We start from the raw sequence: 72,089 nt of genomic DNA on the forward strand, positions 1-72,089 counted from the left end.
TCCTTGTTGCCCTCTCTCCATGGTTGCCCACCTTCATGCACCCTCTCTTCCCAAGTGTTAACCATCTCTGACCTTGTTGTCCCTGTCTCCATGGTTGCCGACATTCATGCACCCTCTCCTCCCATGTGTTGCCCACCCTCTGTTGCCTTGTGTTACCCATCACTGTTCTCCCACCCTTCACCCTCTCCTCCCATGTGTTACCCATCTCTGTCCTTGCTGCCCCTGTCTCCATGGTTGCCCACCTTCATACACCCTCCCCTCCCATGTGTTACTCATCTCTGTCCTTGTTGCCCTCTCTCCATGGTTGCCCACCTTCATGCACCCTCTCTTCCCATGTGGTAACCATCTCTGTCCTTGTTGTCCCTGTCTCCATGGTTGCCCACCTTCATGCACCCTCTCCCCCCATGTGTTACCCAACCTCTGTTGCCTTGTGTTACCCATCACTGTACTCCCACCCTACACCCTCTCCTCCCATGTGTTACCCATCTCTGTCCTTGTTGCCCCTGTCTCCATGGTTGCCCACCTTCATACACCCTCTCCTACCATGTGTTACTCATCTCTGTCCTTGTTGCCCTCTCTCCATGGTTGCCCACCTTCATGCACCCTCTCTTCCCATGTGTTAACCATCTCTGACCTTGTCCCTGTCTCCATGGTTGCCCACCTTCATGCACCCTCTCCCCCCATGCGTTACCCAACCTCTGTTGCCTTGTTTTACCCATCACTGTTCTCCCACCCTGCACCCTCTCCTCCCATGTGTTACCAACCTCTGTCCTTGTTGCCCCTGTCTCCATGGTTGCCCACCTTCATACACCCTCTCCTCCCATGTGTTACTCATCTCTGTCCTTGTTGCCCTCTCTCGATAGTTGCCCACCTTCATGCACCCTCTCTTCCCATGTGTTAACCATCTCTGACCTTGTCCCTGTCTCCATGGTTGCCCACCTTCATGCACCCTCTCCCCCCATGTGTTACCCTACCTCTGTTGCCTTGTGTTACCCATCACTGTTCTCCCACCCTGCACCCTCTCCTCCCATGTGTTACCCACCTCTGTCCTTGTTGCCCCTGTCTCCATGGTTGCCCACCTTCATACACCCTCTCCTCCCATGTGTTACTCATCTCTGTCCTTGTTGCCCTCTCTCGATCGTTGCCCACCTTCATGCACCCTCTCTTCCCATGTGCTAACCATCTCTGACCTTGTTGTCCCTGTCTCCATGGTTGCCCACCTTCATGCACCCTCTCCTCCCATATGTTACCACCATCTGTTGCCTTGTGTTACCCATCACTGTTCTCCCACCCTGCACCCTCTCCTCCCATGTGTTACCCATCTCTGTCCTTGTTACCCCTGTCTCCATGGTTGCCCACCTTCATACACCCTCTCCTCCCATGTGGTACCCATCTCTGTCCTTGTTGCCCTCTCTCCATGGTTGCCCACCTTCATGCACCCTCTCTTCCCATGTGTTAACCATCTCTGACCTTGTTGTCCCTGTCTCCATGGTTACCCACCTTCATGCACCCTGTCCTCCCATGTGTTACCCATCTCTGTCCTTGTTGCCCCTGTTTCCATGGTTGCCCACCTTCATGCACCCTCTCTTCCCATGTGTTAACCATCTCTGACCTTGTTGTCCCTGTCTCCATGGTTGCCCACCTTCATGCACTCTCTCCTCCCATATGTTAGCACCCTCTGTTGCCTTGTGTTACCCATCACTGTTCTCCCACCCTGCACCCTCTCCTCCCATGTGTTACCCATATCTGTCCTTGTTGTCCCTGTCTCCATGGTTGCCCACCTTCATACACCCTCTCCTCCCATGTGTTACCCATCTCTGTCCTTGTTGCCCTCTCTCCATGGTTGCCCACCTTCATGCACCCTCTCTTCCCATGTGTTAACCATCTCTGGCCTTGTTGTCCCTGTCTCCATGGTTGCCCACCTTCATGCACCCTCTCCCCCCATGTGTTACCCAACCTCTGTTGCCTTGTGTTACCCATCACTGTTCTCTCACCCTGCACCCTCTCCTCCCATGTGTTACCCATCTCTGTCCTTGTTGCCCTTGTCTCCATGGTTGCCCACCTTCATACACCCTCTCCTCCCAAGTGTTACCCATCTCTGTCCTTGTTGCCCTCTCTCCATGGTTGCCCACCTTCATGCACCCTCTCTTCCCATGTGTTACCCATCTCTGTCCTTGTTGTCCCTGTCTCCATGGGTGCCTACCTTCATGCACCCTCTCCCCCCATGTGTTACACAACCTCTGTTGCCTTGTGTTACCCATCACTGTTCTCCCACCCTGCACCCTCTCCTCCCATGTGTTACCCATCTCTGTCCTTGTTGCCCCTGTCTCCATGGTTGCCCACCTTCATACACCCTCTCCTCCCATGTGTTACTCATCTCTGTCCTTGTTGCCCTCTCTCCATGGTTGCCCACCTTCATGCACCCTCTCTTCCCATGTGTTAACCATCTCTGACCTTGTCCTTGTCTCCATGGTTGCCCACCTTCATGCACCCTCTCTCCCATGTGTTACCCAACCTCTGTTGCCTTGTGTTACCCATCACTGTTCTCCCACCCTGCACCCTCTCCTCCCATGTGTTACCCACCCCTGTCCTTGTGCCCCTGTCTCCATGGTTGCCCACCTTCATACACCCTCTGCTCCCATGTGTTACTCATCTCTGTCCTTGTTGCCCTCTCTCGATGGTTGCCCACCTTCATGCACCCTCTCTTCCCATGTGTTAACCATCTCTGACCTTGTTGTCCCTGTCTCCATGGTTGCCCACCTTCATGCACCCTCTCCTCCCATATGTTACCACCCTCTGTTGCCTTGTGTTACCCATCACTGTTCTCCCACGCTGCACCCTCTCCTCCCATGTGTTACCCATCTCTGTCCTTGTTGCCCCTGTCTCCATGATTGCCCACCTTCATACACCCTCTCCTCCCATGTGTTACCCATCTCTGTCCTTGTTGCCCTCTCTCGATGGTTGCCCACCTTCATGCACCCTCTCTTCCATTGTGTTAACCATCTCTGACCTTTTCCCTGTCTCCATGGTTGCCCACCTTCATGCAACCTCTCCCCCCATGTGTTACCCAACCTCTGTTGCCTTGTGTTACCCATCACTGTTCTCCCATCCTGCACCCTCTCCTCCCATGTGTTACCCACCTCTGTCCTTGTTGCCCCTGTCTCCATGGTTGCTCACCTTCATACACCCTCTCCTCCCATGTGTTACTCATCTCTGTCGTTGTTGCCCTCTCTACATGGTTGCCCACCTTCATGCACCCTCTCTTCCCATGTGTTAACCATCTCTTACCTTGTCCCTGTCTCCATGGTTGCCCACCTTCATGCACCCTCTCCCCCATGCGTTACCCAACCTCTGTTGCCTTGTTTTACCCATCACTGTTCTCCCACCCTGCACCCTCTCCTCCCATGTGTTACCCACCTCTGTCCTTGTTGCCCCTGTCTCCATGGTTGCCCACCTTCATACACCCTCTCCTCCCATGTGTTACTCATCTCTGTCCTTGTTGCCCTCTCTCGATAGTTGCCCACCTTCATGCACCCTCTCTTCCCATGTGTTAACCATCTCTGACCTTGTCCCTGTCTCCATGGTTGCTCACCTTCATGCACCCTCTCCCCCATGTGTTACCCAACCTCTGTTGCCTTGTGTTACCCATCACTGTTCTCCCACCCTGCACCCTCTCCTCCCATGTGTTACCCATCTCTGTCCTTGTTGCCCCTGTCTCCATGGTTGCCCACCTTCATACACCCTCTCCTCCCATGTGTTACTCATCTCTGTCCTTGTTGCCCTCTCTCGATGGTTGCCCACCTTCATGCACCCTCTCTTCCCATGTGTTAACCATCTCTGACCTTTTCCCTGTCTCCATGGTTGCCCACCTTCATGCACCCTCTCCCCCCATGTGTTACCCAACCTCTGTTGCCTTGTGTTACCCATCACTGTTCTCCCATCCTGCACCCTCTCCTCCCATGTGTTACCCACCTCTGTCCTTGTTGCCCCTGTCTCCATGGTTGCTCACCTTCATACACCCTCTCCTCCCATGTGTTACTCATCTCTGTCGTTGTTGCCCTCTCTACATGGTTGCCCACCTTCATGCACCCTCTCTTCCCATGTGTTAACCATCTCTGACCTTGTCCCTGTCTCCATGGTTGCCCACCTTCATGCACCCTCTCCCCCCATGCGTTACCCAACCTCTGTTGCCTTGTTTTACCCATCACTGTTCTCCCACCCTGCACCCTCTCCTCCCATGTGTTACCCACCTCTGTCCTTGTTGCCCCTGTCTCCATGGTTGCCCACCTTCATACACCCACTCCTCCCATGTGTTACTCATCTCTGTCCTTGTTGCCCTCTCTCGATAGTTGCCCACCTTCATGCACCCTCTCTTCCCATGTGTTAACCATCTCTGACCTTGTCCCTGTCTCCATGGTTGCCCACCTTCATGCACCCTCTCCCCCATGTGTTACCCAACCTCTGTTGCCTTGTGTTACCCATCACTGTTCTCCCACCCTGCACCCTCTCCTCCCATGTGTTACCCACCTCTGTCCTTGTTGCCCCTGTCTACATGGTTGCCCACCTTCATACACCCTCTCCTCCCATGTGTTACTCATCTCTGTCCTTGTTGCCCTCTCTCGATCGTTGCCCACCTTCATGCACCCTCTCTTCCCATGTGTTAACCATCTCTGACCTTGTTGTCCCTGTCTCCATGGTTGCCCACCTTCATGCACCCTCTCCTCCCATATGTTACCACCCTCTGTTGCCTTGTGTTACCCATCACTGTTCTCCCACGCTGCACCCTCTCCTCCCATGTGTTACCCATCTCTGTCCTTGTTACCCCTGTCTCCATCGTTGCCCACCTTCATACACCCTCTCCTCCCATGTGGTACCCATCTCTGTCCTTGTTGCCCTCTCTCCATGGTTGCCCACCTTCATGCACCCTCTCTTCCCATGTGTTAACCATCTCTGACCTTGTTGTCCCTGTCTCCATGGTTGCCCACCTTCATGCACCCTGTCCTCCCATGTGTTACCCATCTCTGTCCTTGTTGCCCCTGTTTCCATGGTTGCCCACCTTCATGCACCCTCTCTTCCCATGTGTTAATCATCTCTGACCTTGTTGTCCCTGTCTCCATGGTTGCCCACCTTCATGCACCCTCTCTTCCCATGTGTTAATCATCTCTGACCTTGTTGTCCCTGTCTCCATGGTTGCCCACCTTCATGCACCCTCTCCCCCCATGTGTTACCCAACCTCTGTTGCCTTGTGTTACCCATCACTGTTCTCTCACCCTGCACCCTCTCCTCCCATGTGTTACCCATCTCTGTCCTTGTTGCCCTTGTCTCCATGGTTGCCCACCTTCATACACCCTCTCCTCCCATGTGTTACCCATCTCTGTCCTTGTTGCCCTCTCTCCATGGTTGCCCACCTTCATGCACCCTCTCTTCCCATGTGTTACCCATCTCTGTCCTTGTTGTCCCTGTCTCCATGGTTGCCCACCTTCATGCACCCTCTCCCCCCATGTGTTACACAACCTCTGTTGCCTTGTGTTACCCATCACTGTTCTCCCACCCTGCACCCTCTCCTCCCATGTGTTACCCATCTCTGTCCTTGTTGCCCCTGTCTCCATGGTTGCCCACCTTCATACACCCTCTCCTCCCATGTGTTACTCATCTCTGTCCTTGTTGCCCTCTCTCCATGGTTGCCCACCTTCATGCACCCTCTCTTCCCATGTGTTAACCATCTCTGACCTTGTCCTTGTCTCCATGGTTGCCCACCTTCATGCACCCTCTCCCCCATGTGTTACCCAACCTCTGTTGCCTTGTGTTACCCATCACTGTTCTCCCACCCTGCACCCTCTCCTCCCATGTGTTACCCACCCCTGTCCTTGTGCCCCTGTCTCCATGGTTGCCGACCTTCATACACCCTCTGCTCCCATGTGTTACTCATCTCTGTCCTTGTTGCCCTCTCTCGATGGTTGCCCACCTTCATGCACCCTCTCTTCCCATGTGTTAACCATCTCTGACCTTGTTGTCCCTGTCTCCATGGTTGCCCACCTTCATGCACCCTCTCCTCCCATATGTTACCACCCTCTGTTGCCTTGTGTTACCCATCACTGTTCTCCCACGCTGCACCCTCTCCTCCCATGTGTTACCCATCTCTCTCCTTGTTGCCCCTGTCTCCATGGTTGCCCACGTTCATACACCATCTCCTCCCATGTGTTACCCATCTCTGTCCTTGTTGCCCTCTCTCCATGGTTGCCCACCTTCATGCACCCTCTCTTCCCATGTGTTAACCATCTCTGACCTTGTTGTCCCTGTCTCAATGGTTGCCCACCTTCATGCACCCTGTCCTCCCTTGTGTTACCCATCTCTGTCCTTGTTGCCCCTGTCTCCATGGTTGCCCACCTTCATGCACCCTCTCTTTCCATGTTACCCATCTCTGAACTTGTTGCCCCTGTCTCCATGGTTGCCCACCTTCATGCACCCTCTTCTCCCATGTGTTACCCACCCTCTGTTGCCTTGTGTTACCCATCACTGTTCTCCCACCCTGCACCCTCTCCTCCCATGTGTTACCCATCTCTGTCCTTGTTGCCCCTGTCTCCATGGTTGCCCACCTTCATACACCCTCTCCTCCCATGTGTTACTCATCTCTGTCCTTGTTGCCCTCTCTCCATGGTTGCCCACCTTCATGCACCCTCTCTTCCCAAGTGTTAACCATCTCTGACCTTGTTGTCCCTGTCTCCATGGTTGCCCACATTCATGCACCCTCTCCTCCCATGTGTTGCCCACCCTCTGTTGCCTTGTGTTACCCATCACTGTTCTCCCACCCTTCACCCTCTCCTCCCATGTGTTACCCATCTCTGTCCTTGCTGCCCCTGTCTCCATGGTTGCCCACCTTCATACACCCTCCCCTCCCATGTGTTACTCATCTCTGTCCTTGTTGCCCTCTCTCCATGGTTGCCCACCTTCATGCACCCTCTCTTCCCATGTGGTAACCATCTCTGTCCTTGTTGTCCCTGTCTCCATGGTTGCCCACCTTCATGCACCCTCTCCCCCCATGTGTTACCCAACCTCTGTTGCCTTGTGTTACCCATCACTGTACTCCCACCCTACACCCTCTCCTCCCATGTGTTACCCATCTCTGTCCTTGTTGCCCCTGTCTCCATGGTTGCCCACCTTCATACACCCTCTCCTCCCATGTGTTACTCATCTCTGTCCTTGTTGCCCTCTCTCCATGGTTGCCCACCTTCATGCACCCTCTCTTCCCATGTGTTAACCATCTCTGACCTTGTCCCTGTCTCCATGGTTGCCCACCTTCATGCACCCTCTCCCCCCATGTGTTACCCAACCTCTGTTGCCTTGTGTTACCCATCACTGTTCTCCCACCCTGCACCCTCTCCTCCCATGTGTTACCCACCTCTGTCCTTGTTGCCCCTGTCTCCATGGTTGCTCACCTTCATACACCCTCTCCTCCCATGTGTTACTCATCTCTGTCGTTGTTGCCCTCTCTACATGGTTGCCCACCTTCATGCACCCTCTCTTCCCATGTGTTAACCATCTCTGACCTTGTCCCTGTCTCCATGGTTGCCCACCTTCATGCACCCTCTCCCCCCATGCGTTACCCAACCTCTGTTGCCTTGTTTTACCCATCACTGTTCTCCCACCCTGCACCCTCTCCTCCCATGTGTTACCCACCTCTGTCCTTGTTGCCCCTGTCTCCATGGTTGCCCACCTTCATACACCCTCTCCTCCCATGTGTTACTCATCTCTGTCCTTGTTGCCCTCTCTCGATAGTTGCCCACCTTCATGCACCCTCTCTTCCCATGTGTTAACCATCTCTGACCTTGTCCCTGTCTCCATGGTTGCCCACCTTCATGCACCCTCTCCCCCCATGTGTTACCCTACCTCTGTTGCCTTGTGTTACCCATCACTGTTCTCCCACCCTGCACCCTCTCCTCCCATGTGTTACCCACCTCTGTCCTTGTTGCCCCTGTCTCCATGGTTGCCCACCTTCATACACCCTCTCCTCCCATGTGTTACTCATCTCTGTCCTTGTTGCCCTCTCTCGATCGTTGCCCACCTTCATGCACCCTCTCTTCCCATGTGCTAACCATCTCTGACGTTGTTGTCCCTGTCTCCATGGTTGCCCACCTTCATGCACCCTCTCCTCCCATATGTTACCACCCTCTGTTGCCTTGTGTTACCCATCACTGTTCTCCCACCCTGCACCCTCTCCTCCCATGTGTTACCCATCTCTGTCCTTGTTACCCCTGTCTCCATGGTTGCCCACCTTCATACACCCTCTCCTCCCATGTGGTACCCATCTCTGTCCTTGTTGCCCTCTCTCCATGGTTGCCCACCTTCATGCACCCTCTCTTCCCATGTGTTAACCATCTCTGACCTTGTCCCTGTCTCCATGGTTGCCCACCTTCATGCACCCTCTCCCCCCATGTGTTACCCTACCTCTGTTGCCTTGTGTTACCCATCACTGTTCTCCCACCCTGCACCCTCTCCTCCCATGTGTTACCCACCTCTGTCCTTGTTGCCCCTGTCTCCATGGTTGCCCACCTTCATACACCCTCTCCTCCCATGTGTTACTCATCTCTGTCCTTGTTGCCCTCTCTCGATCGTTGCCCACCTTCATGCACCCTCTCTTCCCATGTGCTAACCATCTCTGACGTTGTTGTCCCTGTCTCCATGGTTGCCCACCTTCATGCACCCTCTCCTCCCATATGTTACCACCCTCTGTTGCCTTGTGTTACCCATCACTGTTCTCCCACCCTGCACCCTCTCCTCCCATGTGTTACCCATCTCTGTCCTTGTTACCCCTGTCTCCATGGTTGCCCACCTTCATACACCCTCTCCTCCCATGTGGTACCCATCTCTGTCCTTGTTGCCCTCTCTCCATGGTTGCCCACCTTCATGCACCCTCTCTTCCCATGTGTTAACCATCTCTGACCTTGTTGTCCCTGTCTCCATGGTTACCCACCTTCATGCACCCTGTCCTCCCATGTGTTACCCATCTCTGTCCTTGTTGCCCCTGTTTCCATGGTTGCCCACCTTCATGCACCCTCTCTTCCCATGTGTTAACCATCTCTGACCTTGTTGTCCCTGTCTCCATGGTTGCCCACCTTCATGCACTCTCTCCTCCCATATGTTAGCACCCTCTGTTGCCTTGTGTTACCCACCACTGTTCTCCCACCCTGCACCCTCTCCTCCCATGTGTTACCCATATCTGTCCTTGTTCCTGTCTCCATGGTTGCCCACCTTCATACACCCTCTCCTCCCATGTGTTACCCATCTCTGTCCTTGTTGCCCTCTCTCCATGGTTGCCCACCTTCATGCACCCTCTCTTCCCATGTGTTAACCATCTCTGGCCTTGTTGTCCCTGTCTCCATGGTTGCCCACCTTCATGCACCCTCTCCCCCCATGTGTTACCCAACCTCTGTTGCCTTGTGTTACCCATCACTGTTCTCTCACCCTGCACCCTCTCCTCCCATGTGTTACCCATCTCTGTCCTTGTTGCCCTTGTCTCCATGGTTGCCCACCTTCATACACCCTCTCCTCCCATGTGTTACCCATCTCTGTCCTTGTTGCCCTCTCTCCATGGTTGCCCACCTTCATGCACCCTCTCTTCCCATGTGTTACCCATCTCTGTCCTTGTTGTCCCTGTCTCCATGGGTGCCTACCTTCATGCACCCTCTCCCCCCATGTGTTACACAACCTCTGTTGCCTTGTGTTACCCATCACTGTTCTCCCACCCTGCACCCTCTCCTCCCATGTGTTACCCATCTCTGTCCTTGTTGCCCCTGTCTCCATGGTTGCCCACCTTCATACACCCTCTCCTCCCATGTGTTACTCATCTCTGTCCTTGTTGCCCTCTCTCCATGGTTGCCCACCTTCATGCACCCTCTCTTCCCATGTGTTAACCATCTCTGACCTTGTCCTTGTCTCCATGGTTGCCCACCTTCATGCACCCTCTCTCCCATGTGTTACCCAACCTCTGTTGCCTTGTGTTACCCATCACTGTTCTCCCACCCTGCACCCTCTCCTCCCATGTGTTACCCACCCCTGTCCTTGTGCCCCTGTCTCCATGGTTGCCCACCTTCATACACCCTCTGCTCCCATGTGTTACTCATCTCTGTCCTTGTTGCCCTCTCTCGATGGTTGCCCACCTTCATGCACCCTCTCTTCCCATGTGTTAACCATCTCTGACCTTGTTGTCCCTGTCTCCATGGTTGCCCACCTTCATGCACCCTCTCCTCCCATATGTTACCACCCTCTGTTGCCTTGTGTTACCCATCACTGTTCTCCCACGCTGCACCCTCTCCTCCCATGTGTTACCCATCTCTGTCCTTGTTGCCCCTGTCTCCATGATTGCCCACCTTCATACACCCTCTCCTCCCATGTGTTACCCATCTCTGTCCTTGTTGCCCTCTCTCCATGGTTGCCCACCTTCATGCACCCTCTCTTCCCATGTGTTAACCATCTCTGACCTTGTTGTCCCTGTCTCAATGGTTGCCCACCTTCATGCACCCTGACCTCCCTTGTGTTACCCATCTCTGTCCTTGTTGCCCCTGTCTCCATGGTTGCCCACCTTCATGCAGCCTCTCTTTCCATGTTACCCATCTCTGAACTTGTTGCCCCTGTCTCCATGGTTGCCCACCTTCATGCACCCTCTTCTCCCATGTGTTACCCACCCTCTGTTGCCTTGTGTTACCCATCACTGTTCTCCCACCCTGCACCCTCTCCTCCCATGTGTTACCCATCTCTGTCCTTGTTGCCCCTGTCTCCATGGTTGCCCACCTTCATACACCCTCTCCTCCCATGTGTTACTCATCTCTGTCCTTGTTGCCCTCTCTCCATGGTTGCCCACCTTCATGCACCCTCTCTTCCCAAGTGTTAACCATCTCTGACCTTGTTGTCCCTGTCTCCATGGTTGCCCACCTTCATGCACCCTCTCCTCCCATGTGTTACCCAACCTCTGTTGCCTTGTGTTACCCATCACTGTTCTCTCACCCTGCACCCTCTCCTCCCATGTGTTACCCATCTCTGTCCTTGTTGCCCTTGTCTCCATGGTTGCCCACCTTCATACACCCTCTCCTCCCATGTGTTACCCATCTCTGTCCTTGTTGCCCTCTCTCCATGGTTGCCCACCTTCATGCACCCTCTCTTCCCATGTGTTACCCATCTCTGTCCTTGTTGTCCCTGTCTCCATGGTTGCCCACCTTCATGCACCTTCTCCCCCCATGTGTTACACAACCTCTGTTGCCTTGTGTTACCCATCACTGTTCTCCCACCCTGCACCCTCTCCTCCCATGTGTTACCCATCTCTGTCCTTGTTGCCCCTGTCTCCATGGTTGCCCACCTTCATACACCCTCTCCTCCCATGTGTTACTCATCTCTGTCCTTGTTGCCCTCTCTCCATGGTTGCCCACCTTCATGCACCCTCTCTTCCCATGTGTTAACCATCTCTGACCTTGTCCTTGTCTCCATGGTTGCCCACCTTCATGCACCCTCTCCCCCATGTGTTACCCAACCTCTGTTGCCTTGTGTTACCCATCACTGTTCCCCCACCCTGCACCCTCTCCTCCCATGTGTTACCCACCCCTGTCCTTGTGCCCATGTCTCCATGGTTGCCCACCTTCATACACCCTCTGCTCCCATGTGTTACTCATCTCTGTCCTTGTTGCCCTCTCTCGATGGTTGCCCACCTTCATGCACCCTCTCTTCCCATGTGTTAACCATCTCTGACCTTGTTGTCCCTGTCTCCATGGTTGCCCACCTTCATGCACCCTCTCCTCCCATATGTTACCACCCTCTGTTGCCTTGTGTTACCCATCACTGTTCTCCCACGCTGCACCCTCTCCTCCCATGTGTTACCCATCTCTGTCCTTGTTGCCCCAGTCTCCATGGTTGCCCACCTTCATACACCCTCTCCTCCCATGTGTTACCCATCTCTGACCTTGTTGTCCCTGTCTCAATGGTTGCCCACCTTCATGCACCCTGTCCTCCCTTGTGTTACCCATCTCTGTCCTTGTTGCCCCTGTCTCCATGGTTGCCCACCTTCATGCAGCCTCTCTTTCCATGTTACCCATCTCTGAACTTGTTGCCTCTGTCTCCATGGTTGCCCACCTTCATGCACCCTCTTCTCCCATGTGTTACCCACCCTCTGTTGCCTTGTGTTACCCATCACTGTTCTCCCACCCTGCACCCTCTCCTCCCATGTGTTACCCATCTCTGTCCTTGTTGCCCCTGTCTCCATGGTTGCCCACCTTCATACACCCTCTCCTCCCATGTGTTACTCATCTCTGTCCTTGTTGCCCTCTCTCCATGGTTGCCCACCTTCATGCACCCTCTCTTCCCAAGTGATAACCATCTCTGACCTTGTTGTCCCTGTCTCCATGGTTGCCCACCTTCATGCACCCTCTCCTCCCATGTGTTGCCCACCCTCTGTTGCCTTGTGTTACCCATCACTGTTCTCCCACCCTGCACCCTCTCCTCCCATGTGTTACCCATCTCTGTCCTTGCTGCCCCTGTCTCCATGGTTGCCCACCTTCATACACCCTCCCCTCCCATGTGTTACTCATCTCTGTCCTTGTTGCCCTCTCTCCATGGTTGTCCACCTTCATGCACCCTCTCTTCCCATGTGTTAACCATCTCTGTCCTTGTTGTCCCTGTCTCCATGGTTGCCCACCTTCATGCACCCTCTCCCCCCATGTGTTACCCAACCTCTGTTGCCTTGTGTTACCCATCACTGTTCTCCCACCCTGCACCCTCTCCTCCCATGTGTTACCCATCTCTGTCCTTGTTGCCCCTGTCTCCATGGTTGCCCACCTTCATACACCCTCTCCTCCCATGTGTTACTCATCTCTGTCCTTGTTGCCCTCTCTCCATGGTTGCCCACCTTCATGTACCCTCTCTTCCCATGTGTTAACCATCTCTGACCTTGTCCCTGTCTCCATGGTTGTCCACCTTCATGCACCCTCTCCCCCATGTGTTACCCAACCTCTGTTGCCTTGTGTTACCCATCACTGTTCTCCCACCCTGCACCCTCTCCTCCCATGTGTTACCCACCCCTGTCCTTGTGCCCCTGTCTACATGGTTGCCCACCTTCATACACCCTCTCCTCCCATGTGTTACTCATCTCTGTCCTTGTTGCCCTCTCTCGATGGTTGCCCACCTTCATGCACCCTCTCTTCCCATGTGTTAACCATCTCTGACCTTGTTGTCCCTGTCTCCATGGTTGCCCACCTTCATGCACCCTCTCCTCCCATATGTTACCACCCTCTGTTGCCTTGTGTTACCCATCACTGTTCTCCCACCCTGCACCCTCTCCCCCATGTGTTACCCAACCTCTGTTGCCTTGTGTTACCCATCACTGTTCTCCCACCCTGCACCCTCTCCTCCCATGTGTTACCCACCCCTGTCCTTGTGCCCCTGTCTCCATGGTTGCCCACCTTCATACACCCTCTCCTCCCATGTGTTACTCATCTCTGTCCTTGTTGCCCTCTCTCGATGGTTGCCCACCTTCATGCACCCTCTCTTCCCATGTGTTAACCATCTCTGACCTTGTTGCCCCTGTCTCCATGGTTGCCCACCTTCATACACCCTCTCCTCCCATGTGTTACCCATCTCTGTCCTTGTTGCCCTCTCTCCATGGTTGCCCACCTTCATGCACCCTCTCTTCCCATGTGTTAACCATCTCTGACCTTGTTGTCCCTGTCTCAATGGTTGCCCACCTTCATGCACCCTGTCCTCCCATGTGTTACCCATCTCTGTCCTTGTTGCCCCTGTCTCCATGGTTGTCCACCTTCATGCACCCTCTCTTCCCATGTTACCCATCTCTGAACTTGTTGCCCCTGTCTCCATGGTTGCCCACCTTCATGCACCCTCTTCTCCCATGTGTTACCCACCCTCTGTTGCCTTGTGTTACCCATCACTGTTCTCCCACCCTGCACCCTCTCCTCCCATGTGTTACCCATCTCTGTCCTTGTTGCCCCTGTCTCCATGGTTGCCCACCTTCATACACCCTCTCCTCCCATGTGTTACTCATCTCTGTCCTTGTTGCCCTCTCTCCATGGTTGCCCAACTTCATGCACCCTCTCTTCCCATGTCTTAACCATCTCTGACCTTGTTGTCCCTGTCTCCATGGTTGCCCACCTTCATGCACCCTCGCCTCCCATGTGTTACTCATTTCTGTCCTTGTTGCCCTCTCTCCGTGGTTGCCCACCTTCATGCACTCTCTCTTCCCATGTGTTAACCATCTCTGACCTTGTCCCTGTCTCCATGGTTGTCCACCTTCATGCACCCTCTCCCCCATGTGTTACCCAACCTCTGTTGCCTTGTGTTACCCATCACTGTTCTCCCACCCTGCACCCTCTCCTCCCATGTGTTACCCACCCCTGTCCTTGTGCCCCTGTCTCCATGGTTGCCCACCTTCATACACCCTCTCCTCCCATGTGTTACTCATCTCTGTCCTTGTTGCCCTCTCTCGATGGTTGCCCACCTTCATGCACCCTCTCTTCCCATGTGTTAACCATCTCTGACCTTGTTGTCCCTGTCTCCATGGTTGCCCACCTTCATGCACCCTCTCCTCCCATATGTTACCACCCTCTGTTGCCTTGTGTTACCCATCACTGTTCTCCCACCCTGCACCCTCTCCTCCCATGTGTTACCCATCTCTGTCCTTGTTGCCCCTGTCTCCATGGTTGCCCACCTTCATACACCCTCTCCTCCCATGTGTTACCCATCTCTGTCCTTGTTGCCCTCTCTCCATGGTTGCCCACCTTCATGCACCCTCTCTTCCCATGTGTTAACCATCTCTGGCCTTGTTGTCCCTGTCTCAATGGTTGCCCACCTTCATGCACCCTGTCCTCCCATGTGTTACCCATCTCTGTCCTTGTTGCCCCTGTCTTCATGGTTGCCCACCTTCATGCACCCTCTCTTCCCATGTTACCCATCTCTGAACTTGTTGCCCCTGTCTCCATGGTTGCCCACCTTCATGCACCCTCTTCTCCCATGTGTTACCCACCCTCTGTTGCCTTGTGTTACCCATCACTGTTCTCCCACCCTGCACCCTCTCCTCCCATGTGTTACCCATCTCTGTCCTTGTTGCCTCTGTCTCCATGGTTGCCCACCTTCATACACCCTCTCCTCCCATGTGTTACTTATCTCTGTCCTTGATGCCCTCTCTCCATGATTGCCCACATTCATGCACCCTCTCTTCCCATGTCTTAACCATCTCTGACCTTGTTGTCCCTGTCTCCATGGTTGCCCACCTTCATGCACCCTCTCCTCCCATGTGTTACTTATCTCTGTCCTTGTTGCCCTCTCTCCGTGGTTGCCCACCTTCATGCACCCTCTCTTCCCATGTGTTAACCATCTCTGACCTTGTTGTCCCTGTCTCCATGGTTGCCCACCTTCATGCACCCTCTCCCCCCATGTGTTACCCACCCTCTGTTGCCTTGTGTTACCCATCACTGTTCTCCCACCCTGCACCCTCTCCTCCCATGTGTTACCCATCTCTGTCCTTGTTGCCCCTGTCTCCATCGTTGCTCACCTTCATACACCCTCTCCTCCCATGTGTTACTCATCTCTGTCCTTGTTGCCCTCTCTCCATGGTTGCCCACCTTCATGCACCCTCTCGTCCCATGTGTTAACCATATCTGTCCTTGGTGCCCCTGTCTCCATGGTTGCCCACCTTCATGCACCCTCTCTTCCCATGTTACCCATCTCTGAACTTGTTGCCCCTGTCTCCATGGTTTCCCACCTTCATGCACCCTCTTCTCCCATGTGTTACCCACACTCTGTTGCCTTGTGTTACCCATCACTGTTCTCCCACCCTGCACCCTCTCCTCCCATGTGTTACCCACATCTGTCCTTGTTGCCCCTGTCTCCATGGTTGCCCACCTTCATACACCCTCTCCTCCCATGTGTTACTCATCTCTGTCCTTGATGCCCTCTCTCCATGATTGCCCACATTCATGCACCCTCTCTTCCCATGTCTTAACCATCTCTGACCTTGTTGTCCCTGTCTCCATGGTTGCCCACCTTCATGCACCCTCTCCTCCCATGTGTTACTTATCTCTGTCCTTGTTGCCCTCTCTCCGTGGTTGCCCACCTTCATGCACCCTCTCTTCCCATGTGTTAACGATCTCTGACCTTGTTGTCCCTGTCTCCATGGTTGCCATCCTTCATGCACCCTCTCCCCCCATGTGTTACCCACCCTCTGTTGCCTTGTGTTACCCATCACTGTTCTCCCACCCTGCACCCTCTCCTCCCATGTGTTACCCATCTCTGTCCTTGTTGCCCCTGTCTCCATCGTTGCTCACCTTCATACACCCTCTCCTCCCATGTGTTACTCATCTCTGTCCTTGTTGCCCTCTCTCCATGGTTGCCCACCTTCATGCACCCTCTCGTCCCATGTGTTAACCATATCTGACCTTGTCCCTGTCTCCATGGTTGCCCACCTTCATGCACCCTCTCCCCCCATGTGTTACCCAACCTCTGTTGCCTTGTGTTACCCATCACTGTTCTCCCACCCTGCACCCTCTCCTCCCATGTGTTACCCACCTCTGACCTTGTTGCCCCTGTCTCCATGGTTGCCCACCTTCATACACCCTCTCCTCCCATGTGTTACTCATCTCTGTCCTTGTTGCCCTCTCTCGATGGTTGCCCACCTTCATGCACCCTCTCTTCCCATGTGTTAACCATCTCTGACCTTGTTGTCCCTGTCTCCATGGTTGCCCACCTTCATGCACCCTCTCCCCCCATGTGTTACCCACCCTCTTTTGCCTTGTGTTACCCATCACTATTCTCCCACCCTGCACCCTCTCCTCCCATGTGTTACCCATCTCTGTCCTTGTTGCCCCTGTCTCCATCGTTGCTCACCTTCATACACCCTCTCCTCCCATGTGTTACTCATCGCTGTCCTTGTTGCCCTCTCTCCATGGTTGCCCACCTTCATGCACCCTCTCGTCCCATGTGTTAACCATATCTGACCTTGTCCCTGTCTCCATGGTTGCTCACCTTCATGCACCCTCTCCCCCATGTGTTACCCAACCTCTGTTGCCTTGTGTTACCCATCACTGTTCTCCCACCCTGCACCCTCTCCTCCCATGTGTTACCCATCTCTGTCCTTGTTGCCCCTGTCTCCATGGTTGCCCACCTTCATACACCCTCTCCTCCCATGTGTTACTCATCTCTGTCCTTGTTGCCCTCTCTCGATGGTTGCCCACCTTCATGCACCCTCTCTTCCCATGTGTTAACCATCTCTGACCTTTTCCCTGTCTCCATGGTTGCCCACCTTCATGCACCCTCTCCCCCCATGTGTTACCCAACCTCTGTTGCCTTGTGTTACCCATCACTGTTCTCCCATCCTGCACCCTCTCCTCCCATGTGTTACCCACCTCTGTCCTTGTTGCCCCTGTCTCCATGGTTGCTCACCTTCATACACCCTCTCCTCCCATGTGTTACTCATCTCTGTCGTTGTTGCCCTCTCTACATGGTTGCCCACCTTCATGCACCCTCTCTTCCCATGTGTTAACCATCTCTGACCTTGTCCCTGTCTCCATGGTTGCCCACCTTCATGCACCCTCTCCCCCCATGCGTTACCCAACCTCTGTTGCCTTGTTTTACCCATCACTGTTCTCCCACCCTGCACCCTCTCCTCCCATGTGTTACCCACCTCTGTCCTTGTTGCCCCTGTCTCCATGGTTGCCCACCTTCATACACCCTCTCCTCCCATGTGTTACTCATCTCTGTCCTTGTTGCCCTCTCTCGATAGTTGCCCACCTTCATGCACCCTCTCTTCCCATGTGTTAACCATCTCTGACCTTGTCCCTGTCTCCATGGTTGCCCACCTTCATGCACCCTCTCCCCCATGTGTTACCCAACCTCTGTTGCCTTGTGTTACCCATCACTGTTCTCCCACCCTGCACCCTCTCCTCCCATGTGTTACCCACCTCTGTCCTTGTTGCCCCTGTCTACATGGTTGCCCACCTTCATACACCCTCTCCTCCCATGTGTTACTCATCTCTGTCCTTGTTGCCCTCTCTCGATCGTTGCCCACCTTCATGCACCCTCTCTTCCCATGTGTTAACCATCTCTGACCTTGTTGTCCCTGTCTCCATGGTTGCCCACCTTCATGCACCCTCTCCTCCCATATGTTACCACCCTCTGTTGCCTTGTGTTACCCATCACTGTTCTCCCACGCTGCACCCTCTCCTCCCATGTGTTACCCATCTCTGTCCTTGTTACCCCTGTCTCCATCGTTGCCCACCTTCATACACCCTCTCCTCCCATGTGGTACCCATCTCTGTCCTTGTTGCCCTCTCTCCATGGTTGCCCACCTTCATGCACCCTCTCTTCCCATGTGTTAACCATCTCTGACCTTGTTGTCCCTGTCTCCATGGTTGCCCACCTTCATGCACCCTGTCCTCCCATGTGTTACCCATCTCTGTCCTTGTTGCCCCTGTTTCCATGGTTGCCCACCTTCATGCACCCTCTCTTCCCATGTGTTAATCATCTCTGACCTTGTTGTCCCTGTCTCCATGGTTGCCCACCTTCATGCACTCTCTCCTCCCATATGTTAGCACCCTCTGTTGCCTTGTGTTACCCATCACTGTTCTCCCACCCTGCACCCTCTCCTCCCATGTGTTACCCATATCTGTCCTTGTTGTCCCTGTCTCCATGGTTGCCCACCTTCATACACCCTCTCCTCCCATGTGTTACCCATCTCTGTCCTTGTTGCCCTCTCTCCATGGTTGCCCACCTTCATGCACCCTCTCTTCCCATGTGTTAACCATCTCTGACCTTGTTGTCCCTGTCTCCATGGTTGCCCACCTTCATGCACCCTCTCCCCCCATGTGTTACCCAACCTCTGTTGCCTTGTGTTACCCATCACTGTTCTCTCACCCTGCACCCTCTCCTCCCATGTGTTACCCATCTCTGTCCTTGTTGCCCTTGTCTCCATGGTTGCCCACCTTCATACACCCTCTCCTCCCATGTGTTACCCATCTCTGTCCTTGTTGCCCTCTCTCCATGGTTGCCCACCTTCATGCACCCTCTCTTCCCATGTGTTACCCATCTCTGTCCTTGTTGTCCCTGTCTCCATGGTTGCCCACCTTCATGCACCCTCTCCCCCCATGTGTTACACAACCTCTGTTGCCTTGTGTTACCCATCACTGTTCTCCCACCCTGCACCCTCTCCTCCCATGTGTTACCCATCTCTGTCCTTGTTGCCCCTGTCTCCATGGTTGCCCACCTTCATACACCCTCTCCTCCCATGTGTTACTCATCTCTGTCCTTGTTGCCCTCTCTCCATGGTTGCCCACCTTCATGCACCCTCTCTTCCCATGTGTTAACCATCTCTGACCTTGTCCTTGTCTCCATGGTTGCCCACCTTCATGCACCCTCTCCCCCATGTGTTACCCAACCTCTGTTGCCTTGTGTTACCCATCACTGTTCTCCCACCCTGCACCCGCTCCTCCCATGTGTTACCCACCCCTGTCCTTGTGCCCCTGTCTCCATGGTTGCCGACCTTCATACACCCTCTGCTCCCATGTGTTACTCATCTCTGTCCTTGTTGCCCTCTCTCGATGGTTGCCCACCTTCATGCACCCTCTCTTCCCATGTGTTAACCATCTCTGACCTTGTTGTCCCTGTCTCCATGGTTGCCCACCTTCATGCACCCTCTCCTCCCATATGTTACCACCCTCTGTTGCCTTGTGTTACCCATCACTGTTCTCCCACGCTGCACCCTCTCCTCCCATGTGTTACCCATCTCTCTCCTTGTTGCCCCTGTCTCCATGGTTGCCCACGTTCATACACCATCTCCTCCCATGTGTTACCCATCTCTGTCCTTGTTGCCCTCTCTCCATGGTTGCCCACCTTCATGCACCCTCTCTTCCCATGTGTTAACCATCTCTGACCTTGTTGTCCCTGTCTCAATGGTTGCCCACCTTCATGCACCCTGTCCTCCCTTGTGTTACCCATCTCTGTCCTTGTTGCCCCTGTCTCCATGGTTGCCCACCTTCATGCACCCTCTCTTTCCATGTTACCCATCTCTGAACTTGTTGCCCCTGTCTCCATGGTTGCCCACCTTCATGCACCCTCTTCTCCCATATGTTACCCACCCTCTGTTGCCTTGTGTTACCCATCACTGTTCTCCCACCCTGCACCCTCTCCTCCCATGTGTTACCCATCTCTGTCCTTGTTGCCCCTGTCTCCATGGTTGCCCACCTTCATACACCCTCTCCTCCCATGTGTTACTCATCTCTGTCCTTGTTGCCCTCTCTCCATGGTTGCCCACCTTCATGCACCCTCTCTTCCCAAGTGTTAACCATCTCTGACCTTGTTGTCCCTGTCTCCATGGTTGCCCACATTCATGCACCCTCTCCTCCCATGTGTTGCCCACCCTCTGTTGCCTTGTGTTACCCATCACTGTTCTCCCACCCTTCACCCTCTCCTCCCATGTGTTACCCATCTCTGTCCTTGCTGCCCCTGTCTCCATGGTTGCCCACCTTCATACACCCTCCCCTCCCATGTGTTACTCATCTCTGTCCTTGTTGCCCTCTCTCCATGGTTGCCCACCTTCATGCACCCTCTCTTCCCATGTGGTAACCATCTCTGTCCTTGTTGTCCCTGTCTCCATGGTTGCCCATCTTCATGCACCCTCTCCCCCCATGTGTTACCCAACCTCTGTTGCCTTGTGTTACCCATCACTGTACTCCCACCCTACACCCTCTCCTCCCATGTGTTACCCATCTCTGTCCTTGTTGCCCCTGTCTCCATGGTTGCCCACCTTCATACACCCTCTCCTCCCATGTGTTACTCATCTCTGTCCTTGTTGCCCTCTCTCCATGGTTGCCCACCTTCATGCACCCTCTCTTCCCATGTGTTAACCATCTCTGACCTTGTCCCTGTCTCCATGGTTGCCCACCTTCATGCACCCTCTCCCCCCATGTGTTACCCAACCTCTGTTGCCTTGTGTTACCCATCACTGTTCTCCCACCCTGCACCCTCTCCTCCCATGTGTTACCCACCTCTGTCCTTGTTGCCCCTGTCTCCATGGTTGCTCACCTTCATACACCCTCTCCTCCCATGTGTTACTCATCTCTGTCGTTGTTGCCCTCTCTACATGGTTGCCCACCTTCATGCACCCTCTCTTCCCATGTGTTAACCATCTCTGACCTTGTCCCTGTCTCCATGGTTGCCCACCTTCATGCACCCTCTCCCCCCATGCGTTACCCAACCTCTGTTGCCTTGTTTTACCCATCACTGTTCTCCCACCCTGCACCCTCTCCTCCCATGTGTTACCCACCTCTGTCCTTGTTGCCCCTGTCTCCATGGTTGCCCACCTTCATACACCCTCTCCTCCCATGTGTTACTCATCTCTGTCCTTGTTGCCCTCTCTCGATAGTTGCCCACCTTCATGCACCCTCTTTTCCCATGTGTTAACCATCTCTGACCTTGTCCCTGTCTCCATGGTTGCCCACCTTCATGCACCCTCTCCCCCCATGTGTTACCCTACCTCTGTTGCCTTGTGTTACCCATCACTGTTCTCCCACCCTGCACCCTCTCCTCCCATGTGTTACCCACCTCTATCCTTGTTGCCCCTGTCTCCATGGTTGCCCACCTTCATACACCCTCTCCTCCCATGTGTTACTCATCTCTGTCCTTGTTGCCCTCTCTCGATCGTTGCCCACCTTCATGCACCCTCTCTTCCCATGTGCTAACCATCTCTGACGTTGTTGTCCCTGTCTCCATGGTTGCCCACCTTCATGCACCCTCTCCTCCCATATGTTACCACCCTCTGTTGCCTTGTGTTACCCATCACTGTTCTCCCACCCTGCACCCTCTCCTCCCATGTGTTACCCATCTCTGTCCTTGTTACCCCTGTCTCCATGGTTGCCCACCTTCATACACCCTCTCCTCCCATGTGGTACCCATCTCTGTCCTTGTTGCCCTCTCTCCATGGTTGCCCACCTTCATGCACCCTCTCTTCCCATGTGTTAACCATCTCTGACCTTGTTGTCCCTGTCTCCATGGTTACCCACCTTCATGCACCCTGTCCTCCCATGTGTTACCCATCTCTGTCCTTGTTGCCCCTGTTTCCATGGTTGCCCACCTTCATGCACCCTCTCTTCCCATGTGTTAACCATCTCTGACCTTGTTGTCCCTGTCTCCATGGTTGCCCACCTTCATGCACTCTCTCCTCCCATATGTTAGCACCCTCTGTTGCCTTGTGTTACCCATCACTGTTCTCCCACCCTGCACCCTCTCCTCCCATGTGTTACCCATCTCTGTCCTTGTTGCCCTTGTCTCCATGGTTGCCCACCTTCATACACCCTCTCCTCCCATGTGTTACCCATCTCTGTCCTTGTTGCCCTCTCTCCATGGTTGCCCACCTTCATGCACCCTCTCTTCCCATGTGTTAACCATCTCTGGCCTTGTTGTCCCTGTCTCCATGGTTGCCCACCTTCATGCACCCTCTCCCCCCATGTGTTACCCAACCTCTGTTGCCTTGTGTTACCCATCACTGTTCTCTCACCCTGCACCCTCTCCTCCCATGTGTTACCCATCTCTGTCCTTGTTGCCCTTGTCTCCATGGTTGCCCACCTTCATACACCCTCTCCTCCCATGTGTTACCCATCTCTGTCCTTGTTGCCCTCTCTCCATGGTTGCCCACCTTCATGCACCCTCTCTTCCCATGTGTTACCCATCTCTGTCCTTGTTGTCCCTGTCTCCATGGGTGCCCACCTTCATGCACCCTCTCCCCCCATGTGTTACACAACCTCTGTTGCCTTGTGTTACCCATCACTGTTCTCCCACCCTGCACCCTCTCCTCCCATGTGTTACCCATCTCTGTCCTTGTTGCCCCTGTCTCCATGGTTGCCCACCTTCATACACCCTCTCCTCCCATGTGTTACTCATCTCTGTCCTTGTTGCCCTCTCTCCATGGTTGCCCACCTTCATGCACCCTCTCTTCCCATGTGTTAACCATCTCTGACCTTGTCCTTGTCTCCATGGTTGCCCACCTTCATGCACCCTCTCTCCCATGTGTTACCCAACCTCTGTTGCCTTGTGTTACCCATCACTGTTCTCCCACCCTGCACCCTCTCCTCCCATGTGTTACCCACCCCTGTCCTTGTGCCCCTGTCTCCATGGTTGCCCACCTTCATACACCCTCTGCTCCCATGTGTTACTCATCTCTGTCCTTGTTGCCCTCTCTCGATGGTTGCCCACCTTCATGCACCCTCTCTTCCCATGTGTTAACCATCTCTGACCTTGTTGTCCCTGTCTCCATGGTTGCCCACCTTCATGCACCCTCTCCTCCCATATGTTACCACCCTCTGTTGCCTTGTGTTACCCATCACTGTTCTCCCACGCTGCACCCTCTCCTCCCATGTGTTACCCATCTCTGTCCTTGTTGCCCCTGTCTCCATGATTGCCCACCTTCATACACCCTCTCCTCCCATGTGTTACCCATCTCTGTCCTTGTTGCCCTCTCTCCATGGTTGCCCACCTTCATGCACCCTCTCTTCCCATGTGTTAACCATCTCTGACCTTGTTGTCCCTGTCTCAATGGTTGCCCACCTTCATGCACCCTGACCTCCCTTGTGTTACCCATCTCTGTCCTTGTTGCCCCTGTCTCCATGGTTGCCCACCTTCATGCAGCCTCTCTTTCCATGTTACCCATCTCTGAACTTGTTGCCCCTGTCTCCATGGTTGCCCACCTTCATGCACCCTCTTCTCCCATGTGTTACCCACCCTCTGTTGCCTTGTGTTACCCATCACTGTTCTCCCACCCTGCACCCTCTCCTCCAATGTGTTACCCATCTCTGTCCTTGTTGCCCCTGTCTCCATGGTTGCCCACCTTCATACACCCTCTCCTCCCATGTGTTACTCATCTCTGTCCTTGTTGCCCTCTCTCCATGGTTGCCCACCTTCATGCACCCTCTCTTCCCAAGTGTTAACCATCTCTGACCTTGTTGTCCCTGTCTCCATGGTTGCCCACCTTCATGCACCCTCTCCTCCCATGTGTTACCCAACCTCTGTTGCCTTGTGTTACCCATCACTGTTCTCTCACCCTGCACCCTCTCCTCCCATGTGTTACCCATCTCTGTCCTTGTTGCCCTTGTCTCCATGGTTGCCCACCTTCATACACCCTCTCCTCCCATGTGTTACCCATCTCTGTCCTTGTTGCCCTCTCTCCATGGTTGCCCACCTTCATGCACCCTCTCTTCCCATGTGTTACCCATCTCTGTCCTTGTTGTCCCTGTCTCCATGGTTGCCCACCTTCATGCACCCTCTCCCCCCATGTGTTACACAACCTCTGTTGCCTTGTGTTACCCATCACTGTTCTCCCACCCTGCACCCTCTCCTCCCATGTGTTACCCATCTCTGTCCTTGTTGCCCCTGTCTCCATGGTTGCCCACCTTCATACACCCTCTCCTCCCATGTGTTACTCATCTCTGTCCTTGTTGCCCTCTCTCCATGGTTGCCCACCTTCATGCACCCTCTCTTCCCATGTGTTAACCATCTCTGACCTTGTCCTTGTCTCCATGGTTGCCCACCTTCATGCACCCTCTCCCCCATGTGTTACCCAACCTCTGTTGCCTTGTGTTACCCATCACTGTTCCCCCACCCTGCACCCTCTCCTCCCATGTGTTACCCACCCCTGTCCTTGTGCCCTTGTCTCCATGGTTGCCCACGTTCATACACCCTCTGCTCCCATGTGTTACTCATCTCTGTCCTTGTTGCCCTCTCTCGATGGTTGCCCACCTTCATGCACCCTCTCTTCCCATGTGTTAACCATCTCTGACCTTGTTGTCCCTGTCTCCATGGTTGCCCACCTTCATGCACCCTCTCCTCCCATATGTTACCACCCTCTGTTGCCTTGTGTTACCCATCACTGTTCTCCCACGCTGCACCCTCTCCTCCCATGTGTTACCCATCTCTGTCCTTGTTGCCCCAGTCTCCATGGTTGCCCACCTTCATACACCCTCTCCTCCCATGTGTTACCCATCTCTGACCTTGTTGTCCCTGTCTCAATGGTTGCCCACCTTCATGCACCCTGTCCTCCCTTGTGTTACCCATCTCTGTCCTTGTTGCCCCTGTCTCCATGGTTGCCCACCTTCATGCAGCCTCTCTTTCCATGTTACCCATCTCTGAACTTGTTGCCCCTGTCTCCATGGTTGCCCACCTTCATGCACCCTCTTCTCCCATGTGTTACCCACCCTCTGTTGCCTTGTGTTACCCATCACTGTTCTCCCACCCTGCACCCTCTCCTCCCATGTGTTACCCATCTCTGTCCTTGTTGCCCCTGTCTCCATGGTTGCCCACCTTCATACACCCTCTCCTCCCATGTGTTACTCATCTCTGTCCTTGTTGCCCTCTCTCCATGGTTGCCCACCTTCATGCACCCTCTCTTCCCAAGTGATAACCATCTCTGACCTTGTTGTCCCTGTCTCCATGGTTGCCCACCTTCATGCACCCTCTCCTCCCATGTGTTGCCCACCCTCTGTTGCCTTGTGTTACCCATCACTGTTCTCCCACCCTGCACCCTCTCCTCCCATGTGTTACCCATCTCTGTCCTTGCTGCCCCTGTCTCCATGGTTGCCCACCTTCATATACCCTCCCCTCCCATGTGTTACTCATCTCTGTCCTTGTTGCCCTCTCTCCATGGTTGTCCACCTTCATGCACCCTCTCTTCCCATGTGTTAACCATCTCTGTCCTTGTTGTCCCTGTCTCCATGGTTGCCCACCTTCATGCACCCTCTCCCCCCATGTGTTACCCAACCTCTGTTGCCTTGTGTTACCCATCACTGTTCTCCCACCCTGCACCCTCTCCTCCCATGTGTTACCCATCTCTGTCCTTGTTGCCCCTGTCTCCATGGTTGCCCACCTTCATACACCCTCTCCTCCCATGTGTTACTCATCTCTGTCCTTGTTGCCCTCTCTCCATGGTTGCCCACCTTCATGTACCCTCTCTTCCCATGTGTTAACCATCTCTGACCTTGTCCCTGTCTCCATGGTTGTCCACCTTCATGCACCCTCTCCCCCATGTGTTACCCAACCTCTGTTGCCTTGTGTTACCCATCACTGTTCTCCCACCCTGCACCCTCACCTCCCATGTGTTACCCACCCCTGTCCTTGTGCCCCTGTCTACATGGTTGCCCACCTTCATACACCCTCTCCTCCCATGTGTTACTCATCTCTGTCCTTGTTGCCCTCTCTCGATGGTTGCCCACCTTCATGCACCCTCTCTTCCCATGTGTTAACCATCTCTGACCTTGTTGTCCCTGTCTCCATGGTTGCCCACCTTCATGCACCCTCTCCTCCCATATGTTACCACCCTCTGTTGCCTTGTGTTACCCATCACTGTTCTCCCACCCTGCACCCTCTCCCCCATGTGTTACCCAACCTCTGTTGCCTTGTGTTACCCATCACTGTTCTCCCACCCTGCACCCTCTCCTCCCATGTGTTACCCACCCCTGTCCTTGTGCCCCTGTCTCCATGGTTGCCCACCTTCATACACCCTCTCCTCCCATGTGTTACTCATCTCTGTCCTTGTTGCCCTCTCTCGATGGTTGCCCACCTTCATGCACCCTCTCTTCCCATGTGTTAACCATCTCTGACCTTGTTGCCCCTGTCTCCATGGTTGCCCACCTTCATACACCCTCTCCTCCCATGTGTTACCCATCTCTGTCCTTGTTGCCCTCTCTCCATGGTTGCCCACCTTCATGCACCCTCTCTTCCCATGTGTTAACCATCTCTGACCTTGTTGTCCCTGTCTCAATGGTTGCCCACCTTCATGCACCCTGTCCTCCCATGTGTTACCCATCTCTGTCCTTGTTGCCCCTGTCTCCATGGTTGTCCACCTTCATGCACCCTCTCTTCCCATGTTACCCATCTCTGAACTTGTTGCCCCTGTCTCCATGGTTGCCCACCTTCATGCACCCTCTTCTCCCATGTGTTACCCACCCTCTGTTGCCTTGTGTTACCCATCACTGTTCTCCCACCCTGCACCCTCTCCTCCCATGTGTTACCCATCTCTGTCCTTGTTGCCCCTGTCTCCATGGTTGCCCACCTTCATACACCCTCTCCTCCCATGTGTTACTCATCTCTGTCCTTGTTGCCCTCTCTCCATGATCGCCCAACTTCATGCACCCTCTCTTCCCATGTCTTAACCATCTCTGACCTTGTTGTCCCTGTCTCCATGGTTGCCCACCTTCATGCACCCTCGCCTCCCATGTGTTACTCATTTCTGTCCTTGTTGCCCTCTCTCCGTGGTTGCCCACCTTCATGCACTCTCTCTTCCCATGTGTTAACCATCTCTGACCTTGTCCCTGTCTCCATGGTTGTCCACCTTCATGCACCCTCTCCCCCATGTGTTACCCAACCTCTGTTGCCTTGTGTTACCCATCACTGTTCTCCCACCCTGCACCCTCTCCTCCCATGTGTTACCCACCCCTGTCCTTGTGCCCCTGTCTCCATGGTTGCCCACCTTCATACACCCTCTCCTCCCATGTGTTACTCATCTCTGTCCTTGTTGCCCTCTCTCGATGGTTGCCCACCTTCATGCACCCTCTCTTCCCATGTGTTAACCATCTCTGACCTTGTTGTCCCTGTCTCCATGGTTGCCCACCTTCATGCACCCTCTCCTCCCATATGTTACCACCCTCTGTTGCCTTGTGTTACCCATCACTGTTCTCCCACCCTGCACCCTCTCCTCCCATGTGTTACCCATCTCTGTCCTTGTTGCCCCTGTCTCCATGGTTGCCCATCTTCATACACCCTCTCCTCCCATGTGTTACCCATCTCTGTCCTTGTTGCCCTCTCTCCATGGTTGCCCACCTTCATGCACCCTCTCTTCCCATGTGTTAACCATCTCTGGCCTTGTTGTCCCTGTCTCAATGGTTGCCCACCTTCATGCACCCTGTCCTCCCATGTGTTACCCATCTCTGTCCTTGTTGCCCCTGTCTTCATGGTTGCCCACCTTCATGCACCCTCTCTTCCCATGTTACCCATCTCTGAACTTGTTGCCCCTGTCTCCATGGTTGCCCACCTTCATGCACCCTCTTCTCCCATGTGTTACCCACCCTCTGTTGCCTTGTGTTACCCATCACTGTTCTCCCACCCTGCACCCTCTCCTCCCATGTGTTACCCATCTCTGTCCTTGTTGTCTCTGTCTCCATGGTTGCCCACCTTCATACACCCTCTCCTCCCATGTGTTACTTATCTCTGTCCTTGATGCCCTCTCTCCATGATTGCCCACATTCATGCACCCTCTCTTCCCATGTCTTAACCATCTCTGACCTTGTTGTCCCTGTCTCCATGGTTGCCCACCTTCATGCACCCTCTCCTCCCATGTGTTACTTATCTCTGTCCTTGTTGCCCTCTCTCCGTGGTTGCCCACCTTCATGCACCCTCTCTTCCCATGTGTTAACCATCTCTGACCTTGTTGTCCCTGTCTCCATGGTTGCCCACCTTCATGCACCCTCTCCCCCCATGTGTTACCCACCCTCTGTTGCCTTGTGTTACCCATCACTGTTCTCCCACCCTGCACCCTCTCCTCCCATGTGTTACCCATCTCTGTCCTTGTTGCCCCTGTCTCCATCGTTGCTCACCTTCATACACCCTCTCCTCCCATGTGTTACTCATCTCTGTCCTTGTTGCCCTCTCTCCATGGTTGCCCACCTTCATGCACCCTCTCGTCCCATGTGTTAACCATATCTGTCCTTGGTGCCCCTGTCTCCATGGTTGCCCACCTTCATGCACCCTCTCTTCCCATGTTACCCATCTCTGAACTTGTTGCCCCTGTCTCCATGGTTTCCCACCTTCATGCACCCTCTTCTCCCATGTGTTACCCACACTCTGTTGCCTTGTGTTACCCATCACTGTTCTCCCACCCTGCACCCTCTCCTCCCATGTGTTACCCACATCTGTCCTTGTTGCCCCTGTCTCCATGGTTGCCCACCTTCATACACCCTCTCCTCCCATGTGTTACTCATCTCTGTCCTTGATGCCCTCTCTCCATGATTGCCCACATTCATGCACCCTCTCTTCCCATGTCTTAACCATCTCTGACCTTGTTGTCCCTGTCTCCATGGTTGCCCACCTTCATGCACCCTCTCCTCCCATGTGTTACTTATCTCTGTCCTTGTTGCCCTCTCTCCGTGGTTGCCCACCTTCATGCACCCTCTCTTCCCATGTGTTAACGATCTCTGACCTTGTTGTCCCTGTCTCCATGGTTGCCATCCTTCATGCACCCTCTCCCCCCATGTGTTACCCACCCTCTGTTGCCTTGTGTTACCCATCACTGTTCTCCCACCCTGCACCCTCTCCTCCCATGTGTTACCCATCTCTGTCCTTGTTGCCCCTGTCTCCATCGTTGCTCACCTTCATACACCCTCTCCTCCCATGTGTTACTCATCTCTGTCCTTGTTGCCCTCTCTCCATGGTTGCCCACCTTCATGCACCCTCTCGTCCCATGTGTTAACCATATCTGACCTTGTCCCTGTCTCCATGGTTGCCCACCTTCATGCACCCTCTCCCCCCATGTGTTACCCAACCTCTGTTGCCTTGTGTTACCCATCACTGTTCTCCCACCCTGCACCCTCTCCTCCCATGTGTTACCCACCTCTGACCTTGTTGCCCCTGTCTCCATGGTTGCCCACCTTCATACACCCTCTCCTCCCATGTGTTACTCATCTCTGTCCTTGTTGCCCTCTCTCGATGGTTGCCCACCTTCATGCACCCTCTCTTCCCATGTGTTAACCATCTCTGACCTTGTTGTCCCTGTCTCCATGGTTGCCCACCTTCATGCACCCTCTCCCCCCATGTGTTACCCACCCTCTTTTGCCTTGTGTTACCCATCACTGTTCTCCCACCCTGCACCCTCTCCTCCCATGTGTTACCCATCTCTGTCCTTGTTGCCCCTGTCTCCATCGTTGCTCACCTTCATACACCCTCTCCTCCCATGTGTTACTCATCGCTGTCCTTGTTGCCCTCTCTCCATGGTTGCCCACCTTCATGCACCCTCTCGTCCCATGTGTTAACCATATCTGACCTTGTCCCTGTCTCCATGGTTGCCCACCTTCATGCACCCTCTCCCCCCATGTGTTACCCAACCTCTGTTGCCTTGTGTTACCCATCACTGTTCTCCCACCCTGCACCCTCTCCTCCCATGTGTTACCCACCTCTATCCTTGTTGCCCCTGTCTCCATGGTTGCCCACCTTCATGCACCCTCTCCTCCCATGTGTTACCCATCTCTGTCCTTGTTGCCCTCTCTCCATGGTTGCCCACCTTCATGCACCCTCTCTTCCCATGTGTTAACCATCTCTGACCTTGTTGTCCCTGTCTCAATGGTTGCCCACCTTCATGCACCCTGTCCTCCCATGTGTTACCCATCTCTGTCCTTGTTGCCCCTGTCTCCATGGTTGCCCACCTTCATGCACCCTCTCTCCCCATGTGTTACCCACCCTCTGTTGCCTTGTGTTACCCATCACTGTTCTCCCACCCTGCACCCTCTCCTCCCATGTGTTACCCATCTCTGTCCTTGTTGCCCCTGTCTCCATGGTTGCTCACCTTCATACACCCTCTCCTCCCATGTGTTACTCATCTCTGTCCTTGTTGCCCTCTCTCCATGGTTGCCCACCTTCATGCACCCTCTCTTCCCATGTGTTACCCATCTCTGTCCTTGTTGTCCCTGTCTCCATGGGTGCCCACCTTCATGCACCCTCTCCCCCCATGTGTTACACAACCTCTGTTGCCTTGTGTTACCCATCACTGTTCTCCCACCCTGCACCCTCTCCTCCCATGTGTTACCCATCTCTGTCCTTGTTGCCCCTGTCTCCATGGTTGCCCACCTTCATACACCCTCTCCTCCCATGTGTTACTCATCTCTGTCCTTGTTGCCCTCTCTCCATGGTTGCCCACCTTCATGCACCCTCTCTTCCCATATGTTAACCATCTCTGACCTTGTCCTTGTCTCCATGGTTGCCCACCTTCATGCACCCTCTCTCCCATGTGTTACCCAACCTCTGTTGCCTTGTGTTACCCATCACTGTTCTCCCACCCTGCACCCTCTCCTCCCATGTGTTACCCACCCCTGTCCTTGTGCCCCTGTCTCCATGGTTGCCCACCTTCATACACCCTCTGCTCCCATGTGTTACTCATCTCTGTCCTTGTTGCCCTCTCTCGATGGTTGCCCACCTTCATGCACCCTCTCTTCCCATGTGTTAACCATCTCTGACCTTGTTGTCCCTGTCTCCATGGTTGCCCACCTTCATGCACCCTCTCCTCCCATATGTTACCACCCTCTGTTGCCTTGTGTTACCCATCACTGTTCTCCCACGCTGCACCCTCTCCTCCCATGTGTTACCCATCTCTGTCCTTGTTGCCCCTGTCTCCATGATTGCCCACCTTCATACACCCTCTCCTCCCATGTGTTACCCATCTCTGTCCTTGTTGCCCTCTCTCCATGGTTGCCCACCTTCATGCACCCTCTCTTCCCATGTGTTAACCATCTCTGACCTTGTTGTCCCTGTCTCAATGGTTGCCCACCTTCATGCACCCTGACCTCCCTTGTGTTACCCATCTCTGTCCTTGTTGCCCCTGTCTCCATGGTTGCCCACCTTCATGCAGCCTCTCTTTCCATGTTACCCATCTCTGAACTTGTTGCCCCTGTCTCCATGGTTGCCCACCTTCATGCACCCTCTTCTCCCATGTGTTACCCACCCTCTGTTGCCTTGTGTTACCCATCACTGTTCTCCCACCCTGCACCCTCTCCTCCCATGTGTTACCCATCTCTGTCCTTGTTGCCCCTGTCTCCATGGTTGCCCACCTTCATACACCCTCTCCTCCCATGTGTTACTCATCTCTGTCCTTGTTGCCCTCTCTCCATGGTTGCCCACCTTCATGCACCCTCTCTTCCCAAGTGTTAACCATCTCTGACCTTGTTGTCCCTGTCTCCATGGTTGCCCACCTTCATGCACCCTCTCCTCCCATGTGTTACCCAACCTCTGTTGCCTTGTGTTACCCATCACTGTTCTCTCACCCTGCACCCTCTCCTCCCATGTGTTACCCATCTCTGTCCTTGTTGCCCTTGTCTCCATGGTTGCCCACCTTCATACACCCTCTCCTCCCATGTGTTACCCATCTCTGTCCTTGTTGCCCTCTCTCCATGGTTGCCCACCTTCATGCACCCTCTCTTCCCATGTGTTACCCATCTCTGTCCTTGTTGTCCCTGTCTCCATGGTTGCCCACCTTCATGCACCCTCTCCCCCCATGTGTTACACAACCTCTGTTGCCTTGTGTTACCCATCACTGTTCTCCCACCCTGCACCCTCTCCTCCCATGTGTTACCCATCTCTGTCCTTGTTGCCCCTGTCTCCATGGTTGCCCACCTTCATACACCCTCTCCTCCCATGTGTTACTCATCTCTGTCCTTGTTGCCCTCTCTCCATGGTTGCCCACCTTCATGCACCCTCTCTTCCCATGTGTTAACCATCTCTGACCTTGTCCTTGTCTCCATGGTTGCCCACCTTCATGCACCCTCTCCCCCATGTGTTACCCAACCTCTGTTGCCTTGTGTTACCCATCACTGTTCCCCCACCCTGCACCCTCTCCTCCCATGTGTTACCCACCCCTGTCCTTGTGCCCTTGTCTCCATGGTTGCCCACCTTCATACACCCTCTGCTCCCATGTGTTACTCATCTCTGTCCTTGTTGCCCTCTCTCGATGGTTGCCCACCTTCATGCACCCTCTCTTCCCATGTGTTAACCATCTCTGACCTTGTTGTCCCTGTCTCCATGGTTGCCCACCTTCATGCACCCTCTCCTCCCATATGTTACCACCCTCTGTTGCCTTGTGTTACCCATCACTGTTCTCCCACGCTGCACCCTCTCCTCCCATGTGTTACCCATCTCTGTCCTTGTTGCCCCAGTCTCCATGGTTGCCCACCTTCATACACCCTCTCCTCCCATGTGTTACCCATCTCTGACCTTGTTGTCCCTGTCTCAATGGTTGCCCACCTTCATGCACCCTGTCCTCCCTTGTGTTACCCATCTCTGTCCTTGTTGCCCCTGTCTCCATGGTTGCCCACCTTCATGCAGCCTCTCTTTCCATGTTACCCATCTCTGAACTTGTTGCCCCTGTCTCCATGGTTGCCCACCTTCATGCACCCTCTTCTCCCATGTGTTACCCACCCTCTGTTGCCTTGTGTTACCCATCACTGTTCTCCCACCCTGCACCCTCTCCTCCCATGTGTTACCCATCTCTGTCCTTGTTGCCCCTGTCTCCATGGTTGCCCACCTTCATACACCCTCTCCTCCCATGTGTTACTCATCTCTGTCCTTGTTGCCCTCTCTCCATGGTTGCCCACCTTCATGCACCCTCTCTTCCCAAGTGATAACCATCTCTGACCTTGTTGTCCCTGTCTCCATGGTTGCCCACCTTCATGCACCCTCTCCTCCCATGTGTTGCCCACCCTCTGTTGCCTTGTGTTACCCATCACTGTTCTCCCACCCTGCACCCTCTCCTCCCATGTGTTACCCATCTCTGTCCTTGCTGCCCCTGTCTCCATGGTTGCCCACCTTCATACACCCTCCCCTCCCATGTGTTACTCATCTCTGTCCTTGTTGCCCTCTCTCCATGGTTGTCCACCTTCATGCACCCTCTCTTCCCATGTGTTAACCATCTCTGTCCTTGTTGTCCCTGTCTCCATGGTTGCCCACCTTCATGCACCCTCTCCCCCCATGTGTTACCCAACCTCTGTTGCCTTGTGTTACCCATCACTGTTCTCCCACCCTGCACCCTCTCCTCCCATGTGTTACCCATCTCTGTCCTTGTTGCCCCTGTCTCCATGGTTGCCCACCTTCATACACCCTCTCCTCCCATGTGTTACTCATCTCTGTCCTTGTTGCCCTCTCTCCATGGTTGCCCACCTTCATGTACCCTCTCTTCCCATGTGTTAACCATCTCTGACCTTGTCCCTGTCTCCATGGTTGTCCACCTTCATGCACCCTCTCCCCCATGTGTTACCCAACCTCTGTTGCCTTGTGTTACCCATCACTGTTCTCCCACCCTGCACCCTCACCTCCCATGTGTTACCCACCCCTGTCCTTGTGCCCCTGTCTACATGGTTGCCCACCTTCATACACCCTCTCCTCCCATGTGTTACTCATCTCTGTCCTTGTTGCCCTCTCTCGATGGTTGCCCACCTTCATGCACCCTCTCTTCCCATGTGTTAACCATCTCTGACCTTGTTGTCCCTGTCTCCATGGTTGCCCACCTTCATGCACCCTCTCCTCCCATATGTTACCACCCTCTGTTGCCTTGTGTTACCCATCACTGTTCTCCCACCCTGCACCCTCTCCCCCATGTGTTACCCAACCTCTGTTGCCTTGTGTTACCCATCACTGTTCTCCCACCCTGCACCCTCTCCTCCCATGTGTTACCCACCCCTGTCCTTGTGCCCCTGTCTCCATGGTTGCCCACCTTCATACACCCTCTCCTCCCATGTGTTACTCATCTCTGTCCTTGTTGCCCTCTCTCGATGGTTGCCCACCTTCATGCACCCTCTCCTCCCATGTGTTACTCATCTCTGTCCTTGATGCCCTCTCTCCATGATTGCCCACATTCATGCACCCTCTCTTCCCATGTCTTAACCATCTCTGACCTTGTTGTCCCTGTCTCCATGGTTGCCCACCTTCATGCACCCTCTCCTCCCATGTGTTACTTATCTCTGTCCTTGTTGCCCTCTCTCCGTGGTTGCCCACCTTCATGCACCCTCTCTTCCCATGTGTTAACGATCTCTGACCTTGTTGTCCCTGTCTCCATGGTTGCCATCCTTCATGCACCCTCTCCCCCCATGTGTTACCCACCCTCTGTTGCCTTGTGTTACCCATCACTGTTCTCCCACCCTGCACCCTCTCCTCCCATGTGTTACCCATCTCTGTCCTTGTTGCCCCTGTCTCCATCGTTGCTCACCTTCATACACCCTCTCCTCCCATGTGTTACTCATCTCTGTCCTTGTTGCCCTCTCTCCATGGTTGCCCACCTTCATGCACCCTCTCGTCCCATGTGTTAACCATATCTGACCTTGTCCCTGTCTCCATGGTTGCCCACCTTCATGCACCCTCTCCCCCCATGTGTTACCCAACCTCTGTTGCCTTGTGTTACCCATCACTGTTCTCCCACCCTGCACCCTCTCCTCCCATGTGTTACCCACCTCTGACCTTGTTGCCCCTGTCTCCATGGTTGCCCACCTTCATACACCCTCTCCTCCCATGTGTTACTCATCTCTGTCCTTGTTGCCCTCTCTCGATGGTTGCCCACCTTCATGCACCCTCTCTTCCCATGTGTTAACCATCTCTGACCTTGTTGTCCCTGTCTCCATGGTTGCCCACCTTCATGCACCCTCTCCCCCCATGTGTTACCCACCCTCTTTTGCCTTGTGTTACCCATCACTGTTCTCCCACCCTGCACCCTCTCCTCCCATGTGTTACCCATCTCTGTCCTTGTTGCCCCTGTCTCCATCGTTGCTCACCTTCATACACCCTCTCCTCCCATGTGTTACTCATCGCTGTCCTTGTTGCCCTCTCTCCATGGTTGCCCACCTTCATGCACCCTCTCGTCCCATGTGTTAACCATATCTGACCTTGTCCCTGTCTCCATGGTTGCCCACCTTCATGCACCCTCTCCCCCCATGTGTTACCCAACCTCTGTTGCCTTGTGTTACCCATCACTGTTCTCCCACCCTGCACCCTCTCCTCCCATGTGTTACCCACCTCTATCCTTGTTGCCCCTGTCTCCATGGTTGCCCACCTTCATGCACCCTCTCCTCCCATGTGTTACCCATCTCTGTCCTTGTTGCCCTCTCTCCATGGTTGCCCACCTTCATGCACCCTCTCTTCCCATGTGTTAACCATCTCTGACCTTGTTGTCCCTGTCTCAATGGTTGCCCACCTTCATGCACCCTGTCCTCCCATGTGTTACCCATCTCTGTCCTTGTTGCCCCTGTCTCCATGGTTGCCCACCTTCATGCACCCTCTCTCCCCATGTGTTACCCACCCTCTGTTGCCTTGTGTTACCCATCACTGTTCTCCCACCCTGCACCCTCTCCTCCCATGTGTTACCCATCTCTGTCCTTGTTGCCCCTGTCTCCATGGTTGCTCACCTTCATACACCCTCTCCTCCCATGTGTTACTCATCTCTGTCCTTGTTGCCCTCTCTCCATGGTTGCCCACCTTCATGCACCCTCTCTTCCCATGTGTTACCCATCTCTGTCCTTGTTGTCCCTGTCTCCATGGGTGCCCACCTTCATGCACCCTCTCCCCCCATGTGTTACACAACCTCTGTTGCCTTGTGTTACCCATCACTGTTCTCCCACCCTGCACCCTCTCCTCCCATGTGTTACCCATCTCTGTCCTTGTTGCCCCTGTCTCCATGGTTGCCCACCTTCATACACCCTCTCCTCCCATGTGTTACTCATCTCTGTCCTTGTTGCCCTCTCTCCATGGTTGCCCACCTTCATGCACCCTCTCTTCCCATATGTTAACCATCTCTGACCTTGTCCTTGTCTCCATGGTTGCCCACCTTCATGCACCCTCTCTCCCATGTGTTACCCAACCTCTGTTGCCTTGTGTTACCCATCACTGTTCTCCCACCCTGCACCCTCTCCTCCCATGTGTTACCCACCCCTGTCCTTGTGCCCCTGTCTCCATGGTTGCCCACCTTCATACACCCTCTGCTCCCATGTGTTACTCATCTCTGTCCTTGTTGCCCTCTCTCGATGGTTGCCCACCTTCATGCACCCTCTCTTCCCATGTGTTAACCATCTCTGACCTTGTTGTCCCTGTCTCCATGGTTGCCCACCTTCATGCACCCTCTCCTCCCATATGTTACCACCCTCTGTTGCCTTGTGTTACCCATCACTGTTCTCCCACGCTGCACCCTCTCCTCCCATGTGTTACCCATCTCTGTCCTTGTTGCCCCTGTCTCCATGATTGCCCACCTTCATACACCCTCTCCTCCCATGTGTTACCCATCTCTGTCCTTGTTGCCCTCTCTCCATGGTTGCCCACCTTCATGCACCCTCTCTTCCCATGTGTTAACCATCTCTGACCTTGTTGTCCCTGTCTCAATGGTTGCCCACCTTCATGCACCCTGACCTCCCTTGTGTTACCCATCTCTGTCCTTGTTGCCCCTGTCTCCATGGTTGCCCACCTTCATGCAGCCTCTCTTTCCATGTTACCCATCTCTGAACTTGTTGCCCCTGTCTCCATGGTTGCCCACCTTCATGCACCCTCTTCTCCCATGTGTTACCCACCCTCTGTTGCCTTGTGTTACCCATCACTGTTCTCCCACCCTGCACCCTCTCCTCCCATGTGTTACCCATCTCTGTCCTTGTTGCCCCTGTCTCCATGGTTGCCCACCTTCATACACCCTCTCCTCCCATGTGTTACTCATCTCTGTCCTTGTTGCCCTCTCTCCATGGTTGCCCACCTTCATGCACCCTCTCTTCCCAAGTGTTAACCATCTCTGACCTTGTTGTCCCTGTCTCCATGGTTGCCCACCTTCATGCACCCTCTCCTCCCATGTGTTACCCAACCTCTGTTGCCTTGTGTTACCCATCACTGTTCTCTCACCCTGCACCCTCTCCTCCCATGTGTTACCCATCTCTGTCCTTGTTGCCCTTGTCTCCATGGTTGCCCACCTTCATACACCCTCTCCTCCCATGTGTTACCCATCTCTGTCCTTGTTGCCCTCTCTCCATGGTTGCCCACCTTCATGCACCCTCTCTTCCCATGTGTTACCCATCTCTGTCCTTGTTGTCCCTGTCTCCATGGTTGCCCACCTTCATGCACCCTCTCCCCCCATGTGTTACACAACCTCTGTTGCCTTGTGTTACCCATCACTGTTCTCCCACCCTGCACCCTCTCCTCCCATGTGTTACCCATCTCTGTCCTTGTTGCCCCTGTCTCCATGGTTGCCCACCTTCATACACCCTCTCCTCCCATGTGTTACTCATCTCTGTCCTTGTTGCCCTCTCTCCATGGTTGCCCACCTTCATGCACCCTCTCTTCCCATGTGTTAACCATCTCTGACCTTGTCCTTGTCTCCATGGTTGCCCACCTTCATGCACCCTCTCCCCCATGTGTTACCCAACCTCTGTTGCCTTGTGTTACCCATCACTGTTCCCCCACCCTGCACCCTCTCCTCCCATGTGTTACCCACCCCTGTCCTTGTGCCCTTGTCTCCATGGTTGCCCACCTTCATACACCCTCTGCTCCCATGTGTTACTCATCTCTGTCCTTGTTGCCCTCTCTCGATGGTTGCCCACCTTCATGCACCCTCTCTTCCCATGTGTTAACCATCTCTGACCTTGTTGTCCCTGTCTCCATGGTTGCCCACCTTCATGCACCCTCTCCTCCCATATGTTACCACCCTCTGTTGCCTTGTGTTACCCATCACTGTTCTCCCACGCTGCACCCTCTCCTCCCATGTGTTACCCATCTCTGTCCTTGTTGCCCCAGTCTCCATGGTTGCCCACCTTCATACACCCTCTCCTCCCATGTGTTACCCATCTCTGACCTTGTTGTCCCTGTCTCAATGGTTGCCCACCTTCATGCACCCTGTCCTCCCTTGTGTTACCCATCTCTGTCCTTGTTGCCCCTGTCTCCATGGTTGCCCACCTTCATGCAGCCTCTCTTTCCATGTTACCCATCTCTGAACTTGTTGCCCCTGTCTCCATGGTTGCCCACCTTCATGCACCCTCTTCTCCCATGTGTTACCCACCCTCTGTTGCCTTGTGTTACCCATCACTGTTCTCCCACCCTGCACCCTCTCCTCCCATGTGTTACCCATCTCTGTCCTTGTTGCCCCTGTCTCCATGGTTGCCCACCTTCATACACCCTCTCCTCCCATGTGTTACTCATCTCTGTCCTTGTTGCCCTCTCTCCATGGTTGCCCACCTTCATGCACCCTCTCTTCCCAAGTGATAACCATCTCTGACCTTGTTGTCCCTGTCTCCATGGTTGCCCACCTTCATGCACCCTCTCCTCCCATGTGTTGCCCACCCTCTGTTGCCTTGTGTTACCCATCACTGTTCTCCCACCCTGCACCCTCTCCTCCCATGTGTTACCCATCTCTGTCCTTGCTGCCCCTGTCTCCATGGTTGCCCACCTTCATACACCCTCCCCTCCCATGTGTTACTCATCTCTGTCCTTGTTGCCCTCTCTCCATGGTTGTCCACCTTCATGCACCCTCTCTTCCCATGTGTTAACCATCTCTGTCCTTGTTGTCCCTGTCTCCATGGTTGCCCACCTTCATGCACCCTCTCCCCCCATGTGTTACCCAACCTCTGTTGCCTTGTGTTACCCATCACTGTTCTCCCACCCTGCACCCTCTCCTCCCATGTGTTACCCATCTCTGTCCTTGTTGCCCCTGTCTCCATGGTTGCCCACCTTCATACACCCTCTCCTCCCATGTGTTACTCATCTCTGTCCTTGTTGCCCTCTCTCCATGGTTGCCCACCTTCATGTACCCTCTCTTCCCATGTGTTAACCATCTCTGACCTTGTCCCTGTCTCCATGGTTGTCCACCTTCATGCACCCTCTCCCCCATGTGTTACCCAACCTCTGTTGCCTTGTGTTACCCATCACTGTTCTCCCACCCTGCACCCTCACCTCCCATGTGTTACCCACCCCTGTCCTTGTGCCCCTGTCTACATGGTTGCCCACCTTCATACACCCTCTCCTCCCATGTGTTACTCATCTCTGTCCTTGTTGCCCTCTCTCGATGGTTGCCCACCTTCATGCACCCTCTCTTCCCATGTGTTAACCATCTCTGACCTTGTTGTCCCTGTCTCCATGGTTGCCCACCTTCATGCACCCTCTCCTCCCATATGTTACCACCCTCTGTTGCCTTGTGTTACCCATCACTGTTCTCCCACCCTGCACCCTCTCCCCCATGTGTTACCCAACCTCTGTTGCCTTGTGTTACCCATCACTGTTCTCCCACCCTGCACCCTCTCCTCCCATGTGTTACCCACCCCTGTCCTTGTGCCCCTGTCTCCATGGTTGCCCACCTTCATACACCCTCTCCTCCCATGTGTTACTCATCTCTGTCCTTGTTGCCCTCTCTCGATGGTTGCCCACCTTCATGCACCCTCTCTTCCCATGTGTTAACCATCTCTGACCTTGTTGCCCCTGTCTCCATGGTTGCCCACCTTCATACACCCTCTCCTCCCATGTGTTACCCATCTCTGTCCTTGTTGCCCTCTCTCCATGGTTGCCCACCTTCATGCACCCTCTCTTCCCATGTGTTAACCATCTCTGACCTTGTTGTCCCTGTCTCAATGGTTGCCCACCTTCATGCACCCTGTCCTCCCATGTGTTACCCATCTCTGTCCTTGTTGCCCCTGTCTCCATGGTTGTCCACCTTCATGCACCCTCTCTTCCCATGTTACCCATCTCTGAACTTGTTGCCCCTGTCTCCATGGTTGCCCACCTTCATGCACCCTCTTCTCCCATGTGTTACCCACCCTCTGTTGCCTTGTGTTACCCATCACTGTTCTCCCACCCTGCACCCTCTCCTCCCATGTGTTACCCATCTCTGTCCTTGTTGCCCCTGTCTCCATGGTTGCCCACCTTCATACACCCTCTCCTCCCATGTGTTACTCATCTCTGTCCTTGTTGCCCTCTCTCCATGATCGCCCAACTTCATGCACCCTCTCTTCCCATGTCTTAACCATCTCTGACCTTGTTGTCCCTGTCTCCATGGTTGCCCACCTTCATGCACCCTCGCCTCCCATGTGTTACTCATTTCTGTCCTTGTTGCCCTCTCTCCGTGGTTGCCCACCTTCATGCACTCTCTCTTCCCATGTGTTAACCATCTCTGACCTTGTCCCTGTCTCCATGGTTGTCCACCTTCATGCACCCTCTCCCCCATGTGTTACCCAACCTCTGTTGCCTTGTGTTACCCATCACTGTTCTCCCACCCTGCACCCTCTCCTCCCATGTGTTACCCACCCCTGTCCTTGTGCCCCTGTCTCCATGGTTGCCCACCTTCATACACCCTCTCCTCCCATGTGTTACTCATCTCTGTCCTTGTTGCCCTCTCTCGATGGTTGCCCACCTTCATGCACCCTCTCTTCCCATGTGTTAACCATCTCTGACCTTGTTGTCCCTGTCTCCATGGTTGCCCACCTTCATGCACCCTCTCCTCCCATATGTTACCACCCTCTGTTGCCTTGTGTTACCCATCACTGTTCTCCCACCCTGCACCCTCTCCTCCCATGTGTTACCCATCTCTGTCCTTGTTGCCCCTGTCTCCATGGTTGCCCATCTTCATACACCCTCTCCTCCCATGTGTTACCCATCTCTGTCCTTGTTGCCCTCTCTCCATGGTTGCCCACCTTCATGCACCCTCTCTTCCCATGTGTTAACCATCTCTGGCCTTGTTGTCCCTGTCTCAATGGTTGCCCACCTTCATGCACCCTGTCCTCCCATGTGTTACCCATCTCTGTCCTTGTTGCCCCTGTCTTCATGGTTGCCCACCTTCATGCACCCTCTCTTCCCATGTTACCCATCTCTGAACTTGTTGCCCCTGTCTCCATGGTTGCCCACCTTCATGCACCCTCTTCTCCCATGTGTTACCCACCCTCTGTTGCCTTGTGTTACCCATCACTGTTCTCCCACCCTGCACCCTCTCCTCCCATGTGTTACCCATCTCTGTCCTTGTTGCCTCTGTCTCCATGGTTGCCCACCTTCATACACCCTCTCCTCCCATGTGTTACTTATCTCTGTCCTTGATGCCCTCTCTCCATGATTGCCCACATTCATGCACCCTCTCTTCCCATGTCTTAACCATCTCTGACCTTGTTGTCCCTGTCTCCATGGTTGCCCACCTTCATGCACCCTCTCCTCCCATGTGTTACTTATCTCTGTCCTTGTTGCCCTCTCTCCGTGGTTGCCCACCTTCATGCACCCTCTCTTCCCATGTGTTAACCATCTCTGACCTTGTTGTCCCTGTCTCCATGGTTGCCCACCTTCATGCACCCTCTCCCCCCATGTGTTACCCACCCTCTGTTGCCTTGTGTTACCCATCACTGTTCTCCCACCCTGCACCCTCTCCTCCCATGTGTTACCCATCTCTGTCCTTGTTGCCCCTGTCTCCATCGTTGCTCACCTTCATACACCCTCTCCTCCCATGTGTTACTCATCTCTGTCCTTGTTGCCCTCTCTCCATGGTTGCCCACCTTCATGCACCCTCTCGTCCCATGTGTTAACCATATCTGTCCTTGGTGCCCCTGTCTCCATGGTTGCCCACCTTCATGCACCCTCTCTTCCCATGTTACCCATCTCTGAACTTGTTGCCCCTCTCTCCATGGTTTCCCACCTTCATGCACCCTCTTCTCCCATGTGTTACCCACACTCTGTTGCCTTGTGTTACCCATCACTGTTCTCCCACCCTGCACCCTCTCCTCCCATGTGTTACCCACATCTGTCCTTGTTGCCCCTGTCTCCATGGTTGCCCACCTTCATACACCCTCTCCTCCCATGTGTTACTCATCTCTGTCCTTGATGCCCTCTCTCCATGATTGCCCACATTCATGCACCCTCTCTTCCCATGTCTTAACCATCTCTGACCTTGTTGTCCCTGTCTCCATGGTTGCCCACCTTCATGCACCCTCTCCTCCCATGTGTTACTTATCTCTGTCCTTGTTGCCCTCTCTCCGTGGTTGCCCACCTTCATGCACCCTCTCTTCCCATGTGTTAACGATCTCTGACCTTGTTGTCCCTGTCTCCATGGTTGCCATCCTTCATGCACCCTCTCCCCCCATGTGTTACCCACCCTCTGTTGCCTTGTGTTACCCATCACTGTTCTCCCACCCTGCACCCTCTCCTCCCATGTGTTACCCATCTCTGTCCTTGTTGCCCCTGTCTCCATCGTTGCTCACCTTCATACACCCTCTCCTCCCATGTGTTACTCATCTCTGTCCTTGTTGCCCTCTCTCCATGGTTGCCCACCTTCATGCACCCTCTCGTCCCATGTGTTAACCATATCTGACCTTGTCCCTGTCTCCATGGTTGCCCACCTTCATGCACCCTCTCCCCCCATCTGTTACCCAACCTCTGTTGCCTTGTGTTACCCATCACTGTTCTCCCACCCTGCACCCTCTCCTCCCATGTGTTACCCACCTCTGACCTTGTTGCCCCTGTCTCCATGGTTGCCCACCTTCATACACCCTCTCCTCCCATGTGTTACTCATCTCTGTCCTTGTTGCCCTCTCTCGATGGTTGCCCACCTTCATGCACCCTCTCTTCCCATGTGTTAACCATCTCTGACCTTGTTGTCCCTGTCTCCATGGTTGCCCACCTTCATGCACCCTCTCCCCCCATGTGTTACCCACCCTCTTTTGCCTTGTGTTACCCATCACTGTTCTCCCACCCTGCACCCTCTCCTCCCATGTGTTACCCATCTCTGTCCTTGTTGCCCCTGTCTCCATCGTTGCTCACCTTCATACACCCTCTCCTCCCATGTGTTACTCATCGCTGTCCTTGTTGCCCTCTCTCCATGGTTGCCCACCTTCATGCACCCTCTCGTCCCATGTGTTAACCATATCTGACCTTGTCCCTGTCTCCATGGTTGCCCACCTTCATGCACCCTCTCCCCCCATGTGTTACCCAACCTCTGTTGCCTTGTGTTACCCATCACTGTTCTCCCACCCTGCACCCTCTCCTCCCATGTGTTACCCACCTCTATCCTTGTTGCCCCTGTCTCCATGGTTGCCCACCTTCATGCACCCTCTCCTCCCATGTGTTACCCATCTCTGTCCTTGTTGCCCTCTCTCCATGGTTGCCCACCTTCATGCACCCTCTCTTCCCATGTGTTAACCATCTCTGACCTTGTTGTCCCTGTCTCAATGGTTGCCCACCTTCATGCACCCTGTCCTCCCATGTGTTACCCATCTCTGTCCTTGTTGCCCCTGTCTCCATGGTTGCCCACCTTCATGCACCCTCTCTCCCCATGTGTTACCCACCCTCTGTTGCCTTGTGTTACCCATCACTGTTCTCCCACCCTGCACCCTCTCCTCCCATGTGTTACCCATCTCTGTCCTTGTTGCCCCTGTCTCCATGGTTGCTCACCTTCATACACCCTCTCCTCCCATGTGTTACTCATCTCTGTCCTTGTTGCCCTCTCTCCATGGTTGCCCACCTTCATGCACCCTCTCGTCCCATGTGTTAACCATATCTGACCTTGTCCCTGTCTCCATGGTTGCCCACCTTCATGCACCCTCTCCCCCCATGTGTTACCAACCTCTGTTGCCTTGTGTTACCCATCACTGTTCTCCCACCCTGCACCCTCTCCTCCCATGTGTTACCCACCTCTGTCCTTGTTGCTCCTGTCTCCATGGTTGCCCACCTTCATACACCCTCTCCTCCCATGTTTTACTCATCTCTGTCCTTGTTGCCCTCTCTCGATGGTTGCCCACCTTCATGCACCCTCTCTTCCCATGTGTTAACCATCTCTGACCTTGTTGTCCCTGTCTCCATGGTTGCCCAACTTCATGCACCCTCTCTCCCCATGTGTTACCCACCCTCTGTTGCCTTGTGTTACCCATCACTGTTCTCCCACCCTGCACCCTCTCCTCCCATGTGTTACCCATCTCTGTCCTTGTTGCCCCTGTCTCCATGGTTGCTCACCTTCATACACCCTCTCCTCCCATGTGTTACTCATCTCTGTCCTTGTTGCTCTCTCTCCATGGTTGCCCACCTTCATGCACCCTCTCGTCCCATGTGTTAACCATATCTGACCTTGTCCCTGTCTCCATGGTTGCCCACCTTCATACACCCTCTCCCCCATGTGTTACCCAACCTCTGTTGCCTTGTGTTACCCATCACTGTTCTCCCACCCTGCACCCTCTCCTCCCATGTGTTACCCACCTCTGTCCTTGTTGCCCCTGTCTCCATGGTTGCCCACCTTCATACACCCTCTCCTCCCATGAGTTACTCATCTCTGTCCTTGTTGCCCTCTCTCGATGGTTGCCCACCTTCATGCACCCTCTCTTCCCATGTGTTAACCATCTCTGACCTTGTTGTCCCTGTCTCCATGGTTGCCCACCTTCATGCACCCTCTCCTCCCATATGTTACCACCCTCTGTTTCCTTGTGTTACCCATCACTGTTCTCCCACCCTGCACCCCCTCCTCCCATGTGTTACCCATCTCTGTCCTTGTTGCCCCTGTCTCCATGGTTGCCCACCTTCATACACCCTCTTCTCCCATGTGTTACCCATCTCTGTCCTTGTTGCCCTCTCTCCATGGTTGCCCACCTTCATGCACCCTCTCTTCCCATGTGTTAACCATCTCTGACCTTGTTGTCCCTGTCTCCATGGTTGCCCACCTTCATGCACCCTCTCCCCCCATGTGTTACCCAACCTCTGTTTCCTTGTGTTACCCATCACTGTTCTCCCACCCTGCACCCTCTCCGCCCATGTGTTACCCATCTCTGTCCTTGTTGCCCCTGTCTCCATGTTTGCCCACCTTCATACACCCTCTCCTCCCATGTGTTACTCATCTCTGTCCTTGTTGCCATCTCTCCATGGTTGCCCACCTTCATGCACCCTCTCTTCCCATGTGTTAACCATCTCTGACCTTGTCCCTGTCTCCATGGTTGCCCACCTTCATGCACCCTCTCCCCCCATGTGTTACCCAACCTCTGTTGCCTTGTGTTACCCATCACTGTTCTGCCACCCTGCACCCTCTCCTCCCATGTGTTACCCACCTCTGTCCTTGTTGCCCCTGTCTCCATGGTTGCCCATCTTCATACACCCTCTCCTCCCATGTGTTACTCATCTCTGTCCTTGTTGCCCTCTCTCGATGGTTGCCCACCTTCATGCACCCTCTCTTCCCATGTGTTAACCATCTCTGACCTTGTTGTCCCTGTCTCCATGGTTGCCCACCTTCATGCACCCTCTCCTCCCATATGTTACCACCCTCTGTTGCCTTGTGTTACCCATCACTGTTCTCCCACCCTGCACCCTCTCCTCCCATGTGTTACCCATCTCTGTCCTTGTTGCCCCTATCTCCATGGTTGCCCACCTTCATACACCCTCTCCTCCCATGTGTTACCCATCTCTGTCCTTGTTGCCCTCTCTCCATGGTTGCCCACCTTCATGCACCCTCTCTTCCCAAGTGTTAACCATCTCTGACCTTGTTGTCCCTGTCTCCATGGTTGCCCACCTTCATGCACCCTCTCTTCCCATGTTACCCATCTCTGAACTTGTTCCCCCTGTCTCCACGGTTGCCCACCTTCATGCACCCTCTTCTCCCATGTGTTACCCACCCTCTGTTGCCTTGTGTTACCCATCACTGTTCTCCCACCCTGCACCCTCTCCTCCCATGTGTTACCCATCTCTGTCCTTGTTGCCCCTGTCTCCATGGTTGGCCACCTTCATACACCCTCTCCCCCCATGTGTTACTCATCTCTGTCCTTGTTGCCCTCTCTCGATGGTTGCCCACCTTCATGCACCCTCTCTTCCCATGTGTTAACCATCTCTGACCTTGTTGTCCCTGTCTCCATGGTTGCCCACCTTCATGCACCCTCTCCTCCCATATGTTACCACCCTCTGTTGCCATGTGTTACCCATCACTGTTCTCCCACCCTGCACCCTCTCCTCCCATGTGTTACCCATCTCTGTCCTTGTTGCCCCTGTCTCCATGGTTGCCCACCTTCATACACCCTCTCCTCCCATGTGTTACCCATCTCTGTCCTTGTTGCCCTCTCTCCATGGTTGCCCACCTTCATGCACCCTCTCTTCCCATGTGTTAACCATCTCTGACCTTGTTGTCCCTGTCTCAATGGTTGCCCACCTTCATGCACCCTGTCCTCCCATGTGTTACCCATCTCTGTCCTTGTTGCCCCTGTCTCCATGGTTGCCCACCTTCATGCACCCTCTCTTCCCATGTTACCCATCTCTGAACTTGTTGCCCCTGTCTCCATGGTTGCCCACCTTCATGCACCCTCTTCTCCCATGTGTTACCCACCCTCTATTGCCTTGTGTTACCCATCACTGTTCTCCCACCCTGCACCCTCTCCTCCCATGTGTTACCCATCTCTGTCCTTGTTGCCCCTGTCTCCATGGTTGCCCACCTTCATACACCCTCTCCTCCCATGTGTTACTCATCTCTGTCCTTGTTGCCCTCTCTCCATGATTGCCCACCTTCATGCACCCTCTCTTCCCATGTCTTAACCATCTCTGACCTTGTTGTCCCTGTCTCCATGGTTGCCCACCTTCATGCACCCTCTCCTCCCATATGTTACCACCCTCTGTTGCCTTGTGTTACCCATCACTGTTCTCCCACCCTGCACCCTCTCCTCCTATGTGTTACCCATCTCTGTCCTTGTGCCCCTGTCTCCATGGTTGCCCACCTTCATACACCCTCTCTTCCCATGTGTTACCCATCTCTATCCTTGTTGCCCTCTCTCCATGGTTGCCCACCTTCATGCACCCTCTCTTCCCATGTGTTAACCATCTCTGACCTTGTTGTCCCTGTCTCAATGGTTGCCCACCTTCATGCACCATGTCCTCCCATGTGTTACCCATCTCTGTACTTGTTGCCCCTGTCTCCATGGTTGCCCACCTTCATGCACCCTCTCTTCCCATGTTACCCATCTCTGAACTTGTTGCCCCTGTCTCCATGGTTGCCCACCTTCATGCACCGTCTTCTCCCATGTGTTACCCACCCTCTGTTGCCTTGTGTTACCCATCACTGTTCTCCCACCCTGCACCCTCTCCTCCCATGTGTTACCCATCTCTGTCCTTGTTGCCCCTGTCTCCATGGTTGCTCACCTTCATACACCCTCTCCTCCCATGTGTTACTCATCTCTGTCCTTGTTGCCCTCTCTCCATGGTTGCCCACCTTCATGCACCCTCTCGTCCCATGTGTTAACCATATCTGACCTTGTCCCTGTCTCCATGGTTGCCCACCTTCATGCACCCTCTCCCCCCATGTGTTACCCAACCTCTGTTGCCTTGTGTTACCCATCACTGTTCTCCCACCCTGCACCCTCTCCTCCCATGTGTTACCCACCTCTGTCCTTGTTGCCCCTGTCTCCATGGTTGCCCACCTTCATACACCCTCTCCTCCCATGTGTTACTCATCTCTGTCCTTGTTGCCCTCTCTCGATGGTTGCCCACCTTCATGCACCCTCTCTTCCCATGTGTTAACCATTTCTGACCTTGTTGTCCCTGTCTCCATGGTTGCCCACCTTCATGCACCCTCTCCTCCCATATGTTACCACCCTCTGTTGCCTTGTGTTACCCATCACTGTTCTCCCACCCTGCACCCTCTCCTCCCATGTGTTACCCATCTCTGTCCTTGTTGCCCCTGTCTCCATGGTTGCCCACCTTCATGCACCCTCTCCTCCCATGTGTTACCCATCTCTGTCCTTGTTGCCCTCTCTCCATGGTTGCCCACCTTCATGCACCCTCTCTTCCCATGTGTTAACCATCTCTGACCTTGTTGTCCCTGTCTCAATGGTTGCCCACCTTCATGCACCCTGTCCTCCCATGTGTTACCCATCTCTGTCCTTGTTGCCCCTGTCTCCATGGTTGCCCACCTTCATGCACCCTCTCCTCCCATGTGTTACCCATCTCTGTCCTTGTTGCCCATGTCTCCATGGTGGCCCACCTTCATACACCCTCTCCTCCCATGTGTTAATCATCTCTGTCCTTGTTGCCCTCTCTCCATGATTGCCCACCTTCATGCACCCTCTCTTCCCATGTCTTAACCATCTCTGACCTTGTTGTCCCTGTCTCCATGGTTGCCCACCTTCATGCACCCTCTCCTCCCATGTGTTACTCATCTCTGTCCTTGTTGCCCTCTCTCCGTGGTTGCCCACCTTCATGCACCCTCTCTTACCATGTGTTAACCATCTCTGACCTTGTTGTCCCTGTCTCCATGGTTGCCCACCTTCATGCACCCTCTCCCCCATGTGTTACCCCCCCTCTGTTGCCTTGTGTTACCCATCACTGTTCTCCCACCCTGCACCCTCTCCTCCCATGTGTTACCCATCTCTGTCCTTGTTGCCCCTGTCTCCATGGTTGCTCACCTTCATACACCCTCTCCTCCCATGTGTTACTCATCTCTGAGCTTGTTGCCCTCTCTCCATGGTTGCCCACCTTCATGCACCCTCTCGTCCCATGTGTTAACCATATCTGACCTTGTCCCTGTCTCCATGGTTGCCCACCTTCATGCACCCTCTCCCCCCATGTGTTACCCAACCTCTGTTGCCTTGTGTTACCCATCACTGTTCTCCCACCCTGCACCCTCTCCTCCCATGTGTTACCCACCTCTGTCCTTGTTGCCCCTGTCTCCATGGTTGCCCACCTTCATACACCCTCTCCTCCCATGTGTTACTCATCTCTGTCCTTGTTGCCCTCTCTCGATGGTTGCCCACCTTCATGCACCCTCTCTTCCCATGTGTTAACCATCTCTGACCTTGTTGTCCCTGTCTCCATGGTTGCCCACCTTCATGCACCCTCTCCTCCCATATGTTACCACCCTCTGTTGCCTTGTGTTACCCATCACTGTTCTCCCACCCTGCACCCTCTCCTCCCATGTGTTACCCATCTCTGTCCTTGTTGCCCCTGTCTCCATGGTTGCCCACCTTCATGCACCCTCTCCTCCCATGTGTTACCCATCTCTGTCCTTGTTGCCCTCTCTCCATGGTTGCCCACCTTCATGCACCCTCTCTTCCCATGTGTTAACCATCTCTGACCTTGTTGTCCCTGTCTCAATGGTTGCCCACCTTCATGCACCCTGTCCTCCCATGTGTTACCCATCTCTGTCCTTGTTGCCCCTGTCTCCATGGTTGCCCACCTTCATGCACCCTCTCCTCCCATGTGTTACCCATCTCTGTCCTTGTTGCCCCTGTCTCCATGGTGGCCCACCTTCATACACCCTCTCCTCCCATGTGTTACTCATCTCTGTCCTTGTTGCCCTCTCTCCATGATTGCCCACCTTCATGCACCCTCTCTTCCCATGTCTGAACCATCTCTGACCTTGTTGTCCCTGTCTCCATGGTTGCCCACCTTCATGCACCCTCTCCTCCCATGTGTTACTCATCTCTGTCCTTGTTGCCCTCTCTCCGTGGTTGCCCACCTTCATGCACCCTCTCTTACCATGTGTTAACCATCTCTGACCTTGTTGTCCCTGTCTCCATGGTTGCCCACCTTCATGCACCCTCTCCCCCATGTGTTACCCACCCTCTGTTGCCTTGTGTTACCCATCACTGTTCTCCCACCCTGCACCCTCTCCTCCCATGTGTTACCCATCTCTGTCCTTGTTGCCCCTGTCTCCATGGTTGCTCACCTTCATACACCCTCTCCTCCCATGTGTTACTCATCTCTGTCCTTGTTGCCCTCTCTCCATGGTTGCCCACCTTCATGCACCCTCTCGTCCCATGTGTTAACCATATCTGACCTTGTCCCTGTCTCCATGGTTGCCCACCTTCATGCACCCTCTCCCTCCATGTGTTACCAACCTCTGTTGCCTTGTGTTACCCATCACTGTTCTCCCACCCTGCACCCTCTCCTCCCATGTGTTACCCACCTCTGTCCTTGTTGCTCCTGTCTCCATGGTTGCCCACCTTCATACACCCTCTCCTCCCATGTTTTACTCATCTCTGTCATTGTTGCCCTCTCTCGATGGTTGCCCACCTTCATGCACCCTCTCTTCCCATGTGTTAACCATCTCTGACCTTGTTGTCCCTGTCTCCATGGTTGCCCACCTTCATGCACCCTCTCTTCCCATGTCTTAACCATCTCTGACCTTGTTGTCCCTGTCTCCATGGTTGCCCACCTTCATGCACCCTCTCCTCCCATGTGTTACTCATCTCTGTCCTTGTTGCCCTCTCTCCGTGGTTGCCCACCTTCATGCACCCTCTCTTACCATGTGTTAACCATCTCTGACCTTGTTGTCCCTGTCTCCATGGTTGCCCACCTTCATGCACCCTCTCCCCCATGTGTTACCCACCCTCTGTTGCCTTGTGTTACCCATCACTGTTCTCCCACCCTGCACCCTCTCCTCCCATGTGTTACCCATCTCTGTCCTTGTTGCCCCTGTCTCCATGGTTGCTCACCTTCATACACCCTCTCCTCCCATGTGTTACTCATCTCTGTCCTTGTTGCCCTCTCTCCATGGTTGCCCACCTTCATGCACCCTCTCGTCCCATGTGTTAACCATATCTGACCTTGTCCCTGTCTCCATGGTTGCCCACCTTCATGCACCCTCTCCCCCCATGTGTTACCAACCTCTGTTGCCTTGTGTTACCCATCACTGTTCTCCCACCCTGCACCCTCTCCTCCCATGTGTTACCCACCTCTGTCCTTGTTGCTCCTGTCTCCATGGTTGCCCACCTTCATACACCCTCTCCTCCCATGTTTTACTCATCTCTGTCCTTGTTGCCCTCTCTCGATGGTTGCCCACCTTCATGCACCCTCTCTTCCCATGTGTTAACCATCTCTGACCTTGTTGTCCCTGTCTCCATGGTTGCCCACCTTCATGCACCCTCTCTCCCCATGTGTTACCCACCCTCTGTTGCCTTGTGTTACCCATCACTGTTCTCCCACCCTGCACCCTCTCCTCCCATGTGTTACCCATCTCTGTCCTTGTTGCCCCTGTCTCCATGGTTGCTCACCTTCATACACCCTCTCCTCCCATGTGTTACTCATCTCTGTCCTTGTTGCTCTCTCTCCATGGTTGCCCACCTTCATGCACCCTCTCGTCCCATGTGTTAACCATATCTGACCTTGTCCCTGTCTCCATGGTTGCCCACCTTCATACACCCTCTCCCCCCATGTGTTACCCAACCTCTGTTGCCTTGTGTTACCCATCACTGTTCTCCCACCCTGCACCCTCTCCTCCGATGTGTTACCCACCTCTGTCCTTGTTGCCCCTGTCTCCATGGTTGCCCACCTTCATACACCCTCTCCTCCCATGAGTTACTCATCTCTGTCCTTGTTGCCCTCTCTCGATGGTTGCCCACCTTCATGCACCCTCTCTTCCCATGTGTTAACCATCTCTGACCTTGTTGTCCCTGTCTCCATGGTTGCCCACCTTCATGCACCCTCTCCTCCCATATGTTAACACCCTCTGTTTCCTTGTGTTACCCATCACTGTTCTCCCACCCTGCACCCCCTCCTCCCATGTGTTACCCATCTCTGTCCTTGTTGCCCCTGTCTCCATGGTTGCCCACCTTCATACACCCTCTCCTCCCATGTGTTACCCATCTCTGTCCTTGTTGCTCTCTCTCCATGGTTGCCCACCTTCATGCACCCTCTCTTCCCATGTGTTAACCATCTCTGACCTTGTTGTCCCTGTCTCCATGGTTGCCCACCTTCATGCACCCTCTCCCCCCATGTGTTACCCAACCTCTGTTTCCTTGTGTTACCCATCACTGTTCTCCCACCCTGCACCCTCTCCTCCCATGTGTTACCCATCTCTGTCCTTGTTGCCCCTGTCTCCATGTTTGCCCACCTTCATACACCCTCTCCTCCCATGTGTTACTCATCTCTGTCCTTGTTGCCCTCTCTCCATGGTTGCCCACCTTCATGCACCCTCTCGTCCCATGTGTTAACCATATCTGACCTTGTCCCTGTCTCCATGGTTGCCCACCTTCATGCACCCTCTCCCCCCATGTGTTACCCAACCTCTGTTGCCTTGTGTTACCCATCACTGTTCTCCCACCCTGCGCCCTCTCCTCCCATGTGTTACCCACCTCTGTCCTTGTTGCCTCTGTCTCCATGGTTGCCCACCTTCATACACCCTCTCCTCCCATGTGTTTCTCATCTCTGTCCTTGTTGCGCTCTCTCGATGGTTGCCCACCTTCATGCACCCTCTCTTCCCATGTGTTAACCATCTCTGACCTTGTTGTCCCTGTCTCCATGGTTGCCCACCTTCATGCACCCTCTCCTCCCATATGTTACCACCCTCTGTTGCCTTGTGTTACCCATCACTGTTCTCCCACCCTGCACCCTCTCCTCCCATGTGTTACCCATCTCTGTCCTTGTTGCCCCTGTCTCCATGGTTGCCCACCTTCATGCACCCTCTCCTCCCATGTGTTACCCATCTCTGTCCTTGTTGCCCTCTCTCCACGGTTGCCCACCTTCATGCACCCTCTCTTCCCATGTGTTAACCATCTCTGACCTTGTTGTCCCTGTCTCAATGGTTGCCCACCTTCATGCACCCTGTCCTCCCATGTGTTACCCATCTCTGTCCTTGTTGCCCCTGTCTCCATGGTTGCCCACCTTCATGCACCCTCTCCTCCCATGTGTTACCCATCTCTGTCCTTGTTGCCCATGTCTCCATGGTGGCCCACCTTCATACACCCTCTCCTCCCATGTGTTACTCATCTCTGTCCTTGTTGCCCTCTCTCCATGATTGCCCACCTTCATGCACCCTCTCTTCCCATGTCTTAACCATCTCTGACCTTGTTGTCCCTGTCTCCATGGTTGCCCACCTTCATGCACCCTCTCCTCCCATGTGTTACTCATCTCTGTCCTTGTTGCCCTCTCTCCGTGGTTGCCCACCTTCATGCACCCTCTCTTACCATGTGTTAACCATCTCTGACCTTGTTGTCCCTGTCTCCATGGTTGCCCACCTTCATGCACCCTCTCCCCCATGTGTTACCCACCCTCTGTTGCCTTGTGTTACCCATCACTGTTCTCCCACCCTGCACCCTCTCCTCCCATGTGTTACCCATCTCTGTCCTTGTTGCCCCTGTCTCCATGGTTGCTCACCTTCATACACCCTCTCCTCCCATGTGTTACTCATCTCTGTCCTTGTTGCCCTCTCTCCATGGTTGCCCACCTTCATGCACCCTCTCGTCCCATGTGTTAACCATATCTGACCTTGTCCCTGTCTCCATGGTTGCCCACCTTCATGCACCCTCTCCCCCCATGTGTTACCCAACCTCTGTTGCCTTGTGTTACCCATCACTGTTCTACCACCCTGCACCCTCTCCTCCCATGTGTTACCCACCTCTGTCCTTGTTGCCCCTGTCTCCATGGTTGCCCACCTTCATACACCCTCTCCTCCCATGTGTTACTCATCTCTGTCCTTGTTGCCCTCTCTCGATGGTTGCCCACCTTCATGCACCCTCTCTTCCCATGTGTTAACCATCTCTGACCTTGTTGTCCCTGTCTCCATGGTTGCCCACCTTCATGCACCCTCTCCTCCCATATGTTACCACCCTCTGTTGCCTTGTGTTACCCATCACTGTTCTCCCACCCTGCACCCTCTCCTCCCATGTGTTACCCATCTCTGTCCTTGTTGCCCCTGTCTCCATGGTTGCCCACCTTCATGCACCCTCTCCTCCCATGTGTTACCCATCTCTGTCCTTGTTGCCCTCTCTCCATGGTTGCCCACCTTCATGCACCCTCTCTTCCCATGTGTTAACCATCTCTGACCTTGTTGTCCCTGTCTCAATGGTTGCCCACCTTCATGCACCCTGTCCTCCCATGTGTTACCCATCTCTGTCCTTGTTGCCCCTGTCTCCATGGTTGCCCACCTTCATGCACCCTCTCCTCCCATGTGTTACCCATCTCTGTCCTTGTTGCCCCTGTCTCCATGGTGGCCCACCTTCATACACCCTCTCCTCCCATGTGTTACTCATCTCTGTCCTTGTTGCCCTCTCTCCATGATTGCCCACCTTCATGCACCCTCTCTTCCCATGTCTTAACCATCTCTGACCTTGTTGTCCCTGTCTCCATGGTTGCCCACCTTCATGCACCCTCTCCTCCCATGTGTTACTCATCTCTGTCCTTGTTGCCCTCTCTCCGTGGTTGCCCACCTTCATGCACCCTCTCTTACCATGTGTTAACCATCTCTGACCTTGTTGTCCCCGTCTCCATGGTTGCCCACCTTCATGCACCCTCTCCCCCATGTGTTACCCACCCTCTGTTGCCTTGTGTTACCCATCACTGTTCTCCCACCCTGCACCCTCTCCTCCCATGTGTTACCCATCTCTGTCCTTGTTGCCCCTGTCTCCATGGTTGCTCACCTTCATACACCCTCTCCTCCCATGTGTTACTCATCTCTGTCCTTGTTGCCCTCTCTCCATGGTTGCCCACCTTCATGCACCCTCTCTTCCCATGTGTTAACCATATCTGACCTTGTCCCTGTCTCCATGGTTGCCCACCTTCATGCACCCTCTCCCTCCATGTGTTACCAACCTCTGTTGCCTTGTGTTACCCATCACTGTTCTCCCACCCTGCACCCTCTCCTCCCATGTGTTACCCACCTCTGTCCTTGTTGCTCCTGTCTCCATGGTTGCCCACCTTCATACACCCTCTCCTCCCATGTTTTACTCATCTCTGTCCTTGTTGCCCTCTCTCGATGGTTGCCCACCTTCATGCACCCTCTCTTCCCATGTGTTAACCATCTCTGACCTTGTTGTCCCTGTCTCCATGGTTGCCCACCTTCATGCACCCTCTCTTCCCATGTCTTAACCATCTCTGACCTTGTTGTCCCTGTCTCCATGGTTGCCCACCTTCATGCACCCTCTCCTCCCATGTGTTACTCATCTCTGTCCTTGTTGCCCTCTCTCCGTGGTTGCCCACCTTCATGCACCCTCTCTTACCATGTGTTAACCATCTCTGACCTTGTTGTCCCTGTCTCCATGGTTGCCCACCTTCATGCACCCTCTCCCCCATGTGTTACCCACCCTCTGTTGCCTTGTGTTACCCATCACTGTTCTCCCACCCTGCACCCTCTCCTCCCATGTGTTACCCATCTCTGTCCTTGTTGCCCCTGTCTCCATGGTTGCTCACCTTCATACACCCTCTCCTCCCATGTGTTACTCATCTCTGTCCTTGTTGCCCTCTCTCCATGGTTGCCCACCTTCATGCACCCTCTCGTCCCATGTGTTAACCATATCTGACCTTGTCCCTGTCTCCATGGTTGCCCACCTTCATGCACCCTCTCCCCCCATGTGTTACCAACCTCTGTTGCCTTGTGTTACCCATCACTGTTCTCCCACCCTGCACCCTCTCCTCCCATGTGTTACCCACCTCTGTCCTTGTTGCTCCTGTCTCCATGGTTGCCCACCTTCATACACCCTCTCCTCCCATGTTTTACTCATCTCTGTCCTTGTTGCCCTCTCTCGATGGTTGCCCACCTTCATGCACCCTCTCTTCCCATGTGTTAACCATCTCTGACCTTGTTGTCCCTGTCTCCATGGTTGCCCACCTTCATGCACCCTCTCTCCCCATGTGTTACCCACCCTCTGTTGCCTTGTGTTACCCATCACTGTTCTCCCACCCTGCACCCTCTCCTCCCATGTGTTACCCATCTCTGTCCTTGTTGCCCCTGTCTCCATGGTTGCTCACCTTCATACACCCTCTCCTCCCATGTGTTACTCATCTCTGTCCTTGTTGCTCTCTCTCCATGGTTGCCCACCTTCATGCACCCTCTCGTCCCATGTGTTAACCATATCTGACCTTGTCCCTGTCTCCATGGTTGCCCACCTTCATACACCCTCTCCCCCCATGTGTTACCCAACCTCTGTTGCCTTGTGTTACCCATCACTGTTCTCCCACCCTGCACCCTCTCCTCCCATGTGTTACCCACCTCTGTCCTTGTTGCCCCTGTCTCCATGGTTGCCCACCTTCATACACCCTCTCCTCCCATGAGTTACTCATCTCTGTCCTTGTTGCCCTCTCTCGATGGTTGCCCACCTTCATGCACCCTCTCTTCCCATGTGTTAACCATCTCTGACCTTGTTGTCCCTGTCTCCATGGTTGCCCACCTTCATGCACCCTCTCCTCCCATATGTTACCACCCTCTGTTTCCTTGTGTTACCCATCACTGTTCTCCCACCCTGCACCCCCTCCTCCCATGTGTTACCCATCTCTGTCCTTGTTGCCCCTGTCTCCATGGTTGCCCACCTTCATACACCCTCTCCTCCCATGTGTTACCCATCTCTGTCCTTGTTGCTCTCTCTCCATGGTTGCCCACCTTCATGCACCCTCTCTTCCCATGTGTTAACCATCTCTGACCTTGTTGTCCCTGTCTCCATGGTTGCCCACCTTCATGCACCCTCTCCCCCCATGTGTTACCCAACCTCTGTTTCCTTGTGTTACCCATCACTGTTCTCCCACCCTGCACCCTCTCCTCCCATGTGTTACCCATCTCTGTCCTTGTTGCCCCTGTCTCCATGTTTGCCCACCTTCATACACCCTCTCCTCCCATGTGTTACTCATCTCTGTCCTTGTTGCCCTCTCTCCATGGTTGCCCACCTTCATGCACCCTCTCTTCCCATGTGTTAACCATCTCTGACCTTGTCCCTGTCTCCATGGTTGCCCACCTTCATGCACCCTCTCCCCCCATGTGTTACCCAACCTCTGTTGCCTTGTGTTACCCATCACTGTTCTCCCACCCTGCACCCTCTCCTCCCATGTGTTACCCACCTCTGTCCTTGTTGCCCCTGTCTCCATGGTTGCCCATCTTCATACACCCTCTCCTCCCATGTGTTACTCATCTCTGTCCTTGTTGCCCTCTCTCGATGGTTGCCCACCTTCATGCACCCTCTCTTCCCATGTGTTAACCATCTCTGGCCTTGTTGTCCCTGTCTCCATGGTTGCCCACCTTCATGCACCCTCTCCTCCCATATGTTACCACCCTCTGTTGCCTTGTGTTACCCATCACTGTTCTCCCACCCTGCACCCTCTCCTCCCATGTGTTACCCATCTCTGTCCTTGTTGCCCTCTCTCCATGGTTGCCCACCTTCATGCACCCTCTCTTCCCATGTGTTAACCATCTCTGACCTTGTTGTCCCTGTCTCAATGGTTGCCCACCTTCATGCACCCTGTCCTTCCATGTGTTACCCATCTCTGTCCTTGTTGCCCCTGTCTCCATGGTTGCCCACCTTCATGCACCCTCTCTTCCCATGTTACCCATCTCTGAACTTGTTGCCCCTGTCTCCATGGTTGCCCACCTTCATGCACCCTCTTCTCCCATGTGTTACCCACCCTCTGTTGCCTTGTGTTACCCATCACTGTTCTCCCACCCTGCACCCTCTCCTCCCATGTGTTACCCATCTCTGTCCTTGTTGCCCCTGTCTCCATGTTTGCCCACCTTCATACACCCTCTCCTCCCATGTGTTACTCATCTCTGTCCTTGTTGCCCTCTCTCCATGGTTGCCCACCTTCATGCACCCTCTCTTCCCATGTGTTAACCATCTCTGACCTTGTCCCTGTCTCCATGGTTGCCCACCTTCATGCACCCTCTCCCCCCATGTGTTACCCAACCTCTGTTGCCTTGTGTTACCCATCACTGTTCTCCCACCCTGCACCCTCTCCTCCCATGTGTTACCCACCTCTGTCCTTGTTGCCCCTGTCTCCATGGTTGCCCATCTTCATACACCCTCTCCTCCCATGTGTTACTCATCTCTGTCCTTGTTGCCCTCTCTCGATGGTTGCCCACCTTCATGCACCCTCTCTTCCCATGTGTTAACCATCTCTGACCTTGTTGTCCCTGTCTCCATGGTTGCCCACCTTCATGCACCCTCTCCTCCCATATGTTACCACCCTCTGTTGCCTTGTGTTACCCATCACTGTTCTCCCACCCTGCACCCTCTCCTCCCATGTGTTACCCATCTCTGTCCTTGTTGCCCTCTCTCCATGGTTGCCCACCTTCATGCACCCTCTCTTCCCATGTGTTAACCATCTCTGACCTTGTTGTCCCTGTCTCAATGGTTGCCCACCTTCATGCACCCTGTCCTTCCATGTGTTACCCATCTCTGTCCTTGTTGCCCCTGTCTCCATGGTTGCCCACCTTCATGCACCCTCTCTTCCCATGTTACCCATCTCTGAACTTGTTGCCCCTGTCTCCATGGTTGCCCACCTTCATGCACCCTCTTCTCCCATGTGTTACCCACCCTCTGTTGCCTTGTGTTACCCATCACTGTTCTCCCACCCTGCACCCTCTCCTCCCATGTGTTACCCATCTCTGTCCTTGTTGCCCCTGTCTCCATGGTTGCCCACCTTCATACACCCTCTCCTCCCATGTGTTACTCATCTCTGTCCTTGTTGCCCTCTCTCCGTGGTTGCCCACCTAGATGCACCCTCTCTTCCCATGTGTTAACCATCTCTGACCTTGTTGTCCCTGTCTCCATGGTTGCCCACCTTCATGCACCCTCTCCCCCATGTGTTACCCACCCTCTGTTGCCTTGTGTTACCCATCACTGTTCTCCCACCCTGCACCCTCTCCTCCCATGTGTTACCCATCTCTGTCCTTGTTGCCCCTGTCTCCATGGTTGCTCACCTTCATACACCCTCTCCTCCCATGTGTTACTCATCTCTGTCCTTGTTGCCCTCTCTCCATGGTTGCCCACCTTCATGCACCCTCTCTTCCCATGTGTTAACCATCTCTGACCTTGTTGTCCCTGTCTCCATGGTTGCCCACCTTCATGCACCCTCTCCCCCCATGTGTTACCCACCCTCTGTTGCCTTGTGTTACCCATCACTGTTCTCCCACCCTGCACCCTCTCCTCCCATATGTTACCCATCTCTGTCCTTGTTGCCCCTGTCTCCATGGTTGCTCACCTTCATACACCCTCTCCTCCCATGTGTTACTCATCTCTGTCCTTGTTGCCCTCTCTCCATGGTTGCCCACCTTCATGCACCCTCTCGTCCCATGTGTTAACCATATCTGACCTTGTCCCTGTCTCCATGGTTGCCCACCTTCATGCACCCTCTCCCCCCATGTGTTACCCAACCTCTGTTGCCTTGTGTTACCCATCACTGTTCTCCCACCCTGCACCCTCTCCTCCCATGTGTTACCCACCTCTGTCCTTGTTGCCCCTGTCTCCATGGTTGCCCACCTTCCTACACCCTCTCCTCCCATGTGTTACTCATCTCTGTCCTTGTTGCCCTCTCTCGATGGGTGCCCACCTTCATGCACCCTCTCTTCCCATGTGTTAACCATCTCTGACCTTGTTGTCCCTGTCTCCATGGTTGCCCACCTTCATGCACCCTCTCCTCCCATATGTTACCACCCTCTGTTTCCTTGTGTTACCCATCACTGTTCTCCCACCCTGCACCCCCTCCTCCCATGTGTTACCCATCTCTGTCCTTGTTGCCCCTGTCTCCATGGTTGCCCACCTTCATACACCCTCTCCTCCCATGTGTTACCCATCTCTGTCCTTGTTGCTCTCTCTCCATGGTTGCCCACCTTCATGCACCCTCTCTTCCCATGTGTTAACCATCTCTGACCTTGTTGTCCCTGTCTCCATGGTTGCCCACCTTCATGCACCCTCTCCCCCCATGTGTTACCCAACCTCTGTTTCCTTGTGTTACCCATCACTGTTCTCCCACCCTGCACCCTCTCCTCCCATGTGTTACCCATCTCTGTCCTTGTTGCCCCTGTCTCCATGTTTGCCCACCTTCATACACCCTCTCCTCCCATGTGTTACTCATCTCTGTCCTTGTTGCCCTCTCTCCATGGTTGCCCACCTTCATGCACCCTCTCTTCCCATGTGTTAACCATCTCTGACCTTGTCCCTGTCTCCATGGTTGCCCACCTTCATGCACCCTCTCCCCCCATGTGTTACCCAACCTCTGTTGCCTTGTGTTACCCATCACTGTTCTCCCACCCTGCACCCTCTCCTCCCATGTGTTACCCACCTCTGTCCTTGTTGCCCCTGTCTCCATGGTTGCCCATCTTCATACACCCTCTCCTCCCATGTGTTACTCATCTCTGTCCTTGTTGCCCTCTCTCGATGGTTGCCCACCTTCATGCACCCTCTCTTCCCATGTGTTAACCATCTCTGACCTTGTTGTCCCTGTCTCCATGGTTGCCCACCTTTATGCACCCTCTCCTCCCATATGTTACCACCCTCTGTTGCCTTGTGTTACCCATCACTGTTCTCCCACCCTGCACCCTCTCCTCCCATGTGTTACCCATCTCTGTCCTTGTTGCCCCTATCTCCATGGTTGCCCACCTTCATACACCCTCTCCTCCCATGTGTTACCCATCGCTGTCCTTGTTGCCCTCTCTCCATGGTTGCCCACCTTCATGCACCCTCTCTTCCCAAGTGTTAACCATCTCTGACCTTGTTGTCCCTGTCTCCATGGTTGCCCACCTTCATGCACCCTCTCTTCCCATGTTACCCATCTCTGAACTTGTTCCCCTGTCTCCACGGTTGCCCACCTTCATGCACCCTCTTCTCCCATGTGTTACCCACCCTCTGTTGCCTTGTGTTACCCATCACTATTCTCCCACCCTGCACCCTATCCTCCCATGTGTTACCCATCTCTGTCCTTGTTGCCCCTGTCTCCATGGTTGGCCACCTTCATACACCCTCTCCTCCCATGTGTTACTCATCTCTGTCCTTGTTGCCCTCTCTCCATGATTGCCCACCTTCATGCACCCTCTCTTCCCATGTGTTAACCATCTCTGACCTTGTTGTTCCTGTCTCCATGGTTGCCCACCTTCATGCACCCTCTCCTCCCATGTGTTACCCACCCTCTGTTGCCTTGTATTACCCATCACTGTTCTCCCACCCTGCACCCTCTCTTCCCATGTGTTACCCATCTCTGTCCTTGTTGCCCCTGTCTCCATGGTTGCCCACCTTCATACACCCTCTCCTCCCATGTGTTACTCATCTCTGTCCTTGTTGCTCTCTCTCCATGGTTGCCCACCTTCATGCACCCTCTCTTCCCATGTGTTATCCATCTCTGACATTGTTGTCCCTGTCTCCATGGTTGCCCACCTTCATGCACCCTCTCCCCCCATGTGTTACCCAACCTCTGTTGCCTTGTGTTACCCATCACTGTTCTCACACCCTGCACCCTCTCCTCCCATGTGTTACCCATCTCTGTCCTTGTTGCCCCTGTCTCCATGGTTGCCCACCTTCATACACCCTCTCCTCCCATGTGTTACTCATCTCTGTCCTTGTTGCCCTCTCTCCATGATTGCCCACCTTCATGCACCCTCTCTTCCCATGTCTTAACCATCTCTGACCTTGTTGTCCCTGTCTCCATGGTTGCCCACCTTCATGCACCCTCTCCTCCCATGTGTTACTCATCTCTGTCCTTGTTGCCCTCTCTCCGTGGTTGCCCACCTTCATGCACCCTCTCTTCCCATGTGTTAACCATCTCTGACCTTGTTGTCCCTGTCTCCATGGTTGCCCACCTTCATGCACCCTCTCCCCCATGTGTTACCCACCCTTTGTTGCCTTGTGTTACCCATCACTGTTCTCCCACCCTGCACCCTCTCCTCCCATGTGTTACCCATCTCTGTCCTTGTTGTCCCTGTCTCCATGGTTGCTCACCTTCATACACCCTCTCCTCCCATGTGTTACTCATCTCTGTCCTTGTTGCCCTCTCTCCATGGTTGCCCACCTTCATGCACCCTCTCTTCCCATGTGTTAACCATCTCTGACCTTGTTGTCCCTGTCTCCATGGTTGCCCACCTTCATGCACCCTCTCCCCCCATGTGTTACCCACCCTCTGTTGCCTTGTGTTACCCATCACTGTTCTCCCACCCTGCACCCTCTCCTCCCATGTGTTACCCATCTCTGTCCTTGTTGCCCCTGTCTCCATGGTTGCTCACCTTCATACACCCTCTCCTCCCATGTGTTACTCATCTCTGTCCTTGTTGCCCTCTCTCCATGGTTGCCCACCTTCATGCACCCTCTCGTCCCATGTGTTAACCATATCTGACCTTGTCCCTGTCTCCATGGTTGCCCACCTTCATGCACCCTCTCCCCCCATGTGTTACCCAACCTCTGTTGCCTTGTGTTACCCATCACTGTTCTCCCACCCTGCACCCTCTCCTCCCATGTGTTACCCACCTCTGTCCTTGTTGCCCCTGTCTCCATGGTTGCCCACCTTCCTACACCCTCTCCTCCCATGTGTTACTCATCTCTGTCCTTGTTGCCCTCTCTCGATGGGTGCCCACCTTCATGCACCCTCTCTTCCCATGTGTTAACCATCTCTGACCTTGTTGTCCCTGTCTCCATGGTTGCCCACCTTCATGCACCCTCTCCTCCCATATGTTACCACCCTCTGTTTCCTTGTGTTACCCATCACTGTTCTCCCACCCTGCACCCCCTCCTCCCATGTGTTACCCATCTCTGTCCTTGTTGCCCCTGTCTCCATGGTTGCCCACCTTCATACACCCTCTCCTCCCATGTGTTACCCATCTCTGTCCTTGTTGCTCTCTCTCCATGGTTGCCCACCTTCATGCACCCTCTCTTCCCATGTGTTAACCATCTCTGACCTTGTTGTCCCTGTCTCCATGGTTGCCCACCTTCATGCACCCTCTCCCCCCATGTGTTACCCAACCTCTGTTTCCTTGTGTTACCCATCACTGTTCTCCCACCCTGCACCCTCTCCTCCCATGTGTTACCCATCTCTGTCCTTGTTGCCCCTGTCTCCATGTTTGCCCACCTTCATACACCCTCTCCTCCCATGTGTTACTCATCTCTGTCCTTGTTGCCCTCTCTCCATGGTTGCCCACCTTCATGCACCCTCTCTTCCCATGTGTTAACCATCTCTGACCTTGTCCCTGTCTCCATGGTTGCCCACCTTCATGCACCCTCTCCCCCCATGTGTTACCCAACCTCTGTTGCCTTGTGTTACCCATCACTGTTCTCCCACCCTGCACCCTCTCCTCCCATGTGTTACCCACCTCTGTCCTTGTTGCCCCTGTCTCCATGGTTGCCCATCTTCATACACCCTCTCCTCCCATGTGTTACTCATCTCTGTCCTTGTTGCCCTCTCTCCATGGTTGCCCACCTTCATGCACCCTCTCTTCCCAAGTGTTAACCATCTCTGACCTTGTTGTCCCTGTCTCCATGGTTGCCCACCTTCATGCACCCTCTCTTCCCATGTTACCCATCTCTGAACTTGTTCCCCTGTCTCCACGGTTGCCGACCTTCATGCACCCTCTTCCCCCATGTGTTACCCACCCTCTGTTGTCTTGTGTTACCCATCACTGTTCTCCCACCCTGCACCCTCTCCTCCCATGTGTTACCCATCTCTGTCCTTGTTGCCCCTATCTCCATGGTTGCCCACCTTCATACACCCTCTCCTCCCATGTGTTACCCATCTCTGTCCTTGTTGCCCTCTCTCCATGGTTGCCCACCTTCATGCACCCTCTCTTCCCAAGTGTTAACCATCTCTGACCTTGTTGTCCCTGTCTCCATGGTTGCCCACCTTCATGCACCCTCTTCTCCCATGTGTTACCCACCCTCTGTTGCCTTGTGTTACCCATCACTGTTCTCCCACCCTGCACCCTCTCCTCCCATGTGTTACCCATCTCTGTCCTTGTTGCCCCTGTCTCCATGGTTGGCCACCTTCATACACCCTCTCCCCCCATGTGTTACTCATCTCTGTCCTTGTTGCCCTCTCTCGATGGTTGCCCACCTTCATGCACCCTCTCTTCCCATGTGTTAACCATCTCTGACCTTGTTGTCCCTGTCTCCATGGTTGCCCACCTTCATGCACCCTCTCCTCCCATATGTTACCACCCTCTGTTGCCATGTGTTACCCATCACTGTTCTCCCACCCTGCACCCTCTCCTCCCATGTGTTACCCATCTCTGTCCTTGTTGCCCCTGTCTCCATGGTTGCCCACCTTCATACACCCTCTCCTCCCATGTGTTACCCATCTCTGTCCTTGTTGCCCTCTCTCCATGGTTGCCCACCTTCATGCACCCTCTCTTCCCATGTGTTAACCATCTCTGACCTTGTTGTCCCTGTCTCAATGGTTGCCCACCTTCATGCACCCTGTCCTCCCATGTGTTACCCATCTCTGTCCTTGTTGCCCCTGTCTCCATGGTTGCCCACCTTCATGCACCCTCTCTTCCCATGTTACCCATCTCTGAACTTGTTGCCCCTGTCTCCATGGTTGCCCACCTTCATGCACCCTCTTCTCCCATGTGTTACCCACCCTCTATTGCCTTGTGTTACCCATCACTGTTCTCCCACCCTGCACCCTCTCCTCCCATGTGTTACCCATCTCTGTCCTTGTTGCCCCTGTCTCCATGGTTGCCCACCTTCATACACCCTCTCCTCCCATGTGTTACTCATCTCTGTCCTTGTTGCCCTCTCTCCATGATTGCCCACCTTCATGCACCCTCTCTTCCCATGTCTTAACCATCTCTGACCTTGTTGTCCCTGTCTCCATGGTTGCCCACCTTCATGCACCCTCTCCTCCCATATGTTACCACCCTCTGTTGCCTTGTGTTACCCATCACTGTTCTCCCACCCTGCACCCTCTCCTCCTATGTGTTACCCATCTCTGTCCTTGTGCCCCTGTCTCCATGGTTGCCCACCTTCATACACCCTCTCTTCCCATGTGTTACCCATCTCTATCCTTGTTGCCCTCTCTCCATGGTTGCCCACCTTCATGCACCCTCTCTTCCCATGTGTTAACCATCTCTGACCTTGTTGTCCCTGTCTCAATGGTTGCCCACCTTCATGCACCCTGTCCTCCCATGTGTTACCCATCTCTGTACTTGTTGCCCCTGTCTCCATGGTTGCCCACCTTCATGCACCCTCTCTTCCCATGTTACCCATCTCTGAACTTGTTGCCCCTGTCTCCATGGTTGCCCACCTTCATGCACCGTCTTCTCCCATGTGTTACCCACCCTCTGTTGCCTTGTGTTACCCATCACTGTTCTCCCACCCTGCACCCTCTCCTCCCATGTGTTACCCATCTCTGTCCTTGTTGCCCCTGTCTCCATGGTTGCTCACCTTCATACACCCTCTCCTCCCATGTGTTACTCATCTCTGTCCTTGTTGCCCTCTCTCCATGGTTGCCCACCTTCATGCACCCTCTCGTCCCATGTGTTAACCATATCTGACCTTGTCCCTGTCTCCATGGTTGCCCACCTTCATGCACCCTCTCCCCCCATGTGTTACCCAACCTCTGTTGCCTTGTGTTACCCATCACTGTTCTCCCACCCTGCACCCTCTCCTCCCATGTGTTACCCACCTCTGTCCTTGTTGCCCCTGTCTCCATGGTTGCCCACCTTCATACACCCTCTCCTCCCATGTGTTACTCATCTCTGTCCTTGTTGCCCTCTCTCGATGGTTGCCCACCTTCATGCACCCTCTCTTCCCATGTGTTAACCATCTCTGACCTTGTTGTCCCTGTCTCCATGGTTGCCCACCTTCATGCACCCTCTCCTCCCATATGTTACCACCCTCTGTTGCCTTGTGTTACCCATCACTGTTCTCCCACCCTGCACCCTCTCCTCCCATGTGTTACCCATCTCTGTCCTTGTTGCCCCTGTCTCCATGGTTGCCCACCTTCATGCACCCTCTCCTCCCATGTGTTACCCATCTCTGTCCTTGTTGCCCTCTCTCCATGGTTGCCCACCTTCATGCACCCTCTCTTCCCATGTGTTAACCATCTCTGACCTTGTTGTCCCTGTCTCAATGGTTGCCCACCTTCATGCACCCTGTCCTCCCATGTGTTACCCATCTCTGTCCTTGTTGCCCCTGTCTCCATGGTTGCCCACCTTCATGCACCCTCTCCTCCCATGTGTTACCCATCTCTGTCCTTGTTGCCCATGTCTCCATGGTGGCCCACCTTCATACACCCTCTCCTCCCATGTGTTAATCATCTCTGTCCTTGTTGCCCTCTCTCCATGATTGCCCACCTTCATGCACCCTCTCTTCCCATGTCTTAACCATCTCTGACCTTGTTGTCCCTGTCTCCATGGTTGCCCACCTTCATGCACCCTCTCCTCCCATGTGTTACTCATCTCTGTCCTTGTTGCCCTCTCTCCGTGGTTGCCCACCTTCATGCACCCTCTCTTACCATGTGTTAACCATCTCTGACCTTGTTGTCCCTGTCTCCATGGTTGCCCACCTTCATGCACCCTCTCCCCCATGTGTTACCCACCCTCTGTTGCCTTGTGTTACCCATCACTGTTCTCCCACCCTGCACCCTCTCCTCCCATGTGTTACCCATCTCTGTCCTTGTTGCCCCTGTCTCCATGGTTGCTCACCTTCATACACCCTCTCCTCCCATGTGTTACTCATCTCTGAGCTTGTTGCCCTCTCTCCATGGTTGCCCGCCTTCATGCACCCTCTCGTCCCATGTGTTAACCATATCTGACCTTGTCCCTGTCTCCATGGTTGCCCACCTTCATGCACCCTCTCCCCCCATGTGTTACCCAACCTCTGTTGCCTTGTGTTACCCATCACTGTTCTCCCACCCTGCACCCTCTCCTCCCATGTGTTACCCACCTCTGTCCTTGTTGCCCCTGTCTCCATGGTTGCCCACCTTCATACACCCTCTCCTCCCATGTGTTACTCATCTCTGTCCTTGTTGCCCTCTCTCGATGGTTGCCCACCTTCATGCACCCTCTCTTCCCATGTGTTAACCATCTCTGACCTTGTTGTCCCTGTCTCCATGGTTGCCCACCTTCATGCACCCTCTCCTCCCATATGTTACCACCCTCTGTTGCCTTGTGTTACCCATCACTGTTCTCCCACCCTGCACCCTCTCCTCCCATGTGTTACCCATCTCTGTCCTTGTTGCCCCTGTCTCCATGGTTGCCCACCTTCATGCACCCTCTCCTCCCATGTGTTACCCATCTCTGTCCTTGTTGCCCTCTCTCCATGGTTGCCCACCTTCATGCACCCTCTCTTCCCATGTGTTAACCATCTCTGACCTTGTTGTCCCTGTCTCAATGGTTGCCCACCTTCATGCACCCTGTCCTCCCATGTGTTACCCATCTCTGTCCTTGTTGCCCCTGTCTCCATGGTTGCCCACCTTCATGCACCCTCTCCTCCCATGTGTTACCCATCTCTGTCCTTGTTGCCCCTGTCTCCATGGTGGCCCACCTTCATACACCCTCTCCTCCCATGTGTTACTCATCTCTGTCCTTGTTGCCCTCTCTCCATGATTGCCCACCTTCATGCACCCTCTCTTCCCATGTCTGAACCATCTCTGACCTTGTTGTCCCTGTCTCCATGGTTGCCCACCTTCATGCACCCTCTCCTCCCATGTGTTACTCATCTCTGTCCTTGTTGCCCTCTCTCCGTGGTTGCCCACCTTCATGCACCCTCTCTTACCATGTGTTAACCATCTCTGACCTTGTTGTCCCTGTCTCCATGGTTGCCCACCTTCATGCACCCTCTCCCCCATGTGTTACCCACCCTCTGTTGCCTTGTGTTACCCATCACTGTTCTCCCACCCTGCACCCTCTCCTCCCATGTGTTACCCATCTCTGTCCTTGTTGCCCCTGTCTCCATGGTTGCTCACCTTCATACACCCTCTCCTCCCATGTGTTACTCATCTCTGTCCTTGTTGCCCTCTCTCCATGGTTGCCCACCTTCATGCACCCTCTCGTCCCATGTGTTAACCATATCTGACCTTGTCCCTGTCTCCATGGTTGCCCACCTTCATGCACCCTCTCCCTCCATGTGTTACCAACCTCTGTTGCCTTGTGTTACCCATCACTGTTCTCCCACCCTGCACCCTCTCCTCCCATGTGTTACCCACCTCTGTCCTTGTTGCTCCTGTCTCCATGGTTGCCCACCTTCATACACCCTCTCCTCCCATGTTTTACTCATCTCTGTCATTGTTGCCCTCTCTCGATGGTTGCCCACCTTCATGCACCCTCTCTTCCCATGTGTTAACCATCTCTGACCTTGTTGTCCCTGTCTCCATGGTTGCCCACCTTCATGCACCCTCTCTTCCCATGTCTTAACCATCTCTGACCTTGTTGTCCCTGTCTCCATGGTTGCCCACCTTCATGCACCCTCTCCTCCCATGTGTTACTCATCTCTGTCCTTGTTGCCCTCTCTCCGTGGTTGCCCACCTTCATGCACCCTCTCTTACCATGTGTTAACCATCTCTGACCTTGTTGTCCCTGTCTCCATGGTTGCCCACCTTCATGCACCCTCTCCCCCATGTGTTACCCACCCTCTGTTGCCTTGTGTTACCCATCACTGTTCTCCCACCCTGCACCCTCTCCTCCCATGTGTTACCCATCTCTGTCCTTGTTGCCCCTGTCTCCATGGTTGCTCACCTTCATACACCCTCTCCTCCCATGTGTTACTCATCTCTGTCCTTGTTGCCCTCTCTCCATGGTTGCCCACCTTCATGCACCCTCTCGTCCCATGTGTTAACCATATCTGACCTTGTCCCTGTCTCCATGGTTGCCCACCTTCATGCACCCTCTCCCCCCATGTGTTACCAACCTCTGTTGCCTTGTGTTACCCATCACTGTTCTCCCACCCTGCACCCTCTCCTCCCATGTGTTACCCACCTCTGTCCTTGTTGCTCCTGTCTCCATGGTTGCCCACCTTCATACACCCTCTCCTCCCATGTTTTACTCATCTCTGTCCTTGTTGCCCTCTCTCGATGGGTGCCCACCTTCATGCACCCTCTCTTCCCATGTGTTAACCATCTCTGACCTTGTTGTCCCTGTCTCCATGGTTGCCCACCTTCATGCACCCTCTCCTCCCATATGTTACCACCCTCTGTTTCCTTGTGTTACCCATCACTGTTCTCCCACCCTGCACCCCCTCCTCCCATGTGTTACCCATCTCTGTCCTTGTTGCCCCTGTCTCCATGGTTGCCCACCTTCATACACCCTCTCCTCCCATGTGTTACCCATCTCTGTCCTTGTTGCTCTCTCTCCATGGTTGCCCACCTTCATGCACCCTCTCTTCCCATGTGTTAACCATCTCTGACCTTGTTGTCCCTGTCTCCATGGTTGCCCACCTTCATGCACCCTCTCCCCCCATGTGTTACCCAACCTCTGTTTCCTTGTGTTACCCATCACTGTTCTCCCACCCTGCACCCTCTCCTCCCATGTGTTACCCATCTCTGTCCTTGTTGCCCCTGTCTCCATGTTTGCCCACCTTCATACACCCTCTCCTCCCATGTGTTACTCATCTCTGTCCTTGTTGCCCTCTCTCCATGGTTGCCCACCTTCATGCACCCTCTCTTCCCATGTGTTAACCATCTCTGACCTTGTCCCTGTCTCCATGGTTGCCCACCTTCATGCACCCTCTCCCCCCATGTGTTACCCAACCTCTGTTGCCTTGTGTTACCCATCACTGTTCTCCCACCCTGCACCCTCTCCTCCCATGTGTTACCCACCTCTGTCCTTGTTGCCCCTGTCTCCATGGTTGCCCATCTTCATACACCCTCTCCTCCCATGTGTTACTCATCTCTGTCCTTGTTGCCCTCTCTCGATGGTTGCCCACCTTCATGCACCCTCTCTTCCCATGTGTTAACCATCTCTGGCCTTGTTGTCCCTGTCTCCATGGTTGCCCACCTTCATGCACCCTCTCCTCCCATATGTTACCACCCTCTGTTGCCTTGTGTTACCCATCACTGTTCTCCCACCCTGCACCCTCTCCTCCCATGTGTTACCCATCACTGTCCTTGTTGCCCTCTCTCCATGGTTGCCCACCTTCATGCACCCTCTCTTCCCATGTGTTAACCATCTCTGACCTTGTTGTCCCTGTCTCAATGGTTGCCCACCTTCATGCACCCTGTCCTTCCATGTGTTACCCATCTCTGTCCTTGTTGCCCCTGTCTCCATGGTTGCCCACCTTCATGCACCCTCTCTTCCCATGTTACCCATCTCTGAACTTGTTGCCCCTGTCTCCATGGTTGCCCACCTTCATGCACCCTCTTCTCCCATGTGTTACCCACCCTCTGTTGCCTTGTGTTACCCATCACTGTTCTCCCACCCTGCACCCTCTCCTCCCATGTGTTACCCATCTCTGTCCTTGTTGCCCCTGTCTCCATGTTTGCCCACCTTCATACACCCTCTCCTCCCATGTGTTACTCATCTCTGTCCTTGTTGCCCTCTCTCCATGGTTGCCCACCTTCATGCACCCTCTCTTCCCATGTGTTAACCATCTCTGACCTTGTCCCTGTCTCCATGGTTGCCCACCTTCATGCACCCTCTCCCCCCATGTGTTACCCAACCTCTGTTGCCTTGTGTTACCCATCACTGTTCTCCCACCCTGCACCCTCTCCTCCCATGTGTTACCCACCTCTGTCCTTGTTGCCCCTGTCTCCATGGTTGCCCATCTTCATACACCCTCTCCTCCCATGTGTTACTCATCTCTGTCCTTGTTGCCCTCTCTCGATGGTTGCCCACCTTCATGCACCCTCTCTTCCCATGTGTTAACCATCTCTGACCTTGTTGTCCCTGTCTCCATGGTTGCCCACCTTCATGCACCCTCTCCTCCCATATGTTACCACCCTCTGTTGCCTTGTGTTACCCATCACTGTTCTCCCACCCTGCACCCTCTCCTCCCATGTGTTACCCATCTCTGTCCTTGTTGCCCTCTCTCCATGGTTGCCCACCTTCATGCACCCTCTCTTCCCATGTGTTAACCATCTCTGACCTTGTTGTCCCTGTCTCAATGGTTGCCCACCTTCATGCACCCTGTCCTTCCATGTGTTACCCATCTCTGTCCTTGTTGCCCCTGTCTCCATGGTTGCCCACCTTCATGCACCCTCTCTTCCCATGTTACCCATCTCTGAACTTGTTGCCCCTGTCTCCATGGTTGCCCACCTTCATGCACCCTCTTCTCCCATGTGTTACCCACCCTCTGTTGCCTTGTGTTACCCATCACTGTTCTCCCACCCTGCACCCTCTCCTCCCATGTGTTACCCATCTCTGTCCTTGTTGCCCCTGTCTCCATGGTTGCCCACCTTCATACACCCTCTCCTCCCATGTGTTACTCATCTCTGTCCTTGTTGCCCTCTCTCCGTGGTTGCCCACCTAGATGCACCCTCTCTTCCCATGTGTTAACCATCTCTGACCTTGTTGTCCCTGTCTCCATGGTTGCCCACCTTCATGCACCCTCTCCCCCATGTGTTACCCACCCTCTGTTGCCTTGTGTTACCCATCACTGTTCTCCCACCCTGCACCCTCTCCTCCCATGTGTTACCCATCTCTGTCCTTGTTGCCCCTGTCTCCATGGTTGCTCACCTTCATACACCCTCTCCTCCCATGTGTTACTCATCTCTGTCCTTGTTGCCCTCTCTCCATGGTTGCCCACCTTCATGCACCCTCTCTTCCCATG

Source organism: Ambystoma mexicanum, chromosome 10 (assembly GCF_040938575.1).
Source record: "Ambystoma mexicanum isolate Mex_15411 chromosome 10, UKY_AmexF1_1, whole genome shotgun sequence".
NCBI classification, from domain to species: Eukaryota; Metazoa; Chordata; class Amphibia; order Caudata; family Ambystomatidae; genus Ambystoma; species Ambystoma mexicanum.